Source organism: Peromyscus maniculatus, chromosome 1 (assembly GCF_049852395.1).
Source record: "Peromyscus maniculatus bairdii isolate BWxNUB_F1_BW_parent chromosome 1, HU_Pman_BW_mat_3.1, whole genome shotgun sequence".
Taxonomy (NCBI): domain Eukaryota; kingdom Metazoa; phylum Chordata; class Mammalia; order Rodentia; family Cricetidae; genus Peromyscus; species Peromyscus maniculatus.
This window is the reverse complement of record NC_134852.1, coordinates 46,991,373-47,062,864: the sequence shown is the minus strand read 5'-3', so window position 1 is coordinate 47,062,864 and position 71,492 is coordinate 46,991,373. Positions and strand designations below refer to the sequence as shown.

Here is a 71,492-nt window from a genome sequence, read left to right as displayed (position 1 = left end):
CTCAAACCCTGCAAGAGCAATGCACTCTTGACCTCTCCACTATCTCTCCAGCCCTTCAACATACGTTTTTGAGCATGTTCTATATAAGGCCCCCTCCCCTGCTTGGATGGCATAGCAATGCAGAAAGTTCCCTTCCTTTGGAAGAGAGAGCAGAGGAGGAGGAAGGACTGTTTGGGGGAAGAGCCTAGGGGAGGTGCCTTAGGACTCAGTCTTCAGAGAAAGAAGGAAAGAATCAGCCAGGGGTAGTCAGTGGAACTTTGCACTCCAGCTGGGCACAACCAGAAGCCAGGCAGTCTGATGTTCAGTGAGAGGGAAGTCCGGATAAATCAGCTAAGTCAGAAGTGAGGATTCAGGGGATGTGGGGTGTCCAAGCTGGGACAGCAGCACAAATAACTGAGTGTTTTTAGAACTCACCCAATGGGTGGGTTCTAAGTATGGGGAGATACTAATGGTTTGCAGTAGAGACCCCTGGGATACACAACAAGTTCCAGACTAGCCTAGGCTATACAACAAGACCCTATCTTAAAATTCCAAGGGCTTGAGGCTGGAGAGAGGGCTCAGTGGTTAGGAGTAATTGTTGCTCTTGCAGAGGTTCAGAGTTTGAGTCCCAGCACCCAATGATGGCTCATAATCATCTGTAACCCCAGTTCCAAGGGATTTAATAGGCACACAAGTGCATAATGCATGCAGGTAAAATATTCATACACATAAAATAAATCTTTAAAAAAAATTCGAGGGCTTGATATATGGCTCAATAGTGGAGTGCTTGTTTGGTAACTTCAAAGGCTTTGGGGTTTATCCCCAACATGAATAATTAACCCACTGTCTCTATCACCGGGCTTAGGCTGACAACATGGGAAGCTGCAGAGAAGTGGGCCAGGAGGCCTGAACTCGGCTTCCCTAAGGGTGGTCTTTAGCCTTAGCCTTTCTTCTCACTGGGCCCCAGACTCACCTGTAGACTTTAGAGATGTGGGATTGCCTAAAGCTCTAAAATTCTGTCTCTGTTACTGGTGTCCTGGCTCAGTGCCTCCCCACGTGGAGGACAATGGAGAGAATGAGCGATGGAAAAGGTTGACCACATTCCTGGGGCCTTCAGAAGCAGATGGGGTTCGGTCTGGCTATCTGCCTGCTGCCCACTCTTTCCACCCAGGGCACAAGAGCGAGCCGCATCCTCAGTAGCCATTGTGAGACCGTGGGGTCCTGCTCATGAGCTCTGAGTATCACTAGAAAGGCACCAGGAGCTCCAAGGTACTTTATTATTATTGACTGTAAAATATTTTTGACAAATGATAGCACTATCTGTGTCTGAGGAGTTGCTCTTGCTGGGGATAGATTTTTGGGTGGTTTAAGAGTCTTTTGGAGCCAAGAGCCCCAGATCGGGAGGATCTCTCAGAAACCTTTAAGAGTGGGATGCTCGGGACTGGGAAGTCTTTGATTACCTTACATCTGGTTTTATGGAAACTTCTGGGAGCAGTGAGGGAAGCAGAACTGTAAACAGCGCAGTCTGAGTGGCCTCTGCACCAGACTGCTAATGGGAAATGGCCTACGAGGCTCCCCTGCCACGCGGCTTGGGGCACATGCAGGAGTTATTAAATAATATGGCCGCTTGGAGAGCAGGATCGAGCCCCAGAAGGGGAATCAGTGTTTTATGCCCTTCGGTTCTGTGCAGTAAAAGAAAATATCCCCGTTAAGTGCAAATTAATTGGCTACCGTAATTGGCGCATGGTGCTGCCTCTAGCCTCTGGATGGGTTGCAGCCGGGATGTGGAGACCTGGCTGTGGTCATGGCTCCGGCACCGGTGGGAGTCCACTCGACTCACTCTGCTGATGAATAGCTTCCTGTTGTTCTGCAAGGGGTATGCAGCAGGCATGCTGAGCTGCCTCTTATCTAGCACCTGGGGAGGGGCATGACCCCCTTCTTGCTGCAGGATGCTGGGTCCCAGTCAGGCACTGTGAGTCACATGTGAGCACACACTATTCACTTCCAGAGAGGGACCTTATGTTGCCTAGTCCAAGAGTCCAAGATGTCAGGCTGTTATACACAATGGGTATGTTGTGCACTGCACAGAGGGGTCTGGCCAACAGCATCCTACACTGTAGGTACCAAACCGTGTTTGGGATGGTGCTAATCCATAAAGAAAGCTTTAAGTTTGTTTGGATTTGTTTCATTTTGAGATAGGGACTCACTCCGGTGGGTGCACATGTGTAGAGGTCAGAGGTCAACCTTACTTGTCACTCCTCTGTTGCCATCCACCTTCCCCACCCCCCACCATTTTCTTTTTTCATGTATATGTGTGTGTGGGGGTGCCTGCAGAGTCCAGAAAAGGACATCTGGTTTTCTGGAACTGGAGTTCTATGTGTTTGTGAACAGCCCAAGATGGGTGCTGGGAACCAAACTCAGGTTCTCTGAAAGAATAAGTGCTCTTAACTGGAACTCACCATGTAGGCTAGACTTGCTGGCCAGTGAGGCAAAGGGATCTTCTTGCCTCTACCTCTCCAGTGTTGGAATTACAAAGCCATACCAACATGTACTGGCTTTTTATGTGGGTGCTGGGATTGAACTCAGGGCCTCAGTGCTTTACTGACTGAGCCATTTCCCCAGCCCCTCAAGTCCTCTCCTTGAAAAGCCTTTCTGCAGTGCAGCCACAGCTTGAGATCCTGGGCTTCAGCATGAGTCTGGAACATAATTCAGGCTACAGAGGAGCTGGCTGTGCATGACATGTGTGTGCGAGCCCCCATCTCTAGCTGTCACAGGTTCCTACAAGCAGGTGACTTCTGTGATGCCGACCAAACTCCCTTAACCCTGAGGTACATACATAATATTATTTACCTTCATTTACTTTCATGGAATGTGAATCTAGATGCTGACCATGTGCTGAGAGAAATCTATGTTCTGAGCTTTGGGCCCCCTTGTGACCATGCAAGGCATTGCATGTTTTCTACACAGCCCTAAATTTAGGGGTCCCTTCCAGGGGAATGGTTTTGTGCAACAGATCAGCACCCATGAAACTCTTCTATCCTGTTTGTTCCTTCCACTTCTGCATGGATCTGGGGGTCTCCCCTGCATCTTCCCTGAGGTTCTTCCAGGCCCCGAGGAACATGTCCATGGATGTGGTGCTGGAGTACCCTCATGTCCCATATTCTGCAGACTCAAGAAAGTCTTCCTTATTTTTCTTGCTCTCACTTTTTCAGATGCCCTGAGACACTCAGCAGCTGAGACACAGAACCTGCAGGTGACCTACTCTGTCCCTCTCTGTGGCAGGGAATGGGACAGTGGTGGCATTGAAGCATGGGCCCCTCTAGTGGTATCACATGGACCTCAAAAGGACCAGCATCATTCACATTCTAAGTTTCTCTGAGAAGCAGAGACTTTAGTTTTAATGCCACTTCTAACAGTTTTAGTGGTTGAAAACTGTTCCAAATTCTTTCAGAACACTATCACACAATAAACTTTACCCAATTAGATGCAGTCTGGCCTCAGTTTGAGCACAGAGGGAAGAAATGTAAGTCTACAGCCTGAGAAATCAGGGGAACTTCTGCTGGACAGAGAAGGGCCCACAGTGTTTTACAAAGAACCCACTAAGTGTAATGTTTGAACACCTGTGGTCCCAGCACTCTGGATACTGAGCCAGAAGAATTAGGGGTTCTGGGCCAGGGGTTGGAGAGATGGCTCAGCAGTTAAAGGTATTGGCTGCACTTGCAGAGGACCTGAGTTCAGTTCCCAGCACTCACCTGGTAATTCACAAATGTCTGTAACTCCACTTCCAGTAAATATAACTTCCTCTTCTGGCCTCCTCAGGCACCAGGCATGCATGCGCTATACAGATAGACATATAGGCAAACACTTATACATGTAAAATAATAAAACAAAATAAGGAGTTCCAGGCCAGCTTGAGCTGCATGTCAAGAACTGGTTCCACCTTTGCCCAAATAAGCAAAATCAACCAACCAACCAAACAAACAGCCAGAAAAGATTTGAGAGCAGGAATTTGGAGACACCCAAAACCATTGGTGGTGTCAAAATCCTCTCCCCTGACTGAAGAGGAACCTGAGGCAGGTTTTGTCTGGAGCTCTGACCTCAGACTTTATGTCGTGGCTATATTGTGTAGAGAACAGTGGCCCCATGTCCTGTCAAAGGAGCCCAAGTGTTGGGTGGCATAAGGGTGGGGCCAAGTGGATCCCTGTGGCAGACACCTCTAGGTGAGAAAGGAGTGTGATTCATGTCTTTGTGACCCCATAGTTAGGGAGTGAATGGAGAGATGCATAAGTGAATTCATGGAGAGATGGATGAATTGATGAATTGTTAGTGGATAGAGAGATGAATGATAGATGGATGAATGGGTGATGGATGTGTGGGTAGGTGGGTGGATATATGTATCAAGAAATGGATGGCTGGATGAATAGAGAGGTCAATACATATTTAGATGGATATATGCATGCACTGATGTATGTATATATGTATATGTGAATGGATGACAGATGCCTTTGATGAATGTGTGGATGAATGAATGGATGAATGGAGAGATGAATGGATAAATAAATGTATTAATGGGTGGATTATTGACAGATATATTTATGAATGGGTAAATGGATAGAGAGACTGATGGATTAATGGGTGGAAAGATGAATGGGTGGATTGATCAATATGTTGATGAATGAATGAAGAGCTGATGGATGGATGCATGATGAGACATGGTCTTGGGCAATTAACAACTCTGATATATCAGGATAGTATTTACAGGTAGAAATATTAAGGTCTCGTCCAGGCTTAGGACTCTAGTGGACAACCAGAATCCATTTCTCCCCAAAAGCTATATTTTATGCCTGGGCTGTTTTCCTTAGAACAAAGGAGGCAGCTGTGAGCTGGGTGGTTGGCTTGGTCTCTTAACAGGGGGTTTCAGTCAAATCCTTGTTTCTCTGGGGTTGGGGTCCTCTTTTGTTGTCCTAGGCTGCTTCCTTACAGAGTGGGAGAGGTCACATGTTATTGCTTTGATAAGTTCAGTGTCAACTTACAGACCTGTATGTCGAAAGAAGTAGCTCAATCATGTGTGCTGGAGGTCTGCGTGGCATCACAGGTCATATATGTATATCTGTCAGTCATCTGCCTCTCTATTTTAATACCTCATCAATCTATCTACCATCTACCAATCCATCTAGCACTTGTCTATCTATGCATCTTCCACTGATATCTATTTTTATTATCTATTCCTTTGTTTGTTTTGTTTTTTCAAGACAAGGTTTATTTGTGTAACATCTCGGGCTGTCCTGGAGCTCACTTCATAAACAAGGCTGGCCTCGAACTCACAGAGATCTGCCTGCCTCTGCCTCCCAAGTGCTGGGGTTAAAGGTGTGTGCCACCACCACCTACCTATTATCTATTTCTTAGTCAATGATCTGAATCTATTATCTACTGTCTAAAGATCAATTTCTCTGTCTGTCTATCATCTCTATAACTACCCCACATAAGAGGTTCACCCTATATTGAAGAAACTCCATAGGGAGTTTTCTTTCACTGTGGCAAGATTAGCCATTAGGGCAGGAAACTGCTTTTGCCTTGACTGCTTGACAGTGTGGTGTATAAATTGGTCATGCAGGACCGACAGGAAAGTGACTGCTGAACTTGCCAAAACAAGGCAGAACAATCCTTCAGGGTTCCTACTTCATGGAAGAGTCTGCCAGACATTCTGCAGGAAACAGAGGAAAGTGACTGACAAAACTTTGTCAATACAAGGCAAGACAGTCCTTCAAGTTTCCTGCTTCACTGAAAAGTTTGCCAGATACTCTAGGCCTGTAGGCTGAATATGGGTACCCCAACATTATAGAGGAACTTTGGGTGACTGTACAGGCAGCAAGAGGTTTCTGTTGATAGGTAATATTACATCCTTCTGGGTCTTTGATGGAGTTAAAGACTAAATAATTAGAGTTATAGTTTTCCTTAGTTATGATAGAAAGTAATTTGGCTATAAAGCTTGGAAATCACTAAGATAAGATAGATAATGGAGTATTTTCTCTGAATTTGCTAAACACAAATGGACTGAATATTGTAAGTGTAATTCTTACTTGATAACTCTTTTTGTTGTATGTAGTTGTGCTTTGTTAAAGTTAAAACCTTTCATTTTTTATTTAGACAAAAAGGGGGAAATATTGTAGAATATTGTTTTAAGATGTGTTACATTTGCTTATGCTGTGGAACATTTGTTTAATGATGGAAAAAGAAAAGAAAAAAAAAAGCCCTATTGAATAAAGGACCGGGCAGCTGGGTACTGATCCAGGGCCCTCCTGATGCTAAGAGAGAGAGAGAGAGAGAGAGAGAGAGAGAGAGAGAGAGAGAGAGAGAGAAGTTCATCCTAGAGAATAAAGCCATGGCACTATGTGTGGCTTTGGCCTGATTCTGAGTCTTCGTTCCACCTGGCTAGCACAGGCATAGGTGGGGAGCTTCAGAGAGCATTGCCACTTCCCTGGGTCCTCTCAACGGGACCTTGGTGTCTTGCTGGCATGAGCACCTGACGGAGCTGGGTGTCACTGTTGGCACCCAGTGCTATCCTTTCCCAGGAGTGACCCACTGGCTGGTGAGGATGCTGGAGTGTTTGTAAAAATACCAGCCCTGGTGCTAAAAACTGTTCATCTGGGAGCTGACCTGGGTGCCTGACTCATTTGTGGGGGGACAGTGGTGACTAAAGTAAGCCTTGCTACTTGTCACAAGAATTTTTTTTTCCCTGGGGGATGGAGAGGACTCACAAAGCAGTGCTTAGCGCCTCCTTCTAAGGTCCCAATGACAAACCAAAGTATGATTCCACCAAAGTTCTCCCCATGGAACTGATGAGTTGATTAGTCTTTCTGACAGAGTGTGAGTGTGGGGTTGTGGGCAGGAGTGTGGGTACCCTAAAGCAGCCACACTGAATAGTCTGCATCCAGCATGCATGATAGCTTCCCCATGGCAGCTTGAATGGAGCCCTGGCCCCTAGTCCTCCCTAGCCTAGCTGCTCTAGCCCCTCCGGAGGCCCCAAGGCCCTGTGCAATTAGAGTCAAACTGCATACAAATGTCTGAGAGGAGTGGCTGGTACTAAGGTGAGGACCTCATGACCCCCCAGCTCCCTCCTTATAGAAGGGAGTGTCAACAGTCCACAGGACTGATCTTGGTTGGCTTTTGCAAGTGACATCACTCCCACCAGGCCTAGCACAAGGGCCCCAGGGTCCACTCTGACTCTCTTTTCTTCTTGCCGGCCTTGGTTATCTTATCTGCCTTATGGCACATACATGACACATACATGTGTTCTTTTTGGAAATAAAGCATTAGCATTAAGCAACGATAGACAGGCAGTTTGTCAGTGCCTCCTGGAACCATCTCAGGGCTCCAGCCTCTAGGCATCATCTTAAGCTAAGGCTCTCTGGGCCCAGCACTGCTAGCATTCGGGGCTGGCCTGTTTGGTGTTGTCTGTCTGTGAACCAGAGGATAGTGAGCTATTGGCTTGGCGCCCACTACCATTTTTTTTTAATTTTTTATTTTTCGAGACAAGGTTTCTCTGTGTAGCTTTGGTGCCTGTCCTGAATCTCGCTCTGTAGACCAGGCTGGCCTCAAATTCACAGAGATCTGCCTGGCTCTGCCTCCCAAGTGCTGGGATTAAAGGCGTGCGCCTTCACTACCCGGCACCATTCTTTTCTAATTGGGCAACCAGAATGCCTGCAGACATTGACACATGTCCCTGAAGGGTAGAACCACTTCCCCGTGGGACCCTCTGCCCAGATAATCAGCATTACTCTATGCAATGCTTTTGCTAAAATGTAAAAGCAAACACACAAAAACCTGCTAGTGTAACCTGCATGCCATTCTTTCATTTTGTTTGTTTGTTTTGCTTTTTGAGACAGGGTTTCCCCCTGTGTATCCCTGGATGTTCTGGAATTCACTCTGTAGACCAGGCTGGCCTCGACCTCAGAGATCCACCTGCCTCTGCTTCCCAAGTGCTGGGATTAAAAGTGTGTGCCACCTCCGCGCCGCCGCCGCCACCACCACTGGCTTCATGTCATTCTCTCATTGTCCTTCAGCCCATTCATCATAAGTCCAGGAAGGTGCTTCCTTGGTTGGTTGTTTCAAGACAGGTCTCACTATGTAGCCCTGGTTGGCCTCACACTCACAGAGATATTGTTAATCCCATTGGTTGAGACCACTGTCACAATTTAAAGTCAAATTTGAAGCAAGTTTTAATTAAATACTGACCAGATTGGTGGACTCTGACCAGGTGCATATCTGGGTTCTCAGAAAATGGCCATGAGTCATGTTTGGAGAGGTTTAAAAAGGTAAAACCATCCAGCCATCATATTTCCCATTAGGTCCAATCAGGGGCAAGTGTACATCCTGATATATTTCCTGCCCAGTACATTCTACCTATATGCGATCAAGCACATCCAATGCAGTTGGGTCAAACAAACTTGTTTAGGAGAGTGAAAACATGTGGCTAGTTATCTCCCACTAACAGTAGCCACCAGCATTTCAGAAAGTATCTATCCTTGGGCAAGGGCTTACAGGTTAGAGGTGTTTTTGTTATATGGATCTCTTAGGCACACTAATTAAAACTTAAAACATAGCTTTGGCTCTTACAATGTCTGCCTGCCTTTGCCTCCTAGGTACTGAGGTTGGAGGTGGGCAACACAAATTGTACTTGATGTGAACAAAAAGAAGGATAAAGCTCAAAGTTGGGTTGGACTCAATGGGAGGGTAGAAGGGTGGTTACGGGAGGAATTGAAGGGAGTAAATATGTCCAAATTACACTGTATGAAATTCTCAAAGAATTAATAAAAATATTGCTTTAGAGGGAGGGAAAGCCTTGTGCCACCACACTCAGTTGTTTTTCTTTGTAATGCTAGGGCTTTGAACTGGAGCCAAGCACTCTACCTCCCAATTACAGTACTAGACCCCCAGCTCCACTCTGGCTGGCCTTAAACATCTTATGAATCCTTGGCCTCGTGCATACTAGGCTATCACTCTACCAGCTGAGCTAACTCCCAGTCCCTGTTTTTTATTTTTATTTATTTATGTTTTGAGGTAGGGTCTTATGTAGCCCAGGCTGGCCTTGAATTTACTACATAGCTGCTATATGGCTTTAAACTCTTGATCCTCCTGCCTCAGCCTCTGAGTGCTGGGATTATAGTTAAGTACCACTATATTCAGCTCCAGCCTTTCTGTTTAAGAATTTTCCACAATGAGTAGGTAGAATGAAACTTGTAGGGCATAGGAGATATGTGTTTAAAGCATTTAAGCAGGCCACAGCTTGTGCCAACACTAACAGTTACACACAGACCAACTTATGGGTAAAGCTTGACATCATTCATAAAGCCTGATGTCACGTGACTTCGTCTTGCCTCTCTGAAGTCACAGGCAGCAGATGCTAAAGGCCAGAAAGACAGATAGCTGAGGGCAGGCCCTCTAGGATAGGCAGCCTGTGGTGTAGGAATGGAGGTGGGAGAGGATGGGCCAGGACCGACAGGTGGAGTGCCCTGGGGACACTGTGACCAGTCAGCAAGGCTGCAGCAAAGGGAGCACGTGTGTCCCCAGGAGCAGAAGTCCTAGGAAACTTCATAGGCCAGGAGTCCCAGGAAAGCCTGGGTGGGGAGCAAGGGCAGATGCTCCGAAAGCTGAAACAGACATGTCAAGGTCCTGAGACGGTTGAGGACTGTGGTGGCCTAGGACAGCAGGATGTGCTCCCAGCTGTGGAGGCTAAAGTCCAAATCTGAGGCATCAACAGCCCTGGGGGAGCAGCCTTCCTGCCCCTCCTACCTGTTGGCAGATCTAGGTCTTGGCTTGTGGCTGCATCCCTGAATCTCCACCCACATCATCGTATTACCACAATCTTACTCTTATTTTATTTTATTTTTTTAAGGTGGGGGATTTGCTATGTAGCCCAGGCTAGCCTCAAACAAATTATCCTCCTGACTCAGCCTTTTGAGTGCTAAGATCACCATGCCCTGACACACAGCTTTCTGTTTATGAACCACATGCTTGTCTCTGACTCATCGTAAGATTCTTCCCTTTGTTACAGCTGCAAATCCTTTTAACAAACAGTCTCTGGGACTTGGATATGACATTTCCTTCTCTTATACCCAATAACCCTCCTGTTGCTCCCCGCTCCCCACCAAGGTCACCCATTTACATTTATATTTTATATTTATATATATATTACATTTATATATATATTACATTTTATATTTAGATCCTGCACATGAGAGAAAATGCCCAACATCTGTCTTTCAGGGTCTGTCTGACTTATTTCCCTTAACGTGATGACCCCTATGTCCATCTAGCCTTCTGCAAGCAACATTTCAATCTCTTCTATTCATTTTTACTTTATGTGTATGAGTATTTGTTCTTCATGTATGTACACACACCACATGCATGCAGTGTCCATAGAAGCGGGAAGAGGATGTCAGCCCTCCATTCAACCCCCATCCTGAAATTACAGACAATTGCGACCTGCCATGTGAGTGTTGAAAATCAAACCCAGGGCCTCTGGAAGAGCAGCCAGTGCTCTTAACCACTGAGCTGTCTTTTCAGCCCCTAATTTCAATCTCTTTATGCCTGAGTAAAATCCCATTTTGCATATGCAACACATTCTCTCTATCCATTCATCAGTTGATGGACATCTGGGCTGGGTCCACTTCCTGGCTTTTGTGAATAGAGCAACACTGAGCACGGTTGTGTATATTGACTTAGACTCCTTTTGTTGTTCTATTTTAGCTTTTAGAGGTACCTCCATGTTGATTTCCATAATGGCTGCACCAGTTTACATTCCCACCAGCAGTGAATATAGGTGAATATAGGTTCTTCTTTCCCCACATCCTCACCAGCATTTGTGGTCATTTGTTTTCTTTTTTAAAAGATTTATTTGTACTTTGTGTGTGTGTGTGTGTGTGTGTGTGTGTGTGTGTGTGTGTGTGTGTGTGTGTACACGCACAAACATGCATGCACACATGTGTGGGTGACCATGGAGGCCAGAAGACGGTTTTGGATCCCCTGGAGCTGGAATTGCAGGTGATTGTGAGCCTCTCTCTCATACACACACACACACACACACACACACACACACACACACACACACACACACACGCATACATACAAACACAAGCATACACACAGAGACAGAGACAAGAGAGACAGAATCATAAAGAGAGAGAGACGCACACATAGGCAGAGACAGAAGCTTCATCACAATAGAGCACATACTGGGATACAAAGCATCTCTCTTTTTAAATTAATTAACTTGTTTACATTAAATCCTGGTCATGTGCAGGACCTAAATATAAATGTAGATGGGTAACCTTGGTGGGGAGGGGGTGACAATTGCTGTCAACCCCTGAGCCATCTCTCTGTGTTTCCCTGATGGCTAAGGATGCTGAACATTGTTTAAGAGCTGTCTGTTAAAGTCGGGCATGGTGGTGCATGCCTTTAACCTCAGTACTTGGGAAGCAGAGAATGGTGGATCTCTGTGAGTTCATGGCCCGCCTGGCTTACAGAACAAGTTCCAGGACAGCAAGAGCTGTCACACAGAGAAACCCTGTCTCAAAAGCAAACAAACAAAAAACTGTCTGTTAAATTCATTTTCCCATTTATCCATTGGTTTATTTGCTTTTGAGTGTTTAATATTTTAAATTCTTTATAGATCCCAGATAGTAGCCTCCTTTCACATTTATAGCTAGAGAAGATTTTCCCCATTCTGTAGGCTGTCTCTTGGCTCTGCTGTTGTTTTCTTTGCTGGACAGAACCTTTTAAATGTCATAGGATCCCATTTGTCAGTTCTTGCTATTATTTTCTAGACTTCTGGAGCCCTTTTCAGAAGCCCTTCTCCTTGTTTGGAAGGAATCTGGTGGAAGATCCACCTCAACTCCCCTCCCCTATCTTTTTCCCTAAATCTGCCCCTTCAAATCCCACCAAACCCAGCTCCTCCCCCAGAGAAGCTCAAGACCACTCCCACAGGGTATATTAGCTGCATCCCAGAAAACAGACATGTGGTTCTTCAGGTCTCCTCCCTGAGAGGCTGGAGAGTCACCCAGGAACACTTTAGCAATTAAACCTGGGCTCTTCCAATTCTGTGTGATTCAGTTTAATTCAGTTTGGATTGCTGCATCAGCAGAGAGGCCTTCAGGGTGCAAAGACTTATCATCTGGAGGTTCCATTAAGAGGGGTTTGATTCCCCCCCCCACTGGACCAGGGCCCCGTGGTGGGAAAACACCCCTCTCCCCCACATCTACTCTCTGCCAGACTGAGATCGGCTCTTAGCTGGGTAAGTTGCCTTTTCCAAGTCCTTGCCTAGGAGGCCCAGGGCCTCTTCATTTTTCTGGGTGTCTTGCCCCCAACCCGTTCCAGAGCACGGGGCTGCCTTTGCTATGCCCCACCCATTCTGGAGCAAAGGGCTGCCTTTGTTCTGTGGGACCCCTTCTCCAGAAAATGTTCTATTGAAGGGAATTTCCCACTCCCAACCCCATTTTTGATCCAAGACTTACCACAGTGGACGCATTGTGCTAGGCTCCAGGTCCCAGGCATAGATTTGAGAAACGACACTTGCCATCCAAAGTCTGATCCCCAAATGGCCCTGTGGGGTCTTTTACAAAATCTATTCAAATTGGGGCTGATGCAACTGGACAGAACTGCCCTATGTCCACGGTTTTTGGGTTCTACATTCCCACCCTCTCTACTCTGCATTCCAGACCTCCCTACAGAAACCAGCACCAGTCCATTCAGGGCTGGAGACACTGACACCTTCCCCACTTCCCCCAAGCTCTACCTACCCAACCTCCTCCTCAGGGGCCACAAATCTAAGATCAAATTCCTCCTCCTTACCCTCCTTCCTGTCCTCACCTCCCCCTACTGCCCTCCCATCTCTCAATTCCTCAGCCTACACACTGGCCTAACGCCTCCAAATCTTCCCCAGTTTCTTCTTAGACTCGGTCTTGCCAGACTCCTGCCTTCCAACCTATTTCACTTCTCAGTCAGCGCCAGATACTAGAAAAAAATTTAAAAAGGCTGAGGAGGATCCCCAAACTCCCCTACAGGAATTGGTGAAAATGGCTTCTAAAGTTTTTAATGCTCGAGAATGACAGCCGAGTCAACCCAAGGCTGCAATAGAATACGCTCCAAGACCAAGCCTTAGCAGCTGATCTGAGGCTACAAGGGGTACAAGGGAAGTACAAGGCCACGAGGCTCCATCCTGCTGGAGCTCAGCTCAAGTCAACTCCACGAAAAACTTGCTTCAAATGCAGCGAGCAGGGCCACTGGTCACAGTATTGCCCTGATCCCCATGCCCTGTCTGCCGACAGCCTGGGCACTGGAAATTGGAATGCCCCCCATGCAGGCTCATCCTCTATGTCATGCCATGGAGGTCCAGCTTCACCAACTCTGGCAACTGAGAACTCCTAAGCCTGGTGGAGAACTGACCTGGCCTAGACCTGCTGACTCCCATTGCCCTCTCTGAGCCTGGGGTGACGCTGCAGGTACGGGGTAAGTCCATTGACTTTCTTTTTTTGTTTGTTTGTTTGTTTTGTTTTGTTTTTTTGTTTTTCAAGACAGTGTTTCTCTGTGTAGCTTTGGAGCCTGTCCTGGAACTTGCTTTGGAGACCAGGCTAGCCTGGAACTCACAGAGATCCGCCTGCCTCTGCCTCCCTCGAGTGCTGGGATTAAAGGCGTGCACCACCACCGCCCGGCTCCATTGACTTTCTTTTGGACACGGGAGCTACCTATTCTGTTTTGACATCTCACTCGGGTCCTACAGTTCCTTCGCCAGTTTCTGTCATGGGAGTGGACTGGATCCCTTTCTTCCCACCTAAGACCCTGATACTTTTCTTCATTCTTGCAGCGAGATTTTTCTCACACTTTTTTTCTGGTTATATTTGCTTGCTCTGCACCTCTGCGTGGTTGCAATATTGTCAGCCTTTTTGAGACCACACTCACCTTTGCCCCCACACTCTCCTGAGTATTTCTTTTTTTTTTTTACTTTTTTTTTTTTTACAGTTTTTTTTTTTTAAGATTTATTTATTTATTATGTATACAGCATATGTGACTGCAGGCCAGAAGAGGGCATCAGATCTCATTACAGATGGTTGTGAGCCACCATGTGGTTGCTGGGAATTGAACTCAGGACCTCTGGAAGAGCAGTCAGTGCTCTTAACCACTGAGCCATCTCTCCAGCCCCCTCTCCTGAGTATTTCACAGGGGCTCTCCAGATATGTCAGCCTCTGCACCAGCTTCGAGGACACCAACCAGGCGAGGATTGGCAGGTGAACTTCACTCACATGCCCACACCTAAAGAAATCCGTTACCTCCTAACTATGGTTGACACCTTTATCCTCAAGAAAGGTTGAGAAGGCCAATGGACTCATCAAATACAGCTCACCAAGCTCTCCATTGAACTCAGGTTATCTTGGCCCTCCTTTCTCCTCATTGCTCTTACCCACCTCTGGGCCACCCCACACTCTCCTACAGGTTTGAGCCCTTTTGAGCTCCTTTACAGAAGGCCCTTCCTCCTTAATCACCACCTCCCAGCCCAAACTCCCCCACTGGCCAGGTACCTCCCCTACTTCTCTCTTCTGTGGTCTCTTCTTCATTCATACTGTGATCCTCACTACCCCTAGGCTGCCAAGCTCCTGGGACATCCATTCTGGTACCACCTCTCCAGGCTCAACCAGGCACCTATTCAGGATACATGATCTGTCTAGCAGCTGGGACCCTCCGCCCTCCAGTTTTCCAAGATGTCCCCCAAAAGGGCCTATCTGCTCTTCTGCTCCGTATAGTCATCTTTACAGTACAGCTAGGGCAGATGTTAACGATCTATTTTTTCCTAGTTGCTTCCTCAAGAAACAGATGCCCTGAGCTAGGCAGTGGTGGCCTACGCCTTTAGTCCCAGCACTCGGGAGGCAGAGGCAGGCAGATCTCTGTGAGTTCAAGGCCAGCCTGGGCTACAGAGTGAGTTCCAGGACAGGCTCCAAAGCTACACAGAGGAACCCTGTCTTGAAAAACAAAACAAAACAAAACAAAAACAAAAACAAAGAAAAGAAAAGAAAAAAAAAAACAACAGATGCCTGAGGTCTCCAGGATGACAATTAACTAGATGCTCCTCCACTCACACCTCCTGTTAAATGTGAGCTTACCGATTCCCGACTCCTCTTCTCCACATTGCCCCATGCCCACAGGAAGTAGTCAGACTTGAACCAGCGTCCCTATACCCAAGGAGCCCGGAATGTTTGGGTAGGAGCTCCACCTCAACCCCTGACACCCTGGCATCCCTATACCCAAAGAGTCTGGAATGTTTGGAAGGAGTTGGTGGAATCCACCTCAACTCCCCTCCCCTATCTCTTTCCCTAATCCCGCCCCTTCAAAGCCCGCCAAATACAGCTCCTCCCCCAGAGAAGCTCAGGACCACTAGCACAGGGTATATAAGCGGCATCCCAGAAGACAGACATGTTATTCTTTTGGTCTCTCGTTCCTGTCTCCTCTCTGAGGGGCTGGGAATCACCCAGGAATGTTTTACCCATTAAACCTGGACTTTTCCAATTCGGTCTGATTCAGTTTGCTGCGTCAGCAGAGAGGCCTTCAGGAGACCTAAAACATATCACTCCTGCCTATGCCTAATTTTGATATATTTCCTCTGTATTTTCCTCCAGCACTTTCAAGGTTTTAGGCCTTACTTTGAGGTCTTTGTGGAGAGAGAGAGAGAGAGAGAGAGAGAGAGAGAGAGAGAGAGAGAGAGAGAGAGAGAGAGAGAGAGAAGGAGAGAGAGAGATCATTTCATTTCTTGGCTTGTAACTACCCAGTTTCCCCCAGCACATTGCAGAAGAAATTATCTTCTCCCAGGGTATGTTTTAGCTTTTTTTGTCAAAAAATTGGTGTTTGTAGCCATGTGGTTTCATTTCTAGGTCCTTTATTCTATTCCATTGGTCTGTGCGCATGTGTGGTAGCTTGAAAAAAATGGCCCTCAAAGGGAGTGGCACTATTAAGAGGTGTGGCCTTGTTGGAGTAGGTGTAGTTTTGTCAGAGGAAGTGTATCACTGTGGAGGCAGACTTTGAGGTCTCATATATGCTCAAGATACCGCCCAATGTCTCAGACCACTTCCTGCTGCCTGCAAGTCAAGATGTAGGCCTCACAGCTCCTTCTCCAGCACCATGTCTGCCTCATGCCACCTTGTGTCCCACCATGATGGTAATGGACTGAACCTCTGAACTGTAAGCAAGCCACTCTATTAAATGTTTTCCTTTATGAGAGTTGCCATGGTCATGGTGTTTCTTCACAGCAATAGAATCCCTAACAAGGACAGCATGTTTTGGTGTCAAAGGCTTTGTTACCATGGTTCTGTAGTGCAGTTTCAGGTCAGGCACTGTGATACCTCCAGCACTGTGAATTAGGAACTGAATGCCCAAAGGCTGTACAATTCCTGGGCTTATTAATCAACCAAAGAAGGTATTGGCAATTCTGGGATGACTTACTCGACAGTTGTTACATGGTTTGTAGGGCCACATGTGCTTCCTGTAGACCTTGTGTGCTTGCTGTTGTGTGCATCTGAGGCTTCCTGGCTTGCTACCTCACAGGGCTCTTTGAGGTTCTTAGGGCTACAGTGCTCGAGTTAGTACCCTGAAACCAACCATGTGCTATTCATAGAGAAGATGTCATTATGAGTGTGCTTGGGGCGACTCTATTCCCAATCTTAGTCTAGAAGAAGACCTTTAAGGACCACAGCTCTGATATCTTCTCACCTTCTTCTTAATGTTCTCAAACATCAGGCATATAGGAGAGGGACTAAATTTTCAGATGCAAATGTCTCCCTCAATGGAAAAAACCCTTAAAGCCAACAGATGAAGTATGGAAAGAACGTGACAATTTCTTTAAGAATCTTCATTCTCTGGGTTATAACATCACGCGGGAGTATATGTGTGTGTTGTGTGTTTTTTTAATCTTGCTATCATGAGCAGCAGGTAGCAAAATGTTGATCTTTAATGTGTTAGTAAAACAGCATACATTTGAATATTGGCTTTTTCTGCCATCTGCACCAGTTGACACTGTTTTTCATACCAGCTTATTACATTTCTTGTACAAACATACTTTTGGGTGTCTGTTGATTTATGCTATAGTTGCTCTGGGATTTGTGTTAAAATAGCATTTTAAAACTTATAAAACATTGCTATTTTTTCCTTGCTTGATTCGTTGTCACTTGAAAAGCTCTGGAGTGGCACAAATTTCCCAAGGATGTAGTTGTCAGTCCTGCTGCTCTTGAGGGGGTAGAAGATTGGGACAGACTGATTCAGAATGTTCTAGAAGGCCCAATGGTGCACCCCGCAGGGTACTGAACTCAGGTCCCCTTGGGGCACAGTGCAGGTTCTCCAGGGCTATTTTGAACCTCCAAATGAGAACAGTAAAGATGAGATGATGCAGGGCTGGAGAGATAACTGGGAAGTTACAAGAGTGCATTGCTCTCACAGAGGGCCTGAGTTCGAGTCTCAGCACTCATGTCTGACAGCACACAACCTCCAAAGGGATCCTACACCTCTGGCCTCCTTAGGCAAATACACATACCCACACATAGGCCTGACACACATACATAATTAAAAAATAAAACAAATCTTTTAAAAATGAAAAGAGTGTGTCTTTATAAAGCTTTTTTTTTTTTTTTCAGGACAGGGGCTTGAACCAGGGTCTTCCACATGCTAGGCAAGTGCTCTGATACTGAACTGCAGCCCCAGCCCTTCTATTTTATTTTGTTCTTTTGGGACAGCTTTGGAGCCTGTCCTGGAATTTGCTCTGTAGACGAGGCTGCCCTTGAACTCAGAGAGATCCACCTGCCTCTGCTTCCTGAGTGCTGGGATTAAAGGCATGCGCCACTATCACCTGGCAACCCCAGCCTGCTTTTATCTTTTTATTTTGAGACAGGTTCTTACTCAGTTGCTGTGGCTGGCCTTGAACTTACACTGTAGCCCAGAATGACCTTGAATTTGTGATCCTCCTGCCTCAGCTTCACAAGAGCAGAGAATATAGGCCTGTACCACTATGCCCTGGTCTGTTTTACTTCTCAAATAGCTTTAACAAAATCATAAGCTAATCTCCCTGAGATGGCTTGGTATGGGGGTAATTTTGCTGATCTGCAGACCTGCAAATCTGGGGCTCCCTCATACAGAGTTAGGGAGAACATCCTGGCTTTTGGCAGTGTTGGGCTGGAGCACAGCTGGATTATGGGGTCTGAAATAGGATTCCTCAGAGCCCTGGGGGAGGCTTCTCCCCAGAGGATGGTGTCTGCAGCAAGCTGGTGCCGAGGCAGGCGAGGCATTCTGACACTTTAAAAAAAACCTGTGTGAACTGCCACAGATGGAGGAAAGAGCCCAGATTCAAATTGGAGGCTGTTTTCTAACACGTTAAAGATTTGTGTTTTTACTCACTGCTGAGCACGGCAGCAAGATGAGTTTTCTTGTTGTAAAGACTGAGCAGGCAGCAGACTCGGCCCTCTAAGCAACAGGGCCAGTGTTGGGTGGCACACCCCTCTCCCTGTGTCTGAGACAGCCCAGTTCAGAAACTCAGGCCATCTCCTACTCCTGGGATTCCATCCAATCAGACTGTCCCTAACCTGTGCCCCCTTCTTGCTGCCAGGCAGATTCTGGCCCCCCTTGTTTTGTTTGTTTGTTTTGTTTTGTCTTGTTTGTTTTTTTGAGACAGGGTTTCTCTGTGTAGTTTTAGTGCCTGTCCTGGATTCTGGTCCCTCTTATTAAGGCTCAGCCCAGTACTGAAGACAGTGCTGAGAAGTAAGATTTGACATTCCAGCTCAGTGGTCCTCAACCTCCGTGACGCTGTGACCCTTTAATACAGTTTCTAACGTGTTGACCCCAAACCATAAGATTATTTTCACTGCTATTCATAATTGTAATTTTGCTACTGTTACAAATCAGAATGTAAGTATCTGTGTTTTCTGATGGTTTTAGGGAACCCCTGTGAAAGGGTCATTTGACCAATTCGTCCTCAGTGCACAGGATCTCCCCACTCCTGTGGGTTCCCACATGCTCCATGTTTCCATACTCAGCTCATGTTCTTTTGTCTTTCTTGAATCTCAGCCCAGGCCTAGGGAAATAGCAAGGGCTCTGTGGGTCTAAAATGAGGAGGGAAATTCTTTCGAAAAGCAAAAAGGTGTGTGTGTGTGGGGGGACGGTGGTGGGGCCCACACTATATAGCTCAGGCTGGCCTCAAACTCATGTTCCTCCTGCCTCATCCTCCTAAGTGCTGGGATTATGAGTGTACGAGGTCATGTTCAGTTTATTACCTATTTTTATTTTTGCAAAATGAGGCCCATGGTGGGGACCTGGATAGGAAGGTTTAACACATGACCAAAGTATTGGGAAAGAGTCGCAAACAGAACACACAGCTCAACTCTGCAAGTGTGTGGTCTATGGGAAGGCTATTCACAGGCCGGAGGACCAGGAAGGGCTGCTTGTTTTTTCTGATACTTGGAGCAGGCTGTGTGGAATGAAGGCTTTCCCTGGCTTGCACTTGGTCAGCCACCTTCTAAAGGAGCCGTGGGGCTAGGCGCCCTCTGCTGGCCAGAGCTGGTAACGACTGTAGAGGAACTCAATGGCAAGAAGGGCCTGTAAGAGGTAATAAGCGAGAGAAAGGCTAGGAGAGGGCACCTCCCCCCCCCCTTGCTGGGAGTAAAGCCCCTGGTGAGCTCCCACATTCCCTCTGAGAGTAAAGGCTACCTCGCTCAGGGGAAACAGAACCAGGAAGGAACTTCTGACATTCCAGAATATAGTTATGGGAGCCCTGGGGTACATATACTCACACAGGTGCACACACATACATATAAATAAAAATAGAGAGTGACCGTCCATCAGCAGAGCCTGTGGGAGTGGCCAGCCCCTCCATGCTCTCTCTGCCCATGGTTGGTATGCTCTGGACTTACAGTGTTCTTCAGAACTCATGATCTGAAGGCTTGGCTTCAGGCAGTGGGATTCAGAGGCTGGTCCTTCTGTGGGTGTGTGGATCAAGAGGACCTGACTACCCTCTCTGAGTTAATCCTTTGGTGGATTCATAGTAGCTGATTGGGTTTGAGGAAGGGGCTTGCCATGAGATCAAGCTCACTCTTGTCTTCTTCACCACTTGTGAGCAGATCTTCACTCCTTCCTGTTCCTGTCATAATGCTCAGAAACAGCACAGCCAGCCAGCAAAGCCTCTGCAACATGAGCCAACAGTAATCCTTCCATCATTTAAGCAGATGTTCTCGGGTGTTCCTGTGCAAACTGGGGATCTCTCCTCTCTGCTCTGTGACACAGTGTTGGGTAAGCTTTACCTGGGGAGACATGAACAAATTAAACCCCCCAAAGAGGGCCCAGCAGCAGTATAAGTGTGATTCTCCCTAAGTCTAGCTTGGGAACCAATGAGTTTACTGGATTTACATACAGGAACATGCTGAGAAGTTACTTACAGGAGCATAGGCAACCCCCAAACAACCATACCACCAAAAAAACCTTCCCCCAATACAGATGAAGACTTCTTTATAGATAAATAGACAGAGGGTCTACCCCACTCTCCACCCACTGTGTGCTCTAGCATCCTCTGAGACCAAGAGACCATAGGCATCTGGGCAGAACTACATACAGAGGAGTGCGCGACACAGGACAGAGTGGCTAGAATCTCAGAGGAGGGTCTAAGGATCCCCTCCACTGCTTCCTCCTATAAGGGAATGCCAACAGGCCCCATCCTGAGAGTCTCTTGAGAATAGCCACAACTGCCCTCCTGAAGAGGATGCTGTCTGTCTGGTGTGCACCTCACAACCGACACACTGCTCATCTCCAAGGCTGCTGGTTTTTTGTGTGTGATCTCAGACACCAGAGATCTTGAGAGGGGAAGATCTTGGCAGTGTCCAAGATTAAGATGGAAAGGGAAGTCCACATGTGAACACAGGGGACATCAAGCACTCATGAGTCTGATGTGGCCTGAGCGTGCTCTGGGCACTCACAGCACTATGCTGAAGGCTCTCAGTGACCCAAGACAGTCATCTTCACTGGTCAGTCTGGTTCTGGTCTCCCTATGAGCATCCCCAGACCCAGCAAGCTGCCTGCACATCTGGGGTTTCTTGCAGGCCTGCTAAATGAGCCCTAGCTGCCATACATCTTTCCCATCTCCCATGCAAGTGGGTGTGTATGTCCCTGACTATAGCCAGACCTCTACTGTAGAGGGGTGGGGGTGGGCTATGGCCTGGCCCATCCCTGCCCTCCCACTACTCTGTCTTCCATTGTCCCCTTTTGTGTGAGGACAACCCTGGCTGTGTGTCCAGGTTCTTCCTCTACCTCCCTCAACACAGCCTTCCAGCTGTTGTGACCTGGAGCGGGTTTCTCAGATTCATGGCTGTTGATCTCTGACCCTGTCGTTCATCACGGGGCCGCCCTGCACATGGCAGACTCTGTTAGCTTCTTTGATCTGATCCAGCCATATACCAGGAACACCTGTCCTGCTCTGAAAACCAAAAGTGTCTCCAGGCACTGCCAAGTAAGTGTCCCTCGGAGAGCAAAATTGTCCCCTTGTTCCCATTTACCAGCGGTTGCACAATTCAGAGACCTGTGGAGGTGCCAAGAGCAGGCCTGGAATGTTAGGAAAGGGGACTCCAGGGTTCTAGGTCCCCAGAGTGGCATCAGGAGGGGCTCAGGCTTTAGGTAGGGACAACCCCCTGGCCAGGTAGAGAATCCTGTCCAGGGGCTGCACTACCTGCATGCACACTAGGCTCTGGGGGCCCACACAAAACAACGTGACTAGCTCTGACTATTCAAAGGGCTTTCAAGACAGCTGTAGTTTGGTGTTGGTGGCAGGAGCATGGAGAGTTCCAGGCCAGCCTAGGTTATACAGACCATACTGAAAACAAACAAAAATCCATGCTTGGTACAGGGAAGAGTGGGGTATATACTTGTAATCCCTCTACCCAATGTGGGAATCAAAGCGTGGGCGTGGGGGACGTGGGAGGTGGAATTTTGAGTTCAAGGTCAGCTTGCATTGCATAGTAAGACTATCTCAGAAAGACCTGAATGAAATAGAACATTAATTACAAAACAAAGCACTCCATCACCCAGATGTGGTGATGCACACCTACAGTCCCAGCACATGGGAAGCTGAGGCAGGAGGATCAGTGTGAATTTGAGGGCAGCCTGTAGCTACATGTTACAAAAGTGAGTTTGAGGCCCTGTGGAATACATAGTAAAACTCAGAGTGAGATCAAGTGTGGGTGAGGAGAGAAGGGGGGAGGAACTGAGGGAGGGAGGGAAAGAAGAAAAGAAGGAAGGAGGGAGAGAGGGAAGAAGCCTCACAGCTGCCCCAGTGATATTCTGAGAACTAGCAGAAATCTTTCCTAAACACAAGTTCTAGGAGTCCAGCTTCTACAGCATCATAGCACAAAGACCCCAGCAGATGCCAGCACCTTGATGTTCACCCCTGAAAGAGTCTTACTATGCAATGCAAGCTGACCTTGAACTCAGCCAAATAAACTTCCATTCTTTGTAAATGAACCAGCATCAGGTATCCAGTTGTAGTAACAGATAACAAAGACAAGGGTTCATTTCTCTACTTACTGGCCAAAGAATGGCTGCAGCAAGTTGAAATAAAATATTCTTAAATTCTGGATTCTTTTTTTTTTTTTTTTTTTACATGAGCTATGAATGATGCTTTATTTGCCTTTCCGGGCTTTGATCTTCCTCAGATAGAACTCCAGCTCCTTGCCTTCTAGCACGCAGCTGTCTGCCCGGCCACATTGGCCTGGTCTCGAGGCGATGCAGGCAAGAAGCTTGCCCTGCTGGAACTGCTCCTCCAGAAGACTGCTGATTTTAGCGTTCTTTTTCCTTTCATCATATTTCTTTTGGATTTTCTTTGATCGTTTTTTGTTTAATATTTCTTCCTCTTCAGGAGTCAGCTTGGCCCCCTTCTTGCGGCCCAGGGGCAGTGCATAGTGAGACTCATACCACAGTCAGTATGGTGTGCTGTCAATAAGCACAATGCAGTTCTTCACCAAGGTCTTGGTGCAGACCAGCTCATTATTGGATGCATTGTAGACAACATCAATGATCCTTGTTTTCCGAGTACAACACTCAGAGCCCCAGGAAAAGTTCCCCACATCCAATCTTAGGGCACGGTACTTCTTGTTGCCTCCTTGGACTCGGACTGTGTGTATACGACGAGGGCCAATCTTCGTGTTGGCAGCGGGCCGTCCCTTCTTGTAGTAGGGCTTTCTCTTACCCCCCGGTCTTGCGGCGCTTGTGCCAGTTGTCTAGAGAGATCCCCTTGGCTTGGCGCTGGCTGGAAAGAGGAAGCGCAAAGCTTCACGGGCCGGTTTCTAAAACGCTGCCCCGCCTCAAATTCTGGATTATTTATTTATTTATTTATTTATTTATTTATTTATTTATTTATTTATTTATTTATTTTGGTTTTTCGAGACAGGGTTTCTCTGTGTAAGCTTTGCGCCTTTCCTGGAGCTCACTTGGTAGCCCAGGCTGGCCTCGAACTCACAGAGATCCGCCTGGCTCTGCCTCCCAAGTGCTGGGATTAAAGGCGTGCGCCACCAACGCCCGGCCAAATTCTGGATTCTTAAGGAAAGTTCCTGAGCCAAGCACCACAGGCTTTGGAGTTTGCCCTGGGACCTCCAGGTTTATGCCAGGTGACTCTTCGCGCTCTCTTCGCTCTCAGGACTGTCCTAGGAAGTTATGGGATAATGAGTGAAATGGTCATCCAGTCTTGGCATGGTGCAGGCCACTCACTCATTACTTGAAGCATGGAGAACTGGGGCACGATCTTGGTGTTTAGGCCACTCTCTGAGCCAAACCAGACATGTCTCAGGAGCAAAGCCAGCTCTCAGGGACTTGGCACATTACAGAAGTGTCAGGGCCTCCCTCAGGCAGGACACTGCTGAAGAGTGAAGAGGTAGGATTCTATGCCTTGGAGTGAGCATGAGGTCTCCTATACTCTCCACCCACAACAGCTCTCTCCTTCATGACACTTGTGGCTCAGTGCTCCCTCTCTAATGTTCACATATAATATGATCAAATATAAAAGGCAACATCCAGGATCCAAACTCAAGTGCATGACAGGGCAAGGCCAAGCATGGGTAACAGAGTGCATGAAAACTTCAATGTTGGATGGTCACTCGGCACAGCAGCCAGTGTGGATCTACAGAGAGACAAGGGCTGACAGGAGATGCAGTGCTCAATTTGTTTGTATCAACAGCAGAACCATGTTGAAGACAAGGGAGGAAAACTCTCTTTGTCCAATAGACTCCACCAAACACTCAGGTACTGTCTGTACATCTGGGGAAATCTAGATTCTTATGGTGTTGAAGTGACATGATGGACAAGGGCCGAGAAACACTGGAGTTATCTTGCCTCATGGGATGCAGCAAAAGGAACAGGAACCACCTGTGAGCTGAAATAGGAGCCCCAGACTGACTACTAAGAAGAAAGAAGGGTGTAAGAGGGTCTTCCAGGAGCAGCTCCTGGGTTCTCCTAAACCACCGCAGGCACAGGATCCAGGTATGACACTGTCTTTCCTGTGTCTAGGGATGGAGAGCTCCTGCTGGGAACTGTCAGAGATAGGGTCTTGCTGTGTAGCACAGCCTGGCCTGGAACTCTTACTTTAATTGGTGCTGGAGACTGAACCCAGGACCCCACACGTGGTAGGCTTCTTAGCTGCTCTTCTGTTGCTATGATACAATACTGTGACAGAGGTAACTGAAGGATTTACCTGGGCTCACCATCCAAAGTATAGTCTGTCATGCTGGGGAACTCACAGTGGCAGGAACTTGAAGCCCCTGGTCACATTGCATCCAAAGCCAGGAAGAAGACAGCAATGACAGCTCACTTTCTCCTTTTTATATAGTTCAGGACCCCAGCCAAGAGAATGTTACCACCCGTAGTGGGAAAGTATTCCTGCATCCATGAATCAAGATAATTCCCCACAGGCATGCTCAGGGGCCCATCTTCCAAGTGATTCTAGATTTCATCAAGTTGGCAGCTGAGACTGACCCTTCTACCAGGCAGACCCTGTGCTCTGAGCCACACCCCCATTCCTCTTTCCACTTTTTTTAAAAAAAATTAAGACTTGGTCTCGCTAAGTTGTTCAGGTTGGCCCTCCTGCCTCAGGCTTCTGATCACTGGGCTGACATACAGGTATCACATGCCTAACTCCTCCAGGTGAGTTTGTCGTGTACCCAGAGTCCTAGGGCAGCATCCTAACTTTACCCCATACCTCATCCCCACTGGGTCTGGGGTCTGAGAACATGGTCTCCTGGTCACTTCATCCATATCAAGAGCCTGTCAAGCCTGCTCTCCTTCCTGCCCCTTATCCCAGCAGGGGAGGGCTCCAGTATGCTCCCCATCTTGGGTTCCTTGGGGATCCTTTAGACTTGTACCTCCCTCTTCTGAATCCCAGGTGTCAGGCCTGAGAGGAGGCCTATACAGCTGCCACTTGCAGACAGGGCCTGGGGGGACATATTTGCTCTGGGGAGCCCCACCATAAGCATCCTGGGGACGATTATGATTTCTGTTGTTAAATTAATTTTCAAGCTGTTGGAGAGTATGGTTAGTGAGTTCAGATGTTTGTTTTAAATTGTCATCCTGCTGAACAACAGAAAGTGAGTGGATACCTAATCCACACAGAAGGAGTAGATGGAAGGCAGGGGAAGCAGGAGAACTAAAACTGGCACCCTGAGGCAGAAGATCAGTACCCAGACCCTAAGTCCACCCTCCAGTCTCCAACCTTGACTCATGACCCTTGACCCACAGCCAGGTTGAGGTGTGCAGGCTAGAGAAGGACCACACAGGTCCTATCAGACCCACAACCCAGCCCGCAGGCAAAGCCTTGTATTGGGACAAGCGGAGACTAAACCTCCTCAGCACTACTCTCTTAAGAGATTCATTTTATTTTTAAGATTTATTTAACTTTTTTATGTGCACATGTGTGTGGGTATATGCATGTGAATGCAGTGTCCTTGGAGGCCAGAAGAGGGCATCAGAGCTACTGGAGCTAGTCACCATTGTGACTTCATGTGGGTGCTAGAACTGAACCCATGTCTTCTGTAAGAGCAGCAAGTGCTTTTAATCACCGAGTCATCTCTCCAGCTCACTTTTTCTTGTTTTACTTTTCCTTCTTTTACCTTCCCCCTCTCCTTTTGGGGGCTGATGAACAGGGTCTCTGAGGAGTTTCTCAGGCAAGCCTCAAACTCCTCATCCTTCTGTCTCAGCTTCTTGAGAGTTGGGCTTACAAGCAAATGCCACCATGCCCAGCTTCTTGGATGTTCCTGTAGCAGTGACACGGGGTACCCTTTATGTGGCAACTGTGTTTAAGAGATACTCTGTGTCACCTAGATGTGTGACAATATCTGATTTGGGAGAATGCAAGAAATGAGATCAGGTATACATCATGTAAGTGAATTTCAGCATGGAAATAGCCTCCCTGCTAAAGATTGTACTGTGGGTCACCCGCAAGAGCCCAGCTCAGCAATCCAGAGTGCTGGGATGACAGGCATTCATCACCAATATGATTTCTGTTTTACTTGAATGTCAGTGTCATTTGGACTTTTTAGTTTGTGAGAACATTCTGAGCTGGGCTGGGTCATTGGCCTTCAGGAACCTCCTTCCGAATCTTGCTGGAAACCAGCCTTAGTTTTCTCATCGGCAAATGGGCCTGATGACAGGACTCTGCAGGAGCTCTGCTCTGCTTGGGGGGGGGGGACACAGGAAGGGCTGCAGACACCCACAGCCCCTGCTCATCCCACCCACCGCCAGCATGAGGCATGACTCTGGAGCCAAGATGGAGAGGGAATCCCTGGATTCGAGCTGCTGCGAGTTTCCAATAATTTATCAAGAATCAAGAGCCAGATTTCCTCTGGGAAATATTAGTCCTCAGGTTTAGAAAGTGCCTTGACTGTAAATACCCATAAAAATGACAATTTGTTGGGCCATATTTATTCTGAAGCCGGTCAAAAGATATTAGCACATTGAGACTGGATAAATCTGTCAGTTCCTGAGTTCCCTGGTGCTCCCAGCATGCTCTCCTGCCTAGGCACAAGCAAGAAATATGCCAGGCTGGCCTGGTGTTCCCCACCCTGAGGCAAGCATAATCCTGGAGCTGAAACCACAGGTGGAGGGCAGACCGGTCCCAGCCTCGGGAAAAACCTAGGTGGAGAGAGTGAGAGACCATGCTCCTGCACTATACCTTAAAAAGGAGAGCTTCCCCTCCCCTCCCCTCCCCTCCCCTCCCCTCCCTCTTCATCCTCTTCCTCCTCCCAGACACCAGCTGCTGTAGATTAGCCTTTGTGCCTTGATGGTAGCCACACGATGGCACTATGAGGAAGGCAGCTTCTGGGGCCCTAGCCTTTCCTCTTGTCTTTTCTTCCTGACCAAGGGAAAGCCGTTTACTCCCCTCCTAGCTCCCCAGTATTGCCAGAATCCCCACCAGAGGCCCCCAAAGCAACACCTCCAGCTGATGGGTCATGGATTCTCTAAGACTATGAAACACAGTGAACCTGTTTTTCTCTGAGTTAATTCATGCATTTTGTCACAGTGACAGAAAGCTAACACCTAGTCTATGACCATTGCTGCCTGCAGGCTTATGGCTGGTCTGGGCTGTTGGAATGTTCTTTGCTCTGTCCATCTTGATTGCTCACAGGTCCCAACTCATGCACTTGGAGAACACTGACACCATACACCATTTCCTCCTTATATTTGAGGACAAGAGCAGAGGCTTCTTCACCTTTCAGTGAAGCCTGGATTCAGCTCCCTGAAGTCTTGGCACACCCACAGCTTTAGCTGAGCATACAGCCCGCCTGCTGGTCGGTGAAGAAACATAGTAGTGAGTGGTACTCCCTATTACTGCCTGACAGGGTCTCTGTGTATTGGCCAGGTTGGCTGTGAACTTAGGGTAATCTTCCTGTTTCAACCTTATGAGTGTTGAGAATGCACTTGTGGGCACATCATGCAGGTTGCTGAGACACCACCCTACTGCAAACTGAGCATCTGCTGGCATGGTCCATGCCACACTGAGCTCTGGATAAAGGCTTGGACAAGGTAGAGGTCAGCAGACAGTACCCATGGACTCAGAAAATCATTTGTGCTACTAGGTGGGTCAAAGGTGGAGATTTTAAGTCCAAGGAAGAGCATTGGAGAAAGCGTTTGTGGGGGTGGTGGGAATAGTGGCCCCAAAGCCATCAAGAGCTATGGTCAAGCCAGGCTTCTGCCAGAGGCTCCTCACTGGCCTCTTTGTACTGAGCATCCTGCCATCATCCTACCGTGGACTCTGCTTTCATTCCATACAGCTCACAGGCAGCACTGACAGATCCCCCAATGCCCATTTCCCTTACCATTTATCTCCTTTGATCAGAACATGGAGGGCAGGGCACCCTAGGTAAATCAAGCATTTCCTGTCTCCTAAAATGGGTTTGCAAAAGCTTATTTCATGCCATTACCATTTTTCTGCTTTGAACAGTAAATCAAAAAACTATCGCCCATTCATCCACTTTAAAAGTAATGTCTTTCTTATGCATAATTACTCGGACCCAGTGGAGATCTGTGCACAGTAAATCTGCTCCTTTAAAAGGTTCCTCCAAAGTACATCGGTGACATTAAATTGGTGTAGAGCAAATTTATTTATTTAATAGGTTTATTCTTTTAACTGGTCTGATAACCATTACTGATCACTGTTTGGTTTGTGGGGTGGAGGGAGTCCGTATTAATTTATCCGATGTATTTCCACGGCAGGTATTTATGTAAAAGACTTCTCTGGAAATAAGGGTGAATGAATTTATTGGCTTAGCACATTGACTCTTAAGTGGCCTTCAGGGGAGCCACCTGGTGCTCACAGAGATCAGGGGAGTGTCTTAAAATAATTGAAGGTAGGGAATGGGTGGGGTGGACTGCAGGGAGAAAATGTGCAAGGCTGCATTTGAGTGAAACTTTCTTCCTTCCTTCTTCCTTCTTCCTTCTCCCTCCTCTTCCTCTTCTCCTCTTTCTTCCTATAATATGAAAATAAAGGGATGTAAGTCAAAAACCGGATTATAGGAAAAAGGAGGGGAATGAGGAGGCAGAGAAGAAAGGAAAGAAAATGTGGAGGGAGGAAGGAAGGACAGAGGGAGCAGCTTCAGTATCTGCTCCACAGTGTTTGGGAGAATTGAGTTTGAAGAAAACCTGCCGGTCGGGCCTTGTAAAGTTGCTCGCTTTATGTCATCTTGTTTGTAACTCCTGATGGTGTTGGAGGGAAAGCAGACAGGCCCAGCTGGTGGAGGCGAGGGAGAGAAATGCTGAATTTTTAGCAGTTCGTGTTTATTTTTAGGCCTTTAACGGTATCTTTAGCTTCCCAGTAAATGAGCCCATCAGAAGACCACAAGTGAAATCATTAGAATGTAAAAATACAGGACAGAACCTGAGGCACCCCAGGACCAAACTGTGCCAATGGGCTCCCCTGCCTGGCACAGATGGGCCAGGCAAGCTCATAGCACCATGTTGCCCAGGCTATCCACACCCATCTTGAGAGGGACACAGGGTCTAGGGCTCATGCAGTCAGTTACCAAGCACCAGGGTCCTCTCCCTTTCCTGGCTCCAGGGCTGGTCAGGCCTGGCCCTCGCTCAGGGGCAGTGAGCCCGGAATGAAGGCTGGTGGGTAGTGACCTGGGATTTGAGATCTTGGTCTGTTGGGGATAAGGGAGAGGGCTGCTGGAGAGGGTGGGCCTGAGGACTTGGCATTTTAGAAGGAAGGGCTGGTCTTGGTCATTCTTGGACTCTATCAAGACACTGAGATGGGCTTAGCAAGCAACATGTGGCCTTCACTCATTCTAGAGCCTTCCAGGAGGGCCCAGGCATGTGCACTGCAGTCTCCTGGGAGTCACAGTAGACACATGCCCTCCGTTCACATGTCTGTAACATCGGCAAGTTCTTTAGAGACAAAATCAATATTCAGAGGACTGTTATCAGTCCCTGTGCTGGCTTGGAAGGTGAGTCTTCTCCCTTTCTTCTCTTATCCTTCTCCTTCCCCTTCCTAGATCGGCCTGGTGCTTTTTGTAAGGTAGCCAGGTGCTAGTCTACCACTGAGCCACACCTCCAGCCCCTCACTGGGGGATTCTAGGAAGGGGCTCTACCACTGAGCCACACCCCAGCCCCCTCACTAGTTAGGAATGCTATTCCTAAGCCCACCTCCAGCCCCTGCAGCATAATAATGTTCTTCAACTGAGCTCCATCAGTCTCTACCCTCAAAGTGGCCTATGTCCCAGAGGAAACAGGCAGATTGATGGTGACACGTGTAAAGACCTAGCACATAGTAGGTGCTGCTGCAAACATTTCTCTTGAATGTTAAATGGGATAGGTAAGCAGTGATGCCCTGATTCACAAGTGTGCAGAGGGTGGCATTAGGCTCCTGAGCAAGACCACCTGCAAAGCAGCCCAGCCCAGCTGCCATCTGCCTGTAATGCTGCCAAGCCCCTGCCCTGGGGACCATAGCTGCTGACCAGGGCCAGATTCCCAGTTGGCATGGGACTGACAGATGGCAGTCAGCTGTTAGACATCTCTTGCCTTACCAGCCCCAATTGCTGCTGAATGCTCCAAAGTCTTGGTTACATCTTAATAATAACACCACACTGGAAGGGACCTGAGGACATAGCCCAAATCCCTCCAGGTGTCAGGATGTGTGCATGGATTAAGTGGCTGTGGCCCTGAGTGTTCAGAGGGGCAGTGGACCTGGAGAGGAGAAGCCAGAAGCTTGCAGGAGGTTCTGGGAGCACCTGGGGCCCTCCCAGTCCACCTGGTTTGTTCAAAACTCTGTTCTGAGGACTGTATCATTCTGGACAATGGTAGTGGAGGTTCTGCTTTCATAAGCTAGCTTCTGATTTATCTGCCATCCCTCCGTTCATTCATCATTTATATGTGGTATGTATGTTATAACTCAGGGTTCTCTAAAGAGAACTGGTAGAATCTATCTATCTATCTATCTATCTATCTATCTATCTATCTATCTATCTATCTATCTATCTGTATATATACATATATACATGTATTTATATACATATATATAGAGAGAGTGGGAAGACAGAGGGAGAGAGAGAGAGAGAGAAAGGGGATTTATTAGAATGGCTTACAGTTAGTCCAATAATGGCTGTTTACCAACAAGAAGTCTAAGAGCCCTGTAGTTGTTCAGTCCATGAGGCTGGATGTCCCAACTGGTATATGCCAGAATCCTGAAGTAGATTCTAATGCCAGTTAAGGAATGGACTTACCAGCAAAAACTGAGGACAAGCAGGCAAAAAGAGAGAACTTCCTTCTTCCATGTTCCTTATAGAGACTGCTACCAGAAGGTGTGGCCCAGATTAAAGATGGATCTTCCCACCCTAAAAGATACAGATTTAGGGTGGATCTTCCCACTTCAAATAATTCAATCAAGAAAAATCCCCCACAGGGCATGCACAGTCTCTTAGGTTTCAGTTAATTGCAGAGGTAGTCAAGAATAGCCCTCACACGATCTTTCACCTGTCCATCTATCTTATCTACTTACCTAAGAATCCTCAAGACCTGTCTCCCCACAATCACCTCACTCTTGCCTCTCACTGGGAGTCTGGCTCTGCCAGATCCTCCCTTCTCTTAAGTTACACAGAGAGAATGGACCAGACACCTCAGTCCTGCCCTATGCAATGTTCTAGAACATTATGCTGAGCCAGCTGGGTTCACAACGTCTCACTGGTTTATTGTTTGACAACTTCAAACTCTGCCCCATAGCTTGGCACAGGGGTGCACAGTGCACACTTTAGGAGGCGGGAGCAGCAGGACTGCTGTGAGTTTTATGATTTCTTGGTCTACATAGTGAGCTCCAGGATCACGGTGTCCAAAAACAAACAAGCAAACAGAACACCCAAACCCAAACAAAAAGAACCAATAAATAAATAAATTCCACTTTTTCGGTCATGTGGGGGAACACATACTGTAACCTCAGAACTCAGGAAGCTGAATCAGAAGGATGACAAGTTCAATCCCAGCGTACCCTACACAGGCTGTCTCAAAAAACTAATAAGCAAACACTCTAAACAAAGTCCACTTGTTTTTGAGACAGAGTTTCTCTGTGTAGCTGTGGCTGTCCTGGAACTCACTCTGTATAGCAGTCTGGCCTCAGACTCACAGAGATCCGCCTGTCTCTGCCTGCCAAGCACTGGAACTAAAGGCATGTGCCACCACCGCCCAGCAAAGTCCACTTTCTTGTTTGTACAGTGACTATGCAATGTTTATTCTTGGGGTGGTTTGAGCTTTCTGGAAAGTTCAGATGAGCCAGCCCAGCCTCTTCCTCTGGTCCCCATGAACCATGTGCTGAGGACCCCAGGTAGGGTGGCTCACTGAGACAAGCCCACAGGCTCCCAGGTGCTTAGTGCACCAGCTCTCCAGCCTCTATTTGCTGTCGCTGGTCTCTCTGTCTCAACGCTCTTTTCAAGTTCTCTCCTGACCTGGCTCATCTCACTTTCCTACTTTCCAGAGAGTATATGCCAAGCAGGATCTGAGTCCCCGGCCTTCCTTCTTGACAGTGGCTGTCTCCAGTAGAGCCTGGGCTGTGGGAGCAGGGCCTTCACTGAGGCCATGGCCCCAGCACTGAGGATAACAGCTTGGCACCGGCACCCACACCCACCTGTGCAGAGCAGGAGTGAGAATGAGCAGTCACTCAGAGACTGGTCTTGCTCAGTGCCTGCCCCAAACAGGATACAGACTCCTCCAGCAGATACACAAAGGACTGTCCTCTTTGGTCCTCATGCTCAAGAGACACTTATCCTAAGCGATCTGGACAAGTCTTGCCCTAACAAATCTAGATAACTGGGGCCTGGAGTAACGGTTCAGCAAACAGTTAGCGCTGCCTGCTCTTGCAGAAGACCTGGGTTAGTTCCCAGCACCCACATGATGGGTCACAATTATCTGTAACTCCCATTTCAGGGGATCTGATGCCCTGTTCTGGACTCTATGGGTACCAGGCATGCATGTGGTGCATTTACATTGTTGCAGCCAAAATACTCATGTACATTTTAAAAGTCTAGATGGGTGGTTCTCAACCTATGGGTCCCAACCCCTCTGGGGGTTACCACATCAGATATTTACATTATGATTCATAACATAATTCAGTAGCAAAATTACAGTTATGAAGTAACAACAAAATAATTTTATGATTGGGGGTCACTGCAACATGAGAAACTGTATTAAAAAATTGCAGCATTAGGAAGGTTGAGAACCACTGTTTAGATCATTAAAGCTAAGCATTTGTTGGTTCCGGGCATCGAACTCTGGCCCTTGTACATTGTAAGCATGTGCTGTAGCACTGAACCCCACCCCCAATGCAGTGAACATTATGTCATTATTATTTGGGGACAATATTATTATATTGTCACATAATGTAGCCCAGGCTGGCCTGGAATTCATGATTTTCCTACCTTAGCCTCCTGAATTCTGGAATGACAGTAGCGCATAGCCACAGCCTGCTCCCGTAAATATATTTAAAAAAAAAAAAACTGTAACCTGGGTGTGGTAGTGCAAGCATATAATCCTAGACTTGGGAGCCTGCAGCAGGAAGATAATAAATCTGAGGCCAGCTACACCAGCTGCATAACAAGATTCTGTCTTAAACAAATAAAAATGTTATTGCAGGAACCTTAATCTCCAGTTTTCTTCACTGTTGTGGACCTGCTTTCTCTGTTCTGAGTTTGTGGCTGCCTCCTCTCCTTTCTGGTGGTGATATTCAGCGAGCCCCTGGTCACACACTAGGCCCTTTTCTTCTCATTTCTTAATCTTATCCCTGAATAGGGCGTCTTCTCCCCTCTCACCATGTAGTCCTGCTTTTTAAAAAATATATTTTTAGATTTATTTATTTGATTTTAACTTATGGAATTTTGAAGGAACTGCTTGCTGTTTGTGTGCATGCTTGTTTTGAGACAGGAGTTCAGTATGTAGCCCAGGCTGGCCTTCAGCTCTCAGACTTCTGCCATAGCTTCCCCAGCCAGTGCTGAAATTAGAGAATGCACCACCACACCTGCTGTGATGGGTCATTTCAGCCCAGACCAGTCAGGGATGGAGGCTTTTCTGAATCAAAGGCATTTGTCTAGTAATTCCTTGTTTGCTTCATTTTGGTCACTCACCATAAAACGACACAACCAAAAGAATGCTTCTCTACCCCTAAAGGGAAGTAGCTCCCAGGAAGGATGGCTTTGTGGTGGTTGCTGGACTTTTGTTTTAATTCACCCAAGCCTCAGGGGATGGTGAGAGGCAAGAGAGCCCCAGTGCAGACCAGCTGCTGTGTACTACCCAAGTGTGCTTGTCTGGGCTCAGCTGGACTTCTGAGCCTGAGGGGTGTGGACAAGTCCCAGCAAAGCTGGAGTGGGTGGGAAAAGGTTACAGGTAAAAGTTCAAACTGGATCTAGCTTGAGCCTTAGACCAGCAACTTAGCTAGCCTTGTGCCCCTGCAGTCTCCTCTTTCTTTAATTTTCAGTTCTGTCACTTAACACAAGGGATTAGAATCAGAACCAGGTATGTGGCTCAGTGGTGGAATGCTTGCTGAGCATCAACAAAGGCCTGAGTCCCATCCCAGCATTGCAAAAATTAAAATCAAACCATCCAACCTGGAATTGTGAAGGATGAAGATTGTGAAGATGAAGATTGCTTTAACATTCTCAAGGACATTAAAGAGCAATTACCAAGCTCTCTCTCTCTCTCTCTCTCTCTCTCTCTCTCTCTCTCTCTCTCTCTCTCTCTCTCTTTCTCTCTCTCTTTCTGTGTGTGTGTGTGTGTGTGTGTGTGTGTGTGTGTGTGTGTGTGTGTGTGTGTGTGTGCATGGGCGGTTGTGATGCAGGAGGTGATCCCCCCAAAAAAACATATCATAATGAGTCATAGAGACCACAGTGCCTCTGGGGACCAGCAGCCCCTCTGCCTGGGTGCTTGTGGCCTCAATGTTTGTACAGACCTCTTCAGAGGGCTTGGCACATGTTCCAGTGAGCCAGGCACACTAGACATGGTGACAAGGACATTGTCTGTGTCTGAAGGTGGAAGACACTGGAGCACCATGTTGGGAGACTGGATAGGATTGTATGGAGCAGTCTGGAGGAAGAATGGCCAGGCTCAGTCTCACCTCACCTCCCTTAGCCTTCAGAGAGCTCACCTGGAAAATAGTGGGTCCTGAGGCTCCTGGGGATGGGACAGAGAAGGCAGAGGGCAGAGCCCTAGGGGTAGGATAAGTAGGTAAAAGAAAACAAGATATGGACATGTGGTGTGGCCACAGTGGGCTCAAATTGCTCCTGAAGAGGGGACTTTGGGCACAGAAGGGACCAAGGTGTTGTGATGCACTGTTCTCTACAGAAACTTCACTAGGAACCTCAATATCACAGGACTGAGCTAGTCAGGCAAGTCCATCCTTGGTAAAGTTAGAAATCTTACTTTTTCCCCATCACCGATAAGAGGTAGTTGCAGAGACAGAGTTCATTGCCCAATGTGTGCAAACTCAAAGGAAAATGATGGCTGTAATTATTTTCTCTGATTTCAAACACTGACACCTCTTTTTAAAGCCTGCCCCAACTCCCCACCTTCACTTAACACTCACTATCTTGAACTCTAAAATCTAAAAATCAAAAGATTTCCCAGGAGCTAGAGAGGAAGCTCTCACTATGAAACTGGAGCCTTTAGATCAAAGACCTGGCTGGCTTTTCACACGTCTCCAGCTCTTGCCTATGACCTTCCAATCACAGCACAGGCCCCAGACCTCAGGGAGACCTGATTCTAGAGAGACCTGATGAGCCAGGTTCTAGGGAGGAAAGGCTCTCTTGGCCAGGTATTTCACACTCAGGGCTGCTCCGAGAAAGAGCAGGTCCCTTGAAGCAAGTGTCCGATGGTCACACAGCAGGAGAAACACAAGCCACTCAAACTCCTCTTTCTTCCTAAAACCAAACTCCTTCTAGATTTACTGTATCTGTGTGGCTGTGGTGGAATGCCCGACGAAGGGAGGAAATGTGTGATTTCAGAGGTGTTAGTCCATCATGGTGGGCAGGGTTTGATGAAGCAGAGCAGTCCACATGGCAGCCAGGAAACAAAGACAGTGCATGCAGGTAGGGACAAGACAAGATCTAGTCTCAAGGGCACTTCCTCTGTGACTTCCTTCTTCCAGTAAGTCCCTCCCTTTCACCACCTTCCGGTAATGCACTGTGTCCATCAAGAGGTTGCTCCATTGATCAGGTCAGACCCCTCATAGACACACTCAGATGTAGGCTTCACATCTGAGTGCAGCTGATGGACTCCATAACCAGAGCTGCCTGCATCCAGTGTGAAGCCCTGGAACATCTGGCTGGCTGAGGCCAGACAGGCCAAGGGAGAGAGGAATGGAAGCTAATGATGTAATTTCACAAGGACGCCATCTCTGAACATTGCAGGCATAGCCTCAGGTGCACTCAGAAGATAATCACAATGTGGAGGCCACCAGTAAACTTGATATGACACCACAGAATGACATCACACTGTCTTTAGAAAGGTAGCAATTATCACTTCCGCTTTAGTTTAATTCAATCAAAAATTGAAAATAAACTGATTTTCAGTAGTTTTCAGGTACAATTTGGGGAGAAAAATGACCAAGTCATGTCATCCATTTTAAGCGGATTCTGACTGAGATTTTTGTGCATTTATTTTTTAATTTTTAAGCATTTATTTACTTATTTATTGTGGGAGGGAAGGGTGCATTCACCATTGGTACACATGCAGAGGTCAGAGAACATCTTGTAGGAGTGGGCTCTCTCCTTCCACCATGTAGGTCTGGGGATCAAACTCAGGTTGTCACATTTGGTGGCATGCACCTTTACCCCCTGAGCCATCTTTATGGCTCTTTTGTTCTCTTCTTGTGGTAACTAAAACCATCATTTTTCTTCAAGGACTTGAATTTCTTCTTTGTGCTTTTGTTCGTCTGAGACAAGAGCTGTCTGTGTAGCCAGAGATAGACTGGACCTCTCAGTCCTCCAGTCTCAGCCTCCTGATAGGACTGTGACTGGGCATTTCTGTGCCTGGTTTAACTTTTCTTGTTGTTTTTGATGACATTGACTAATTTGTGACCGATTCAATGGCTAACTAAAAAATGTAAGGCTTCCATTTCATTTTAAAATAACTTAAGCTTTATTGAAAAGCTGTAAAAATAGGACAAAGAAACTAAAGATACAGAGGGAGAATGATATGCTTAAAAGAGAAAAGAGGGGGCTCAGTTCATTCGCTATAAACCTTGAGGCACTGGAGAGGTGGCTCGGTGGTTAGGGGGGCACTGGAGAGATGGCTCGGTGGTTAGGGGGGCCCTGGAGAGATGGCTCGGTGGTTAGGGGGCACTGGAGAGGTGGCTCGGTGGTTAGGGGGGCACTGGAGAGGTGGCTTGGTGGTTAGGGGGCACTGGAGAGGTGGCTCGGTGGTTAGGGGGCCCTGGAGAGATGTCTCGGTGGTTAGGGGGGCACTGGAGAGGAGTCTCGGTGGTTAGGGGGGCCCTGGAGAGGAGTCTCGGTGGTTAGGGGGGCCCTGGAGAGGAGTCTCGGTGGTTAGGGGGGCCCTGGAGAGGAGGCTCGGTGGTTAGGGGGCCCTGGCTTCTCTTGCAGAGGACCTGGGTTTCATTCCCAGAGTCTACATGACAGCTCACAACCATCTATTACTCCACTTCCTGCGGACCTGATGCCCTTTTCTGGCTTCTGTGAGCACTACACATGTGTGGTACACACACACACACACACACACACACACACACACACACACACACACACACACACACACAAGCACTCATGCAGACAAATGTTCATACACATAAAAGTAATAAAGAAAAAGAAACGGGCGGTGGTGGCGCACGCCTTTAATCCCAGCACTCGGGAGGCAGAGCCAGACAGATCTTTGTGAGTTCAAGGCCAGCCTGGTCTACAGAGCGAGATCCAGGAAAGGCGCAAAGCTACACAAAGAAACTCTGTCTCGAAAAACCAAAAAAAAAAAAAAAGAAACAAATATTTCCTAAAGGACTAAGATTTTCTATATACATGAAACTTCCGTGATCCCTGAATGCTCGTCTTCACATGAGTGTTTTATCATTTTCTCTTGCTTGTAGCTAGAGTTTTCCGCCTTGCCCACAGTCAGGACAAATCTCTGCTATTCACCAGTCCCACAGCCGCTCAGACCCAACCAAGTAAACACAGAGACTTATATTGCTTACAAACTGTATGGCCGTGGCAAGCTTCTTGCTAACTGTGCTTATAGCTTAAATTAATCCATTTCCATAAATCTATACCTTGCCACGTGGCTGGTGGCTTACCGGCATCTTCACATGCTGCTGGTCATGGCGGCGGCTGCAGTGTCTCTCCGCCTCAGCCTTCCGCTTCCCCGAATTCTCCTCTCTCCTTGTCCCACCTACTTCCTGCCTGGCCACTGGCCAACCAGTGTTTTATTTATTGACCAATCAGAGCAATTTGACATACTGACCGTCCCACAGCACTTGCTAGGAAGGTAGAAGACGATTTCTTTCTGGAAATGAGAATAAGCACATAATCTTCATTCTGTTATCACCAAATTCTTCACTACCTCATTGGGATTTTAGGGACTTGCAGGTGACAGTTCTGTCATCTGAGATGTGGATGTTGTTCATGGCTCTCCATGGTTTGGACTCAGTGGACCTGCTCTACCTGCATCTACCAGCAGCTCGGGATTCACCTGTCCTCCTGACCTGTCCACACAAAACCAGGCATGATGCTGGGCCTGTGACCAGCAGGAGGACTCTGTCAGACTAATGAACTAATGCCATGAAGATGTGACCTTTTCTCATTCTTTCTTCCAATGCCTCAGCTTACTTCTCTACTCTGCAGCTTTTGTGATACAGAAAGATTTCACTCGTTATGACTTCTAGAGTCATTTCTCCAGTGCAGCCACTTCTGAGAACATGCTCTGTCACAATGTAGTCAGCATGGCACACTCTGTACTGTGTGGAGCTGCTCTTGGGCCTGTGAGCAGGTGAGGGAAGGATGCTGGGGGACTGGCAAGGCATGGAGGGTCTTGGTGTTTGGGGATAGGCCAGGTAGACCCAGCTGTGGGGAGGCTAGTGAGCATCTGGAGTTTACTATGAACCTTGGGACTCTGGGTCACGGGTGTTCAATACATTTGTGTGTTGGCATGGGCAAAGAGCAAACTGCTGCTACAACTCATCTCTATGATCCTTTGATCAGGAGCCAACATGGCCGGGGCAGGAGTGATCATGCAAGCCTTTAATCCCAGCACTCAGTGGGGCAGAGGCAGGCAGACGCCGGCGTTTGAGGTCAGTCTGATCTTCATAGTAAGTTCCAATACATAGTGAGACCCTGTCTGAAATCAGACCAAAAAAAATGTTAATTTTGTACTTTTAAAGTTAAAGCAAGTAAGGATAAGAAGCAAAATATCAAAATTTTCAAACTGAAGTGGGATCGATCAGTAAGGAGCACAGAAAAGGAGTTGTGATGCTGGGTGACAGAGTGGATCCTGTGTGCCACCCAGGATTTGTGTGAGGCCAAGCAGCTCTTAGCACTGGGTGTATGTGCAGGTATGTTCTCTGAGTGGAGTGGCTATGAGGCAGAATGCAAGCCGAGCCCCCTCTTAGCAGGCTGGGCCTGGCTACTGTCCTCCTGATGCTGTCTCTACAGAGACCAGGCAGCCCCTGACAGAAAGGCCACTACCTCGGACACCTCCACAGACAGCCAGTCCTCATGGGCACTGACAGCTACACTAGATATGGGTTCATACCTTCTGGTACCCTCAGTCCTATCTGATTGATGGGCCAAGGATGTGAACAATGTTGCCACAGCCACGGGATCTATTTTCTAGTAATTAGGGCTCACAACCACAGACTCATCCAGGACACTGGAAGAGCCCACTTTAAGTCTTACACTGCTGTGCTATGGTAGAAGGGACCATACCCTGTAAACTGGAGTGCTATGTTCTAAACTACAGTGTATGAGCCTCGTCCACAGTGGATATGCCAGAAGCCTTGTGTTTCAACTGCAGAAACACATGCTGGAAGCTAGACTGCCCCCTCCATACTACCCTCAGAGTCTCTCTGGAGAAACCTGTGTTTCCTACCTCCACGGCTGCAGGCCGACACCCTTGTCCTTGAGTATGAGGGACTGAGGTGGGCCCTTCCATTAGAGAATGCCACACATTCTACTGAGCAGGGACAAGTAAGGAAGAGAAGGAAAATGAGAGGGAGGAAGAGAAAGATGGAAAAAGAGAAGGACGGGGAAGAGGAAAAAGAAGGAGGAAGAAAAGAAGGGAAAGAGGAAGAGGAAACAGTACAGGCCTGCAATCCTAGCATTTGGGAAGCTGAAACAGGAGGGTTCCAAGTTCCAGGTCCCAGACCAGCATGGGCTACACAAGGAGACTGTCTCAAAAGAACAAAATAAAGCAGACAAACCCATGCAAATACAACCTTATGGAATGGGGGAAATATTTGTAAATCATTTATTGGATAAGAGTTTAATATATAAAATATATAAGGAAGGACTACAACATAATAATAAAGACAAATCAGGCCTTGCAGTGCACATCTGTAACTCCAGCTACTAGGCAGAGGGATTGCACATTCAAGGCTACCTTGAACTATAAGATGAGTTCAAGGTCAGCCTGGGAAAACTATGTAAACTGGGTTCAAAGTAAAAAGTAGACACAGGGCTGGGATATAACTCAGCGGTGTAGTGCCCGCCTGGGCTCAGTACCCGCCTGTTGTGGAATATTAGCTGAAAATGTGTTACACTTGTTTATGCTGTGGAATATTTGTTTAATGACACAAAGATGTGTTGCATTCTTTTTATGTTACATTTGTTAACGCTGTGAAGCTTTGTTACTATGCCTGTCTAAAGCACCTGATTGATCTAATAAAGAGCCAAACAGCTAATAGTGAGACAGGAGAAAGGATGGAAAGGATGGGCAGAGCTGACAGGTAGAGAGAATAAAAGAGGAGGAGAAATCTAGGCTACAGAAGAGAAGAGGGAAGGGGGGGCGCATGCCTTTAATCCCAGCACTCGGGAGGCAGAGGCAGGTGGATCTCTGTGAGTTCGAGGACAACCTGGACTACAGAGTGAGTTCCAGGACAGGCTCCAGAGCTATAGAGAAACCCTGTCTCGAAAAACAAAACAAAAAAATGAACGAAAGAAAGAAAAAGAGAAGAGGGAGGAGTGAGAAAGGGAGGAGAGAGGACACCAAGGGCCAGCCACTCAGCCACACAGCCAGCCACGTAGTAAGAAGGAAAGAAAGGAATGGAGAATAGAGAAAGGTAAAAGCCCAGAGGCAAAAGGTAGATGGGATAATTTAAGCTAAGAAAAGCTGGCTAGAAACCAGCCAAGCTAATGCTAGACATTCATAAATAAGAATAAGCCTGTGTGTATTTATTTGGAAGCTGGGTGGCAGGCCCCCAAAGAGCAAAGAGTAAAAAAACCCAACTATGCCTTTCTGAGTGCAGTGCCTGCCTGTGTGCAGTGCCTACCTAAGTGCTGTGCCTGCCTGGGTGTAGTACCTACCCTAGGTGCAGTGCCTGCCTGGGTGCAGTGCCTGCCTGGGTGCAGTGCCTACCTGGGTGCAGTGCCTACCTGGGTGCAGTGCCCACCTGGGTGCAATGCCTGCCTGGGTGCAGTGCCCGCCTAGGTGCAGTGCCTGCCTGTGTGCAGTGCCTACCTGGGTGCAGTGCCCGCCTGTGTGCAGTGCCTGCCTTGGTGCAGTGCCTACCTGGGTGCAATACCTGCCTGGGTGCAGTGCCTGCCTAGGTGCAGTGCCTGCCTGTGTGCAGTGCCTACCTGGGTGCAGTGCCTACCTGGGTGCAGTGCCTGCCTAGGTGCAGTGCCTATCTGTGTGCAATGCCTACCTAGGTGCAGTGCCTGCCTGTGTGCAGTGCCTGCCTGGGAGCAGTGCCTGCGTGGGTGCAGTGCCTGCCTTGGTGCAGTGCCCACCTGGGTGCAATGCCTGCCTGGGTGCAGTGCCTGCCTAGGTGCAGTGCCTATCTGTGTGCAATGCCTACCTAGGTGCAGTGCCTGCCTGTGTGCAGTGCCTGCCTGTGTGCAGTGCCTGCCTGGGAGCAGTGCTTGCCTAGGTGCAGTGCCTGCCTAGGTGCAGTGCCTGCCTAGTTTGCAAGCACTTGATCTTCAGCTCAATGCCCAGTACCACCCAAACCCAAAATCAAGCACAATGAATGAAGGACTGGAATAGTTATACCTCCAACAAAAATATGTAATGACCACATGAAAATACTCTCAGCCTCACTAATTAGGGACACACAAATCAAAACCAGAATGAGACATCATCGCACATCCGTTAGACCGCCTACTGTGAGCTAAAGGACAAAATAAGACAGAAAATGATGTGTGGGATGAGAAGCTGGAAGCTTCGAATAGTGTTAGTGAGACTTTAAAATGAGGAAGCCACTGTGGAAAACAATGTGGTGGGTTTTTTTTCTTTTTAATTTTTGATTTAAAAATATAATTTCCACATAGCCCAGAAATGTCAGTGTAGGACTAGAGCCCAAAGAATTGACATCTGAGACTCAGACAGATATTACTACACATGTTCTTCTGAGCTTTGTTTGCAACAGCTGAAAGGCAAAAACAACCCATGTCCATCAGCTGATGGACGGATACGATGAGGTCCACATGTAAGAAGGAGCATCATCCAGACAGAAGAATGGCAGTTCTGATTCAAGCTAACACTAGGAGGAGCCCTGAAGGCATCGTGCTGGTGCAGAAACCAGCTTCAAAGGGATGAACACATGATTCTACTGATAGGAAATCCCAGAACAGGCAAATCCACAGAGACAATGCTAAATGGCCGGTAAGTGCAATAGGGTTGGGGGTGAGGGGTGAAGAGTGGGGAGCAGTTGCTTAATGGATATAATATTTCAGTTTGAAGTAATGAACAAGTTATTTAATTCATGTGTGTGTGCATGTGTGTGTGTCACATGTGTATAGGAACCCAAGTAGGCTAGAAAAGAAGGTATTGGGTCCCCTGGAACTGGAATTCCAGGAGGTTGTGAGCTGTCCATTGTGGGTGCTGGGAACAGATCTCAGGTCATCTCCAAGAGCAGTATAAGCTCTTAAATGCTGAGCTAGCTCTCTAAGTCCTAAAGTTTTGAAAGCAGTAATCATGATTAATACAAATAATGCTACTGAATTTAGGACTTAAACTGATTCAAGTAGAAAATATGGGGCTAGACACATTTTACCAAAATAACAAAGAAGGCAGTAATAATACCAGCAGAGAAAACTAATGACTGGGTGTGGGGGGAGACAGAGTCATGGCTCTGTATCAGTGAGAGGTAAGGAAGTTTGGGGCTCAGGCTGTGGGAATAACTGATATGTCCCTCCGTAAGTCAATGACTTTGCAATAATAATAAATGAGCAGCCTCAGCAGCATGGGCCAAGGGTGACAAAGTGACTAAGGACTCAGACCCCAGAAGGGTGAAAGTGTGCTTGACTGACTGTATACAACCCAGACAAGTCAGGGTGGTGGCCATCAGTGAGAAACTCCTGGAATGATTGGAATCAGCGGGTGTATCAGTCAGCTCTGCATGACTACAGTGAAATACCTGAGGCTACTAACATGACCAAGATAAAAGTTTACTCGACTCACAGTTTGGAGAGGTTTAAGGTTCCAGACCATGGGGCTGGAGAGATGGCTCAGTAGTTAAGAGCACTTGCTGAGCACATAACAGATACATGCGCACACACACACACACACACATACACACACAAATAAAAATAAAATCTTTAACATTCAAGATCAGGAAGCTCCACAGATTTGGCTTCTGGGGAGGGTGGAGGATAGCTTTGTAGCTGAAGTTTTTGGCCCGCCTTGGCCCAGCTTGGCCTAGGCCCTAGGCCTGACCAACTGTAGCTACAAGTGGTTACCCGCAGCTGGAGCTACTTGTAGCCAGATTGCCAACTCAAGCGGCTCAGGCTTTAAAAAAAAAAAAAAAAAAATTGGGCCTCAAAGACACTCTATATGGAGTTTGTCTTCTTCTTGGCAAAAATAGCCATTTGGGCAAGAAACTGTTCCTGCCTGGACTGCTTGATTGACTGGACATGCAGGACACATGGGAAGGTGACCACTGAACTTGGCTTGGTGAAATGGTCCTTCAGGTTCCTGCTTCATGGAGGAAACTGTCAGACATTCTACAGAACACAGAAAGAAGTGACTGAGAGACTCTAGGCCTGTGGGTTGAAGACAGATGCCACAACTTTATAAAGGAACTTTGGATGACTGTCCAGGCTGCCAGCTGTCTGTCTACTCTCACAAGACTCCCAAAAGTTGCTTGCATCCGTCTCCTGTTTCTCAGGTAATAGTATATTCTTCTGAGGTCTTTGATGTAGTTAAAGACTAGATAGTTATAATTTCCTTAGTTATGATAAGAGATAAGTTAGACATGAAACCTTAGACTCACAAATATAGAATAGATAGGATATCTTCTTTAATTTTGCCAAATACAAGTAGACTAGATATTAAAAATAGACTAGATATCATAACTATAATTCTTGATTGATAATTGTTTTGTTATATGTAATTTCACTATGTGAAAGTTAAAGCCTTCCTTTTTGAAAAAAAGAAAAGGGAAAGTGCTGTGAATATCGCTCTGTATAAATAAAATGCTGATTGGCCAGTAGCCAGGCAGGAAGTATAGGCAGGGACAAACAGAGAAGAGAATTCTGGGAACAGGAAGGCTGAGTCAGGAGACACTGACAGCTGCTACCATGAGTACCAACATGTAAGATACCGGTAAGCCAAGAGCCATGTGGCAAGGTATAGATTTATAGAAATGGGTTAACTTAAGATATAAGAACAGTTAGTAAGAAGCCTGCCACGGCCATACAGTTTATAAGTAATATGAGTCTCTGTGTGTTTTCTTGGTGGACACGAATGGGAGAGATTTGTCCTGACTGCCAGCAGGCCAGGACACAGGAAGACTTCAGCTACATAGCTTATCATGGCAGGAAGCATGAGGGCTCAAGAGGTCACTGTGTCTGTTGAGACAGGCATTGCTTGGTAGTGCAAGCGGGCCTTGAACTTGTGATCTTCCTGCCTCAGCCTCCCAAATGATGTTGTTATAGATGTTTGACATACCTGGCTTAAATAATTGTATCCTTTAAATTTTTATTTTATTTTTATGTATATGTGTGTGCATCTGTGTATGAGGGTGCCTAGGAAGGACAGAAGAGGGAGTCAGATCCCCTTGAGCTGGAGTTACAGCCTGATGTGGGTGCTGGGAACTGAACTGGGATTCCTGGAAAGAGTAGTGAGTGTTCTTAACCATTGAGCATCTCTCCAAGCTCAAGCAATGGGGTGTGTGTGTGTGTGTGTGTGTGTGTGTGTGTGTGTGTGTGTGTGTGTGTTTGGTTTTTCTTTTTTTCTTCTCTCCTTCTCTCTCTCTCTCTCTCTCTCTCTCTCTCTCTCTCTCTCTCTTTCTCTCTCTCTCTTTTTTTTTTTTTTTGGTTTTTCGAGACAGGGTTTCTCTGTGTAACAATCCTGGCATCCTAGCTGTTCTGGAACTCAATTTGTAGACCAGGCTAGCCTCGAACTTACAGAGATCCACCTGCCTCTGCCTCCTGAGTACTGGGATTAAAGGCGTGCGCCACCACCCAGCCAGCCATAATCACATCTTCAAAGAAGTGTTTTAGATTGGTTTATTTTATTTTACATGTATGAGTGTTTTGCCTGGACATATGTCTGCACTGTGTACCTGGTGCCCAAAGAGGTCAGAAGAAGGCATCATGATCCTCTGGAAATGGAGTTGTGGATAGTTGTGAGCCACCTTGTAGATGCCAGGAACAAAATCCTCTGCAAGAGGCTAAGTGTCCTTAACTGCTGAGTCATCTCTCCAACTCCCAAGAATCATTTCTTGAATAGAAGTTCTCACCAGGTAACTAGGGAACAGGGCTTAAGGAAGACTTCATGTCACCTTCCTCCCAATGCTTTCATCACCTCCTACAACACCACCCCGAGGACCACAGCCTTGGATATCCAAGCCAAACCCATTGCCAATGCACAGAGTTGTTGAACACCGTGATGGTTTCAAGAGCAGTCGCAATAGGGTTGTGTCTGGTTTCTGCCTTGAAGGCTTGTGACAGAACAGCTCTGGGGATCTGAGAGGCTGGAGAGATAGACACACTGTCAATCACCATGCCTCAGCTGGCTGTGGTTGCTATGTGCAAAGTCTGCTTACTTTGCCCGGGGAAATGCTCGATTTGGCACTGTGGTTTTCCTAATGCTATGGCATGGCATGGCTGAGCACACATGCAGACAGGCAGCCAATGTGCCCTGTAAGTGGGGAACATGTACGGAATTCTGTGAGGGTTTCTATGGAGTCCTCAGAAGTCTGCAGCTGAGGCCCTAGCTGCCCACAGCAGTGAGCAGCCTTGTTAATGATCCTGTTTATCTCCAGGGACTGCCTCCCAGCTCCAACTGCCTTGGAGATAACTGGGATGACCGATCTGATGGAGACAACAACGCAATGAATGTAACACATGGTCACTCAGATCTGTTGTCCCAAGACAGTCTGGGCATCCCATGTAATCATCGTTACGTGAAAATTTCAAACATTGTTACAGAAAATTTTCAAATTTGAAATATCTAGAATAGTTCCATCACACAAAATTTGGGGAAAGCACAAGTCATTTGCTGTGTTTTTTTGACCAACGTGGGAAAGACCAGAGAGAGGATCTTGTGCCTTCTGCAGTAGCAATGGCTCGTGGATTTCCTGATCTATAGCGCCCCCTAGTGGTATTTTTGACCCATAACCTCCCGGTTCTGAGAAAAGCCTGAAATTGAATCTCAGCAAGAAACTATGGCTCACAGTTCCTTTCGTTGTTTGTTTCGTTGTTTGTTTAAGTCTTTGGAAACTAAATTTTGTGTCAGCCTTATGTTTAAAATAGAGAAGGCACAGAGCTTTGCATGTGGTTCCAAATGAAAATGCCCACGTTTTCACCACAGGAGGCAGCTAGACAATGTCTCAGAGAGAAGTCGTCTTCTAGTGTGTGAGGGATACACATGTCCTGTCTGAATCCCGCCATTCCACTTGGCTGGGAAACAGATCCAGAAAGTGTCTGCTCTTTTTATAGTTTGCCCCACAATCGACTTCAGAGCATCTGTGTAGGGTGGGGAAAATGGCCTAATCATTTCCCCAAATAAAGCTTTCTTTGCCTTAGTTGGGTCTCATAAGCTCTACAGTACGTGGCATAAAGGCTTTGACACACTCCACTGTGGGGTCTAGTCTTCTACACTTTGGTTAATTTGTATGCATGAGAATACAGATCGTTTTGGGTGTAGTTTTCAAAGCAAGTATTAAGGGCAAGAATTTGATTTTAAGTGATGGGAAGGAAAAAAAAGTGTGAATTTAGTTCCAGACTCTAGAGAGGAGGAAAGAAGATGTTATATTCCTGTCTGAAACATAAATCACTCTAGGATGGCCCCCAAACTTCTTACTCTGTCCACCTGTTCACAAAATGGCAGGAATTTCTCCATTGTGCTCAGATTCCTGAGAACACAAAATCTCAGAAATGCACTCAAGCCCCTGTGTGGATACAAAATTGTGCAAATTGGTGGGGTTTGATACATCAAAAACACCCTAAAGGTTAATTTTATTTATTTGTTGTTTTTACATGTGTATGAGTGCACTTATGCATGTTTTTGTGCATTATGTGTGTGCAAGAACCCAAGGAGGTCAGAAGAGGGTGTCAGATGCCCTGCAACTGAAGTTACAGACAGTTGTGAGCTATCGGATGAAGGTTTAAGGAACCAGATCCTGGTCCTTTGTTGCAGGATATTTTCTTACACTGTGTGAAGATGTGGCTGTTTAATAAAGAGCTGAATGACCAGTAGCTGGGCAGGAGAGGTTAGGTGAGACTTCTGGGCAGAGAGAGGAACCCGGGAGAATCTATGCATGTGAAAGACGGTGAGACAGGAGAAAGTTGAATATACAGAATGGAAGAGAGGTAAATAGCTACTTGGCAGAATGTAGACTAATAGAAACAGTAAATTAAGTTATAAGAGCTAGTTGGGAACAAGCCTAAGCTAAAGGCCAACCTTTTGTAATTAATGTCTCCATGTCATTACTGGGGAACTAGCGGTCCCAAAGAAAGTCCTACTATAATCCTTTGTGAAAGCGTTAAGTGCTCTCAACTGCTGAGCCATCTCCCTCACCCCATCAAAATATCTTTGTGTTGTTTTGTTTTGTTTGTTTTTTTGAGACAGGTTTCTCTGTGTAATAACTCTGGCTGTCCTGGAACTCAATTTGTAGACCAGGCTGGCCTTGAACTCACAGAGATCTGCCTGCCTCTGCCTCCCAAGTGCTGGGATTACAGGCATGCATGGGCCACCACCTCCCAGCTGTGCCACCACTGTCTGGTGAAACTATCTTAAAGAAAACAAATTCTATTAAAAAAAAGAAAAGAAAAGAAATTCTAGGTTTATATTCTTGAGGATGGAGAGATGTCTTAGCAGTTAACAGTATTTGTTGCTAGCCAGGTATGGTGGCATATGTCTTTAATCCCAATATTCCAGAGGCAGAGGCAGAGGCAGAGGCAGAGGCAGAGGCAGAGGCAGAGGCAGAGGCAGAGGCAGAGGCAGAGGCAGAGGCAGAGGCAGAGGCAGAGGCAGAGGCAGAGGCAGAGGCAGAGGCAGAGGCAGGAGGATCTCTGTAAGTACATGGTCAGCCTGGTCTATATAGTGAATTATAGGACAGCCAGGTAGAGGCTGTATAGAGGTTCAGTCCGTTATTATCATGGTGGAAGCATGGCAGTATGCAGGCAGACACGGTGCTGGAGAAGTAGCTGAGAATCCTATATCTTGCAGGCAACAGGAAACTGACTGAGACACTGGGCGGTATCCTGAGCATAGGAAACCTCACAGCCTGCTCCTACAGTGACACACTTCCTCCAACAAGGCCATACCCACTCCAACAAAGCTATACCTCCTAATAGTGCTACTCCTTATGAGATTATGGGGGCCGGTTACATTCAAAGATTCACCTTAAATATAGATTTCTTGAGATGGGAAGACCCACCTTAAATCTGAGCCACACTCTTTCATGGCAGCCTGTGTAAGGACATAGAAGAAGGAAGCATTTGCTCTTTGCCTGCTTGCCCTCACTTCCCTGGCATTCTGATTTATACTGCAAACCAGTTGAAACAGCCAGTCTCATGAACTGAACAGCTATTTGGGTATTTGGACTTTCTTATGGAAGACAGCCATTGTTGGACTAGCTGGACCACAGCCTGTAAGCCACTTTAAAATTTCCCCTTTAGATTCATTCTATCAGTTCGGTTCTCTAGAGAACCCTACTACACTGTCTCAAAACAAAAATGGTTTATATTCTCAAGGTCAGGTTTTTTTTTCCCATCAGCCATGAGGAGATGAGTGTATACCTATGTGTAGCTGGGATGACAGATATCATCCAAAACTAGACAGTTTGCCATCCTGCTTGTCCAAGCCTGAAATCTCAGCTGCTAAGGAGGCAGGAGGATTACAGGTTCAAGGATGCCTGGGTGACACCATGAATTCAAGGTTAGCCTGAGACCCTGTCTCAAAATCAAAAGAACAAAGAAGGCTTGGAATGTAGCGTAGTGGCAGAGTACTTGCCTAGAACCTATCAGTGAGAGGTTGGGAGCATGGCTCAGCAGTAGAGCCTTCCCTAGAATCCCCCAGTGAGGGGCTGGGGCGTGGCTCAGTGGTGGAGCCCCTGCCTAGAATCCCCCAGTGAGGGGCTGAGGTGTGGCTCAGTGGTAGAGCCCCTGCCTAGAATCCCCCAGTGAGGGGCTGGGGGCATGGCTCAGTGGTAGAGCCCCTGCCTAGAATCCCCCAGTGAGGGGCTGGGGGCATGGCTCAGTGGTAAAGCCCCTGCCTATATAAAAATTCTTACTTTGAATGGAGATATTTGACTTCTAGAGAGGAAGGGCATTGCATGACTTGCTTGGCTAGAGCAAACTTTTGTTCCCACTGCATCATTATGTAGAACATAAGGCATCATTAAGCCATATTGAGGGTCAATAGAGGATAAGCATCTTGCTGATACTGGCTATGGGAAACAGGAGCCCAGTGTGACTGTGAAACTGAGTTGGAGGCTGGATCATTAGCAGAGCTTAGTTGGAGGCTCAGTGAGAGGCATCTGGCTTTCCCAAGTGACTTTCCTTTTTTATTTTCTCTCCCTTTCTTTCTTTCTTTCTTTCTTTCTTTCTTTCTTTCTTTCTTTCTTTCTTTCTTCCTTCCTTCCTTCCTTCCTTCCTTCCTTCCTTCCTTCCTTCCTTCCTTCCTTTCTTTCTTTCTTTCTTTCTTTCTTTCTTTCTTTCTTTCTTTTTTCTGTCTTGTAAGTGATAGATGAGTGTCTATCACTGAGCTCTATCCTCAGTAGGACCAAATGACTTTTAATAACAAAATTTGAGGGCTGAAGAGATGGCTCAGTGATTAAGAGCACTTGATGTTCTTATAGAGGACCCAGGTTGGGTACCCAGTACCCACATCAGGTGACTCACTACCACCTGTCACTCCAGTTCCAGGGAATTCAGTGCCCTCTTTAGGCTCTGAGGGTACTAGGCAGGCATGTACATGGTATGCATAAACTCTCTCTCTCTCTCTCTCTCTCTCTCTCTCTCACACACACACACACACACACACACACAAAACAAAACAAAAAAAAGATAACTTGTTTAAAAAAAAAAAAAGGCCACTGCAGGTAAAAGTTTGTAGAAGGTCTGTTGCAGCAAGCACTTTTTTTTTATTGTTTAAAATTAATTAATTAATTTATTTTTCTATTATCATCTTGATAGAGTATGTATTCTTATCTTAATAGTGAGATGTTTCATTGAGGCTTGCTCAGTAATTGAGTAAAACTGAAATTTATTATAAGCCACAGTCGTCCTAGGGACCTAGGTTCTGTGGGTTGTAGTCTGATTGTTCTTTATTTTATATCTAGAATCCACTTATGAGCAAGTGCATACCATGACTGTCTTTCTGGGTTTGGGTTACCTCACTCAGGATGATTTTTTCTAGTTCCATCCATTTGCCTGCAAGTTTCATGCTTTCATTGTTTTTCTGTGCTGAGTAGTACTCCATTGTGTATATGTACCACATTTTTTTTTTTTCATCCATTCTTCTGTTGATGGGCATCTAGGTTGTTTCCAGGTTCTGGCTATTACAAATAGTGCAGCAAGCACTTTTATAAGTAATTCCTTGGGGACTCACCCCAGCAAGATCCTGATCCTTCAAGCTGGACACTGAGCAGACAGAGAATACCAGAGCTGAGGAGGAGAAGAGCTGGCAGCAGGAAAAGCCAGGCTGCTCTGATTCTGGGCAACCATAAGTGCCCTGAGGGCTGAGTCTCTGTAAGACCTCAGTCTCCTGGTGTTTTGTGTTCTGTTTCCCAGTCAGTCCCTATATTTTGAGAGGATGCAGGACTTTTGGGAGTTAGGGCGGTTTCCTCTGAAAACGTGACCTTTTTATTATTATTTTTTTAAATTTTTTATTAAGCACCTGACCTTTACTAGACCTTTCCTTAGGGTAAAGTTGGAAAGGAAAAGAAAAATGAAAAAAGTCAAACCAGAACAAGCATCTAAACAACCGCTAAACCAATAGGCAGACACCAAGATGTTCCCACTGTTACCAAGTGTATTTTTCAGGAACTTTACAGCTCTGTTAGTATAGATGCAGATCTGCAATGTACTTGCTGCAAGTGAGATAACTCACCGGCAGCACTTGCTTGGCACAGGATGAGCTCTTATTTCGTTATTTATTATTTGAAGTCCATACCATCCACACCCTTCCCTGCTTTCTTCTTTCCCAGCTCTATGAAGGTAAGCAGCATAGCTCCCTTCTTGCTCCCAAGGACTAGCTGTTCTGAGGTCAGAGGTGTTAGAACAGCCCTCAGCCCTGGGAACTTCATTTCAGATTCTGCGCAGGAAAACGTGACCTTTAAAAAACAACACGAATCCTTTGTAACAGTTTGTTTTGCAAATATAACTTCAGAGAGGCAGGCCCCTTCCCGACTGCTTTCCAGTTCCACTCATTCCTCTCCCCAACCCTTTAATTGCTTTGTTGCCTCTCTGTCCCCCTTGCAAAGAAATTCTGGGCCCTAAGAAAGTTCAAGCCAGGTGGGGAATGAACTCTCACCCTAGCCCAGAAGAGAGGAAGTTGGTGTCTGGCTCGCCTGTGCATCCTGGCAGGGTGATTATCTCAATAATAAAGGACAGAAAAAAATTTATTTCGTGTAAATAAAACAAAAACCCGGCCGTGATTCATTAATGTCATTGAAACGGCATGCAAATGACAGGATGAAACTTAGCAGAAAGCAGCTTGGTGCAAACAACAGGCATTGTTTGGGAACGTGGTCCTCATTCGTTTCAAATCCACAGACACGATTTCCTGGGTGTATAATTGTCCCCCTCTCCGCCCCCGAAAGCGAGGCTGGGCCCTTTGTTTCCCAGGCTCGCTGAGTGGAGCGGGTGCTGCGCGTGTAGCCCCCGGCACAGATGCCGCCCGGCTTTTGTTTTAGAGGCCTAGAGACAGAGAGCAGGGCGCACCTGTGTCGGGCGCCCCTGGGCACAGTCTCCCTCCTTCCCACCCGCCCCATTGTCTACCGCCTGGCTGCAAGTCGCTTTGCTACCATTGTGCAAATGGTGAGTGCAGATATTTCAAGGAGCTGTTTAACATATATCACTTGGCTTGCAGAGGTCGGTCTTCTTCGAGCCCCCAGTACAACAGCTTGTAAAGTGTGTGCCTCTGGTCCCTAGAGCAGTGTCAACCTGCAGAGGGGATTTAGGCCTTAGAGAAATCAATGGGGTTAGGACTGGCACACACCAAGAAGGTAGTTCCTCCCCACAAAGGAATCGCAGGGTGTCCTGTTCCAGACCTGAACACACGGAGTCCCAGCAGCAGGGATGGCAACATGGGAGGGGACTCTGGGCCTTGATGTGTGAGAGAGGTTTGCCAGTACCGACTAGGTAAAGAATGGCACAGGAAGCCTGCACACATGAGGTGGCTGATGTGTTTCAGTCATGAGGCCGGATGTAGGCCAGGGAGGGATGGAGGAAAGTCAGGGGAAAGAGCCCCTGCTGGTCACATCAAGATGACCTCAACAGCTGTTGGTTCACTGTTGCCCCCAGGGACCCTGCTCTGGACATGGCCCTTGCAAATTCCAAAGCTTTCCTGTACCCAGAGCACACTGTTTGCTCTCCAGGGTCCTTTCCCAGCCCCCACTTGAGCTGGTGTGATGAGAAGAGCAGAGTACCAGGAGGCACTGCTCTGCTTTGATTCTGTTCCTAGCAGTGTGACAATGGGTACCCCTCCTTCTATTCACTGAGCAGCCTAAAAAGGCACCTGCATGGGCTGGAGAGATGGTTGAGCAGTTAAGAACACAGAAATCAGGTGACTTGAGCCTAGTACCCACATAGGGTGGTTCATAATCACCTATCACTTCAACTCCTGGGGGTTCCGAGGCCTCAGGGGCACCTGCATTCATATGCACACACACTCCATGACCTCCCACTAATGTTATTTGCAACTGGCGGGGAGGGGGAGCTCTGTGCTTCCCAGGACCTAGAATCTGGCCCTCCAGCTGCATCTCTTGATTTTGCCTGCAGTGGGTTCCACCAGGGACAGTGTGTGAATGGCATAAGGTAAGTGACAGCTTTTTAGAGTGTAGTACTGATGTGGACAGATATTTGGGGACTTTCCACAGTCCTTATTCTCTTGTGGGAAGGATGAATGGGCTAAAGACAGAGTGTGTCATCCAGGATTTGAGGCTCTTCCTTCCACTGGCACCTGTGATGGTCAGTTTGAACTGTCAGCTTTACTGGTCTAAGAAACACCTAGTGAAGTGGGCACGGTGTGGGGGCCTGTGCACAAGAGAATTGAAGCCTTTAGTTTCTCTTTTACTAATGACAATAGAGGCTCACATGTGGCAGCAAACAGCCCCTCAATCTTAACACAACCAGACATTCCCCCCCCACCTAGTTTTTAGAGACAGGGTCTCTCTGTAGCCCTGGTTGTTCTGGAACTCACTTTGTAGACCAGGCTGGCCTCGAACTCAGAGATCCATCTGCCTCTGCCTCCTGAATGCTGGGATTAAAGGTGTGCACTGCCATGACTGGGATGTACTTTTATTTTTTTATTCAAACTATACTACAAAGCAGGGCCTGAGGGTTTGCGTTATTGATATTCTTAGTCCTGGGGAGGCTGAGGCAGGTGGATCTCTGTGAGTTTGAGGACAGCCTAGTCAACATAGTGAGTTCCAGGCTGGGACTTCATAGTGAGACTCTAGGGAAAGAGAGGGGTTGGGGAGAGAAGAGAAGGAGGAGGAGGAAGGGAGAAGGAGGAGGGGAAAAGAGGGAGGGACAGGCAGGCCTGATGATGGGGGGTGGTTTTAGTGAGGCAGACTTCTGGGAGTGTCTGTAATGGTATTCTCAGAAATATTTGTATTCTGAGGACTCTGACCTAGTTACTGGACCAGTCCCTCAATGGCATTATTAGGAAGTGGCGAAAGGCAGAGCAAATAGATGGAAGAAGTGGTCCCGAGGGCATTTTATCTTGCCCTGGCCCCTCCCACTATTTCCTCTGCCCCTTATTCAGCAGAACCTGAAGATCAACCTCAGCCACCTGTTCTCCCACCATTGTGGTGATATTGTGTTCCCCAAAATATTGTGCACCCTAATAAACTTATCTGGGGTCAGAGACAGAACAGCTACTAGATACAAAGGCTAGAAAATGGTGGCACTCACACCTTTAATCCTAGCATTCCAGAGGTAGAAATCCCTCTGGATCTCTGTGAGTTCAAGGCCACATTGGAAACAGCCAGCCATGGTGACACACACCTTTAATCCCAAGAAGTGAGCCTTTAATCCCAGGGAGTGATGGCAAAAACAGAAAGATATATAAGGTGTGAAGACCAGAAACTAGAAGCTTTTAGCTGGTTAAGGTTTCAGGCTTTGGAGCAGCAGTTTAGCTGAGATTCATTCTGGATGAGGACTCAGGGGCTTCCAGTCTGAGGAAACAGGATCAGCTGAGGAATTGGCAAGGTGAGGTGGCTGTGGCCTGTTCTGTCTCTCTGATCTTCCAGCATTCACCCCAATACCTGGCTCAGGTTTAATTGTATTAATAAGAACTTTCAAGATTCATGCTACACACCATGATTGCCCAAAGACATGGGGCCAAGTGACAAGACTGAGCACTCCAAAACCGTGGTCCCAACATGCCCTTCTTTAAGTTTTTCTCTTTGTCACAACAACCCAACACCTGGACTAACAATTCATCCCGGCAAGGAGACCTACTTCCAAATCCTGGTTTAAATCGTTAGCCCCAGCTCTTCTCTAATCTGGGCCACCCTGTGAAAAGGGTGGGTGTTGCCTACTCTGAGAGCACTTCTGACATTGCTATGTCTCTATTGTCACTAATTGTTTTCCTTCTCAAATACAGCTTTTAGTCTTCATTTATTCCAAGGGTGGTGGACATCTCTTTAGCAATACTTCTGAAATTATGCAGCGTGCTGGGTGTGCTAGCACATGCCTGTAAGTCCAGCTATTAGGAAGTAGAGGCAGGGAGATCATGAATTCAAGGCCAGCTTGAACTACATATGGAGTTTATGCTTCAAAAATACCACACACAGGACCTGGAGAGATGGTTCACCAGCTAAGAGCATTGACTACTCTTCCAGAGGACCTGGGTTCAATTCCCAGCACCTAGATGCTGTCTTACAACTGTCTGTAAAAGTCCCAGGAGATATGACACCTCCTTCTGGCCTCAGGCATCTGCAGTCATGTGCACATACTCACACACAGACTACATATAATTAAAAAAATAATAAATATAAGCTTTAATATAAAAACACACATATATATAACCCACACACAGACACAGACACACACAGAAGAGGTACATAATTGATCTAGATGAACCAGAAACTTTATATTATTTATTTTATGTGTATGAATATTTCACCTGCATAGCCTTCATGCCTGGTGACGGAGTTGGTCAGAAAAGGCCATCAGATCACTGGGAACGGGGATTACAGGTGATTATGAGTTGCACCAATGGGTGCTGGGCATTGAGTCCAGGTACTCTATGAGAGTAATAAGTGTTCTTGATTGCTAAGTCATCTCTCCAGCACCCACTAGGTGGAAAAAAAAATTAAAGCATACTGGCCAGGACGACTAGCAAGTAAATACCATGTGTGACCTCACAGTATGTATCTGAAGCAAAAGAAAGCATTCTGCTATTGAAGAAATTCTCAAACCAACTAGGGTTAAAAAAAAATGCACCCATTGCAGCATTAAAGTAAAACTACTTAGGAAAAAAAGGATTTCATCCTATGAGCAATTTGAAAGAAAAACTTCAGAATCGTAAGAGTGACTCTACCATAATTTTCTGTAATAAAACATCTATTATAACGGATATAGCAATACAATAAAAGTCCCATTGTTCCAGAGACTGTATCATAACTGAAACAGGATAATTATAGAAATACTTGTGTGAGAATTGCATGTTCAACAGAACCATTGAAACTCATTGTTCTCAGACTGAAAATAAGTCTTCCGAGTGGGAAACTCTCCTGCACCCTCTGAGAGGAAGGCAAGGTGGGTTCCCCCCGCCCCCCCCAAATCTTTTACAGCATTGTAATCTTCCCAAGTCCCCTCAGGTCCATCTGTGATACATTCCCTGGGGCTCATCTAGGAGTCAGCTCTCTGCCATATTTGGAAAGCTAAAATTTATTACTGGGATTTGAAGTGGGGTCTAATTCTTTTTCCATTCTTTAGAAAAAAAATACTAGCTGGGTGTGATGTTGCATGATTTCAGTCCTAGGACTTGGGAGGAAGAGTCAGAAGGATAATTACAAATTCAAGGCCGCCCTGGTCTATATAGTGAGTTCTAGGCCAGCTAAGGCTACATAGTGAGACCTGTCTCAATCCCCACCAAATAAAACAAATTTACTAGTATATATTTACTGTATGAAGGGCTATGTTTTGTGACATTTTTGTTCAAGAATATCATATACTTGAACCATATTCACCCCATTATCCTCTCTGGTGCCCATGCTGTTCTGGTTCCTTGTCTCAAATAGTATCCTTTCTACTTTCATAAAGTATGGTTCTTATTTTAAGTTTAATTTCATTTTATGTGAATGGGTGTTTTCCCTAAATGTCTGTGCACTACTTGTGTGCCTGGTACACACAGAGGCCAGAAGAGAGCATCAGATCCCCTGGAACTAGAGTCACAATGAGTTGCCATGCCGGTGCTAGAAATCTAACCCAGGTCTTCTGGAAGAGCAGCTGTTGCTCTTAACTGCTGAGCCATCTCTTCATGCCTTCATATCCCCCCCCCCTTTTTTTTTTTTTGCAAGATAGAATCTTTCTGTGTAGCTCAGGCTGGCCTCAAAGTTGTTTTTGTTTGTTTGTTTGGTTGGTTAGTTAGTTGGTTTTTCAAGACAGGGTTTTTCTGTGTAGTTTTGGTGCCTGTCCTGGATCTCGCTCTGCCTCCCAAGTGCATGCACCACCACTGCCCGGTCTGGTCTCAAAGTTTTAATGATCCTTTTACCTCTGCCTCCCAAATGCTGAGACAGTAGGCACATGCTACCACTGCCTGGCACTCTACATTCCTTCATCAGACAGATTCAGGTGCAACAGAGCTCTATTGAGTTCATTTGTAAGTTCTCCCTTGGAATCCTCAAGATGCCTTGTAGACACCGGTCATTGACAGCACGCTGGTGCAGCTGGTCTCCTGTTCTTAGTGGGCACAGCACTTTTTGTCTCTTTCTTCATTTAGTTGCCACAATAAGCCAAGCTTGTTGAGAGCCTGGGTCCTTGTCTTCATTTCATACTTGAGGACAGTAAGGATGAGTTGGGAGCCAGCCTAGGGCTTTGTCTGGAAGCTGTATTTGCACTTGTGTTTTCACTGAGTTTTGCTGTTTCTTTTTAAATGTGACTTTGGGGAAAGTGATAGGAATTAGAGAGGAATAAGGGGTTATAGAGTCTGCAAGTCATCTCCTCTCTCCACTAATGATTTTTAATGTCCCACCTTGGGTAAGATGGCACTTGAAAGGCTGGGGACCTGGAGGAGATTCAGGTGGTAATGATGGCTGAGGGAGTCATGGCTGTGCAGGGAGGGAATAACAAAAATCCTGGCAGTGATGACAGCGCACGGAATGCCACAGCAAACATGCAGACTGATGCTAAGTGGTGGAAAAAGGGATGTGATAACTGTCTATGGAAAGCTGAAGGATGAATGATGAATTAACCTTTAGAAGAGTCATGGAGCCCAAGGTGAGACTGTCATCAGTCTCCAAACCATCTTGACTCTGACAGCACTTTCAAGGTCAAGGTCTCCCAAGACTAGAGCGTCAGCGGTCCTAACGCACACATCAAGCTTGACTTAGGCCTGGCCTGAGGATTCTGTCTGTGTCCTCTCGTGGAGTGGATACCTATCTGTCAGGCACATGCGCAGAAGCAATACTCACAGCTGGCATTTTGTGAGTTCCTGGTGTTATGGGTTTGTCTTACTCTTCTATTGCTGTGATATAACATCATAACCCAGACAACTTGTAAAAGAAAGGGTTTTTATTGGGCTTACAGTTCCAGAGAGTTAGTGTTTATGACGGCAGAGTAAAGGCGTGGTGGTAGATGGCTGGAGCAGCAGCTGGGGGCTCATCTTTTTATTTATTTATTTTAATTAATTTTTGTTTATGTTTGTGTGTATGCATCTGAATGCAGTTGTGGGTGGAGGCCAGAGACATCAGATTCCCTGGGACCTGGAGTTAAAGGTGGTAGTGAGTCACCAACATGGGTGCTGGGAACAGAACTAAGGTCCTCTGGAAAAGAAGGAAGTTCTCCTAGCTACTGAGCCATTCCTTCAGCCACAGAGAGCTCCTACCTTGGTCCATAAACAGGAAGCAGAGAACACATGGAATGTGTTAACAGTCTTCTGAAACCTCAAAGCCTGGCCCCAGTGACACACCCCCATCAACAAGGTCACATCTCAGAACAGTTCTACCAACTGGGGACCAGGTATTTAAACATGAGCCTATGGGTGCCGTGTTTATTCAGCTACCAGACTGAACTGTCATCTTCCTACACAGACATGAGGTCCCAATTCTGTCACTGTATACATAACCTTATTTGAAAGTAGGGTCTTTATGGATGTAATCAAGTAAAAATGAGGTCATGAAAGTAGGCTCTTAGTCACCATAGTTTGTGTCCTTATAAGGACAAGGGAATGGAGGACTGAGGAGATGGCCCAGTGACTAAGTGCTTTCTGGGCAAGTACGGGGACCTGAGTGTGAATCCTAGCACCCATGTAAAGAGCCAGTCATGGCTACATATGATAGGGGCTCCAGCATTGGAGGTGTGGACAGAGACAGGCAGATTCCAGGAACTGCCTTGTTGAAACAGCAAGACAATGGCTATTCAGTAGGAAACCTCAACTCAATGTAATAAGGGAGAGTGCCTTAGATAGAGTTTCTATCACTGTGAAGAGACACCATGATCATGGCAACTCTTATAAAGGAAAGCATTTAATTGGGTGACTTACAGTTCATTGGTTTAGTTCATTATCATCATGGCAGGGAGCCTAGTGTTCGGCAGGCAGACATGGTGCTGGAGAGGTAGCTGAGAGTTCTACATTTTGCACAGGCAACAGGAAGTGGTCTGTCTCTGAGTGGCTTGAGCATATATGAGATCTCAAAGCCTGCCTTCACAGTGACACACTTCCTCCAACAAGGCCACACCTACTCCTACAAGGCCATACCTACTCCTATAAGGCCACACCTCCTTATAGCACCCCTTCCTTTGGGGGCCATTTTCTTTCAAACTACTACAGAGAGCAATAGAGGAAGAACTCTCCACGTCTTATTCTGGCCTCTTCATGTACACACAGGTGCACCAACTCACATGCATGTATATGTGTGTCTGGTGCATGCATGTGAGTGTGCACCTATGTGCACCACGTAGCAACATAGAAGATTAGCACTGTAAGCCAATGGTTATCGAAGACTGGTGACTTTACCAGAAGCTAAGAGAGACAGAGGTCTTTCCTATAGGCTCATGGGAAGTGCCTTAGTTCCTTCAAGCTGCTGTAAAAATAGCAAGGATAGGGGACTTAGGAACAATTGAACTGATTTCTTAGTTCGGAGACCAGGAAGTACAAGATTAAGGTACCAGCAATTTCCATGTCTAGCGAGACCAAGCACCTCATAGTTGAAGGAAGGGGACAACAAGCTCCCTGGGCCTCTTATATGAGGTCACTAGTCACCGCCATTCTTAGAATCACTAACAAAAGCTTTCCATGTGCGAATCTGGGGTTGGGAGAGGAGAGGGTTGAGACGGGGTCTCCATATTCAGCCTAGGTTGTCTCAAACTGTTGTTTTTTGTTTGTTTTGTTGTTTGAGACAGGGTCTCACTTATGTAGCCCTGGCCCATTTGGAACTCTCTATGTAGTTCAGGCTGGCCCCAAACTAAGAGATCTGCCTGTCTTTGCCTCCTGAGTGCTGGGATTAAAGATGGGTCCCAAGTGATGGGACTATGGATGTACACCACCTAGCCTTCACAGCCTCAGCCGCTAGTGAGCTATGTGTGACATCTCTAGCCTTCAGCGTGATCATTTTATGACTTCGTTCGTCATTTGTGTGAATGTCTTATATCCTAGCCTCTCTTCTCCACTGAGCTTTCTTTGCTGCTCCCTGAATTCTTAGGCCAAGGAGACAATAGTCCGGTTCTCTAACATGCCACCAGAGGGCGCTGCCCGCGGGGGACACTGGAGCAGCGAGCTGATCTATTAACCTCAGTTAACTTTGGTTCTTGAAAGTAACCCAAATTCAGGCACGAAGACGGACAGAATTTTCCACTCCAGCCAGGAGAATCTTGGTATTAAAAGGCTTTCCAAGATTTCTCACAAGAAGACAAAAAAGGATACAAATAGGGGTTGGAGAGATGGCTCAGATGGCTTAAGAATACTGGCTTGAGGTCCTGAGTTCAATTCCCAGCAACCTCATGGTGGCTCACAACCATCTGTAGTAAGATCTGATGGTGTGCAGGCGTACGTGTATATATAAAATGAATAAATCAATCTAGACTTTTCATGGGAAACAGCCGGTCATCTGGAGGCTCGCTACATTCCCCAGGCAGAGAGTACAGACTGGAGTCCACACTTCCAATTGGGTGGCAGCCCAGCCCAGCCCCACTGAATCGTGCCTACTCAGCAAGACTTCGCTCAGGGTTACAGTTCACAGTATTGGGACAGCTCAGACCCCTGCTGCTGCATCTTCTACCCAGGAATCCGGGGGAAAGGCCCTACAGGTCACAGACCCAGCGCAAAGGGTGCTCAGAGAGGACCTTCCAGGAGCTACCCGGGTTCCTAGACAGGTATAGGGCGGGGTAGCCGGGGTGGGGGTGGGGCGCAGCGGGTCCTCGGGACACAAAGTCCTCTCCAGGGTCACCGCAGGGTTCCCGCTTCCAAGTCATGGTCTCGGTCTCGGTGCCAGCCAACCAGACACTGGGGCGGGGTGGCTGCGGGGGAGTAAGGGACTCGCTCCTGCGCCCCGAGGGTCCTTCCCCAAAACTGGCCCAGCTTGGGGACCCGGACCCGCGGGGACCCAGAGCAACAGCGACCCGGAAGGCCCGCGGAGCCGGAAGGCGGGAGGGCGGAGCCAGGGCGGCAGTGGCCTGTGAGCTCCTCTCTGGCGCTAGCGGAGCGGAGCCGGCAGAGAGGAGCGGGCTTCTTGTCCCCGCGGTCCCAGGCACCAGCACGGTAAAGGTGCGCTCAGAGAAGCTAGGGTCTGCGGAGCCGGTCGGGCACTCCACGGTGTCGGGCACACTGCTGTTCGTCTTCATGCAAGGAATTGAGGCCTAAGCTGAAGTACTGAGGTTACCAGCTCCGCGCAAAGCCAGCACGGGTGTGCGGGAGGGCGCGTGCGCAGTGCCGGGAGGGGACCTGAGCACTAGCTTGGAGATAGTCAGGAAGGGATGTCAGGGGCTCAGAAGGCCAGATTAGTTGGAGTTGCGGTTGAGAAGCGTTCTGCTATGACTAAGTAAGTAGATAAAGTGCATGTAGGCAGGGGTGGAGGCCCGGGCAGAGGGCATTGCGCTGCGGAGTGCACGAGTGCCTGGTGTCAGCCCCTGGCCAGCCCAGTCTGAGAGCTATAGGTGAACCTACCACTGACGCCTTCTCATCTTTCAACTTCTGATTTTTGAACTGTCAGTCCTCCTACCATATCCTTTGCAGCACGTGTGCCAGCATGCCCTCGATGTCTTATTTTTAAATACCAACCGTCAAGTAATTTAAAAACAACTTTGTGTGGTGGAAGAACTGGATGATGAACTTTACAGAGGCCAGACTGCAACCTGGAGTCTGCAAATTCCAGAAGGGGGAACAAGATAGTGACTTCTGGCCAAGGGCCTGTTCTCCATTCACTTTCTGTTTCGTTTCTCTCCCAGCACACATCCGGAATTGGAATCCCAGCTTTGTCTAATATTGAGGTCCCTGTTAGCTCTGAAGCCTTCTCCCTTGTCCCTCACAACTTAATTGAACTCAAATCAGGCTGCTGTCCAAAGGTTTGACTTTTCACCTCCTCTGTGTATGTCCAGAGCCCTACTGTCACCTTCCACTAGTCAGAGCTCTGTGTTAGTATCTGCTTTCCCTATGGCTGGCAGGTGGACTTCCAGTGATCAGGACCTGGTTTGAGGACAGCATTATTGAAATAGTTGTACTACTGTAGAAAGGTCCTGTCTCCTGCATCCTCATCTCTCCCCATCACTTACAGACACAGGTGGCCCTGGTCTGGGAGGAGGAACAGGGCATGTTTCCTTTCAATTTCTTGAGCCTGAAGAATGAAGGAAATGAAACACTTTCACAGAGACTTGGGAGCCGGGGTCGCAAACCTTTCTTTCACAACAAATGCCTGTTGCTGCTGTAACTTCTGATGTTATTCTTCCAGAAATTTAAACCAGCCTTGCCTTGCAGCCACAGACTGCAGAAGCCCAGCTAGAGTGGAGCTTTCCGTGCCCAGCTCCCCTGCTCCCTGGCACAAGCTAAAGAGCTTGTCCTCTTGCACTGACTTAGCTGGGCTGGGTGGAGATTGGGAACAACATGTGCATGTTGGTACCTTATCTGCTCCATAGGTTTTGACTTAAAGTTATCCAGAACAGGTTGGAGCTGCCTCTGAGTAGATAATCAAGGGTGAAATGGGTAGGTACATTAGCCTGCTCCCCTTGTCCACAGTTTTACCTTCTGTAGTTTCAACTAACTGCAGCCAAAGATTAGGTGAAAATTTTCAGAAATAATCAATTCATGAGTTTTAAATACCTAGTAAGTTTTAAATCATGCGTTTTCTAAGTAGTTAGAAATTTCATGCTGTCTAAATAGTGTCATGAAATCTCATGCAACCCTGCTCTATTCTGCCTAGGATGTGAATCTTCCCTTTGTCCAGTATATCCACAGGGTGTACCCTACCCACATGCTAGTCACTCAGTAGCCCTCTGCTGTCACATTGTGGGTGCCCAGTGCTTGTGCTCAAATAATTTCGTTTTACTTAATAAAGGCTCCAAAGCCTTAGAGTTACAATGCAAAGGAACCAGGGCATAAAAGCTGGAAGAACAGATTAATCAAGCTTATAGCATCTACTGATGTCTCAGAATGTATTCTTTATGGATGAGGGGGCACTACTGTATGCATCTCTGCCCTACCTCTTTCACATGCATTGTCTTGTTATGCAAAAACCATTTTGAGAGTGCAAATCCATTATTCTGCAGAGAAATGATATGTGGAGTGGTTTTTGTGTGCTGATGCTGTAGGACCGGAATGGCACAAGCCTTGTGCTTCTGAGCATGGGTGGTGTCCAGCTGTCTTCTGAAACCTGGGCTGCACCTGACTTTTTCCACTGTAACTGACAGATCAAACAAAAAGCTGGATCTGCACCAAAGCTAAACTAGGAAGTGGTTAGGTACTTTACAGGATAGGAGTGGGGTGTTAGTCTTTTGAAAGGAAGGCATTCATCTAAAGTTTATCAAACCGGATAAAGAAGCCAGAAACGGTGGTTTCAAACCTATAATACCAGCGCTTAGGAGGCTGATGCAGAAGTACCATGAGTTCCAGGCTAGCCTTCTTACAGCAAGTAAAGTCTCAAAAGGGGGTGGAGGTGAGAAAAAGGAACATTTCTAGGGGCTGGAACACAGCATACTTCTTTCTCTTGGGAGTGTTTAGGAGTTCTGAAAAATAGCCTTTGTGACAATGTGGTGGCTCCATGGGTTCCTTAAAGGGCTCAGAACTTCCAGAGCCAAGGGGGCAATTTTACATTGAGAGATTCTGATTCTGCATACTTCTTGGCCATAGAGAGAAATCAACCCACTGACCAAAGCCCAGTATAACCCAAGGCTATTGACAGTAGCCCAGAACTTCATCAGCAAGGTCCCTTACCTGACAGGTCCCTCAGCCTCATGGGAACAGGAGGTGTGGGAGTCAGAAGTGTCAGCTCTGCTGCCTTTTCTCCCCAACCTTGTGAAGTGGCCTGTCAGTGTGTGGGCTCTCCTTACCCACCAGTCCCTCTGTGGGGCACAGTGCACCTTACCTATGGCTATGCCTCTGCCTATCACTTCCCAGCTGGCATGGCAATGTGTCCTGATTCTAGCAAGTTGTTTACAATCATTGTTCTTAAGGGTTCTCTGTCTATCATTTCATGTACCTTGCAAGCCCCTGGAAGTCTCTTGTTATTTTGAGACAGGGTCTTGCTCTGTAGTGCAGGCAAACCTGGATCTTACTATGTAACCCAGGCTGGCCTCAGACTTGTCCTGATCTTTCTTCTACTTCCTAAATGCTGAAATTGCAGCCGTGAGTGAGCCACCATGCCAATTGCCAAGTCCCCAGAAATCTGATTTATTTTGTTTTGTAATGGCTTCATCTTGGTAAATCATATTATTCCTGGTTTTCTTTATTTTTAATTAACAAGTCATTATTTTATTTTGGCAGAAAAATCTAGCAATCTAATCCATGCTGGCCATGGGTTCATAACTCCCCTGCTTTAGCTTCCCCAGTATTGAGTGTATAGCCTGTGCTAACATACCTAGGTCTTGTCTCTGCTCACAATGTCTCCACAGGGTCTGCACTGCCCTCGGCTCTTCGCAGTCAGTCATTCTGCATCCCTTCTATGGACCCCTTACAAGGTCCACCCTCTTTTTTTCACTGGGGCTCAAATTCAGAGCATTTTTCATAAAGAACTACTTTTTCAGCCCCATTTTAATTCTGTCTTAAAGCTAAGTATCCATCTAACTCCTGGCTCTGGGTTACCCAGCAGGCACATGCCAGTGTGGCCTCAGAATCTAGTCCGTTTCCCCCCTTTCTGGCTTGGCTCAGATACCTTGTCACATGCAAGAGGCCATATGGCTGGGAATTTCCTGTCCCTGCCAGACTTTATATGTTGAAGGTTGCAAGGAGCCACTTGAAAGGCTGTTGGTGTGAGAGAGGTCAGGCTTAGCTTGCTAGAGGACTGGTAAAGCCTGTGGCTGAGGTTGCTTCCTCATTTGTCAGGGGAATCAGAGGGCAGAAAAGACCTTTCATCCACTCTGCTGCTCCCATTTACTTGTTAGTTGATGCCCAACTTCTTGGCGACAAAGGGCTGTGTGCCTGTCTGGCATGCACACGGCCAAGCAACTCTTCTTTCCAGAAGGTGGATGCTCTTCCGAAGATGTTAGAAAGTGATACATTTGGGTCAAAATACTCATAAGCTCATTAAAATTCCCCTGTTCAGCCATAGAGAACAATGGTGTTCTGCCTGGTATCCTGAGGCAAAAGCCTGAGGCAGAAGGATTATGGTCTGGAGTGTGTAGCAAGACATTATCTCAAAATAAATGAATAAACTGAATAGATTGGTCTGGAGTATGTAGCAAGGAAGGCCTTATCTAAAAAATAAACAAAATAAAACAAACAAACAAACAAAAAAAAAAAAACGGTGGCTGGAGAGAAGACTCAGAGGCTAAGAGCACTGGCTGCCCTTTTAGAGGATTCGGGCTTGTTTACCAGCACCTGCATGTTATCTCACAACTGTCTGTAACTCCAGTTCCAGGGGATCACTGGCCTCCAAGGGCACTGCACACATGTGGTACATAGGCATACATGCAGCAGAACATCTGCATACAGTTTTTTTTTTTTTTGGTTTTTCGAGACAGGGTTTCTCTGCGTAGCTTTGCGCCTTTCCTGGAGCTCACTTGGTAGCCCAGGCTGGCCTCGAACTCACAGAGATCCGCCTGGCTCTGCCTCCCAAGTGCTGGGATTAAAGGCGTGCGCCACCACCGCCCGGCCAGTTTTTTTTTTTTAAGTACACAATTGAGCAAACACTAAAACCACTTATCGCTTTGAATTGTCTTTTAAGGTCTGACAAGATGCCCATCTTGGTAGATGACATCATGAAGCTTCTATGCTCCATTTCCCAAGAGAGGAAAATGAAGGCGGCTGTCAAGCACTCTGGGAGGGGTGCCTTGGTTGCGGGGACAGTGGCCTTTGTCGGTGGTTTGGTTGGTGGCCCACCAGGAATTGCTGTTGGTGAGTGGGGGTGTCTTCACATGTATAGCCAGCCTTGGTTCAGGCCTATAATCCCTGCCCTGGGGAGGCAGGAACATGGAGAGTTCAAGGATAGCCTAGGCTACATAGTATGTTCCAGGCTTCTGGCATGTTTGAGGAACCACAGGGAAGAATGACCTGGTAAATAAGAATGGTACCTACCACATACCCCATGTGGGGAGTTTCTAAGGCCCAGTTGCTTCTGTGTGTAGTATGTTCTGTCAGAACCACAGCTTCCATGTGATACAGGCTTCCCTTGGCCTTGGTGTTTGAATCTGTTAGACCTGGGAGGCACCTTTCCTCCAGGAACCCACTGGTTCTGCCCTTTCCCTAGAGATGTGTCCTTGAGTATAAAGGTATTGAGGTGTCTGGGTCCTCCAGATGTCCCCTCCATATGTCACTGTTACCATGTTACCTCAGAAGGGAGCCAGAGAAACTACATTTGCCAAGTTCCTTCTATGATCAGTTGCTCACAGCGTGACTGTGTCTTAGTTTGCTTTCTATTGATGTGAGAAAATACCATGACTAAAAGCAACTTGGAGAGGGAAGGGTTTATTACAGCTTATAGTCCATTATGAAGAAAAGTCAGGGTGGGAACTCAAGGCAGGAACTGAAGCAAAAGCTATAGAACGCTGCTCGTTCACTCTGCTTGCTTTCTCCTGAGATGGCCACCACGGACTGTTTGATACAGTTTAGCTGGCATCCCCACCACAGGATGGGCACCTGCCATGTGCACTGGGTCTTTACTGACTACTGTTGTGTGCTGACAGCCTAGGGTACAGTCCTTCCATGAACCCAGTCTTCTAGAAGCTTTTGCTAGGTGATTTTCAATCCTCACATGGTAACAGGCTGGGCAGAGGGAATATCTTTAGCACTGAGTGTTTCCTTGCTTGCTGACAAGTGTGTCCACCCCTCCCCCCCAGCAGAACATTGCATTATATGAAAGCAGCATTTCATGGAAATGGAAATGTATGGATGGCCCAAACCTTCACCTTTTGTGTTTGCAAATTCTGTGAATTCAGGAGTCCGGACTTCAGCTTCTTCCCACAAAAGGAGAAGACAAGCCCATTTCTTGTTTCCCCAGTGACACTCTTGCATTCCCACTCCTAGCTAAGTGCCCAGGGGAAGCCTGATTGGGGCTAGTTTATTACATAGCTGTGTGCTGTCTCTGTTGTGGGAGACTATGTTTTATTCACATTGAGTAATGGCAGATATTAGAATATATAGGGACTCGCTGCTTCTGGTCCCTGGTCATGGGTGGTTGCTTCATTTCCCATGAAAAACGCAGGAATTCTCCTTTGTGCATCGATGTCCTGATAATCCTCTGTATTATGTGCTGTTGTAAATCAAATATTGGTGTTCTGTGAAGAGTTAATGCAGATGTGTGTAGTACAGTCAGCTCAAGAGGCTCACTGGTGTCAGGAGGAAAAGTTCAGTCAAACTTGTGAGTGAATTGGTTTCCTTCCTTGGAATGCCTCTTTCTTTTAGAGATTGGCTCCCTCCCCCCTGCCCCCGCAACAGTATTGGGAGCCAGAGGAGCTGTCTGCTTCTAGGGCAACCCTGCTTGGAGTCAGAAAACATGGGTGTCACTCTCTGTCTTCTGAGTCCAGCCTACAAGTGGGTTCTCACTAAGCTGTGTTGTCTGTTTACTTAATTAAATATTTATAAGGTTATTTTTTTATTTTATGTGTATGGATGTTTTGCTTGTCCATACACTATATGCATGCAATACCCACAGATGCCAGAAGAGGGCATCAGGTTCTTTGAAACTGGAGTTAAGAATGGTTGTGAGCCTCCTTGTGGGTGCTGGAAATCAAACATCAGTGCTCAGCAAGAGCAGCCAGTGCTCTGCTCTTAAGCACCAAGCCAACTCTCTAGTCCCACCCACTTTTTTTGAGCTATGATCTATGTACCTCAGGCTGGTCTGAAACTATGTATTCCAGATTGGACCTCAAAACTGAGATCCTAATGCCTCAGCCTCCAGAGTGCTGGAATTACAATCATGGTGTCCCTAGCATTAAAACAAACATTTCATCTTGGAATACTATTATATACATGTAGAAGTTGCAAAAATTATACAGAAAATCCCCATGTGTCCCTCTCCCACATTTAGTTGCGGTGGGAATGTTTCATGGTACGCTGTGGGGACCGAGCAGCCAGCACTAAGGCAGTACTTGGAGCCATTTCTGTGTGACCAGACCTTGCACAATGGCCTTGTTTTTCTTCCAGTTGCCACTTTTTTTTTCTTCAAATTTTGAGACAAGGTCTTATTATGTAGCACTAGCTGTCCTAGAACTCACTATGCAGACCAGGCTGGCCTCAAAGTCACAAAGATCCCCTTGCCTCTGCCTCCCAAGTGCTGGGATTAAAGGAATGCACCACCACACCCAGCTGACACTTTGTTTTAATGACCCCATTTTCCTTAGTCTCTTCTGGCATGTGACAGTTTCTTAGGCTTTCCTTTTCATAGTTGGTGTGGGGGAGTGGTTGTCAGGTGTTTTATAAAATTCTCAGTTGTATGATGTGCTTCTCATGAGTCTTGGGAGGGAGCACCTCAGAGGTGACATGTCTTCTTTATCAGTCCAGGAGTACATGACATCCTGTGGCATCTCCAGTGAGGCTGACTGTGGCAACTTGGTCAAGGTCATATATGCTGGGTTTTTTTTTCCACTCTAAAGTTTCTGTTTCTCATCCCATATTCTGTTCTTTAGAAATGACTCACTAAGTCCAGCCAGGCTCATCTGTGACTATCTGATTGCTAATACATACAATTCATGGGATGCTTTAAAGATGCAGATCTGATGTTTCCAGTGGCAGCAACTGGTTGGCATACAATAGCGGGTGTTCCTTCAGGCAGGAACCTAGCTTCCCAGACCACCACAGACCCTTCTGCCCTCTCTACACTTGTTATTTTGAGAAAGAGTCTTACTATTTAATCTTGGCTGTCTTGGAACTCCCTCTGTAGACCAGGCTGGCCTCCAACTCACACAGATCCACCTGCTTCTGCCTCTCAAGTGCTGGGATTAAGAGTGTGCCACTACGGGCTGAAGAGATGGCTCAGTGGTTAAGACCACTGGTTGCTTTTCCAGAGGTCCTGAGTTGAATTCCCAGCAACCATGTGGTGGCTCAGAACCATTTACAATAGGATCTGATGCCCTCTTCTGTCATGAAGATACAGAAGACAGAACACTCACACACAAATAAATAAATAAATAAATAAGTAAATAAATAAATAAAAAAGAATGTGCCACTAAATCCAATGTTCTTCTCATCACTTTGGATCACTTCACCTGGTCCTTGAAGGTTCTTTAGTTTGACACCTCTTCCCCTAGAGGACCTCCCCTCACCTTGGGTCATGCAACATGGCCAGGGGACATGGAATTTTCCATCCTACAAGATCTTCAGGTTCCATAACAGCATGACTTAACTTTGGCCAGAAAGTTGCATTTAAAAACAGTATTTCTTTCCGGGCAGCGGTGGCCCATGCCTTAATCATGGCACATGCCTTAATCCCAGCACTCGGGAGGCAGAGCCAGGCGGATCTCTGTGAATTCGAGGCCAGCCTGGTCTACAGAGTGAGATCCAGGACAGACACCAAAACTACACGGAGAAACCTTGTCTCGAAAAACCAAAAAACAAAACAAAACAAAAACAAACAAACAAACAAACAAACAAACAAACAAAAAAACCCACCAATATTTCTAAACTGGTCATCCACACCTTAAATCCCAGCATTTGAGAGGCAGAGGCAGATGGATCTCTGTGAGTTTGAAGCTAGCATGCTAGCCCTCTACAGAGTGAGTTCCAGGACTGCCAGGGCTGTACAGAGAAACCCTGTCTTGAGAAAAAAAATTACAAGTAAAAACTGAAAACAATGTTTCTATCTGAGGATGTATCTCAGTGTTAGAGCACTTAGCAGGATCTCTTGAGCCACCCTCCCACTCCCACCCTACAATATCAAGCACCTGGAAAAAATGAAAGCAGAAATCTAAAAATAGTGTTTCTAGCTGGTTTTGGTGGCTGGCACACACTTGTGATTCTCAGCTGGGATGCTGAGGCAGGAGGAGCAAGAGTTCTAGGCTACCCTGGGCTAAGCAATAAGACTTTGTCACTAAAAAGCAAAGCAAGAGAAGGTAAAAGTGTTTCCATTTTTGGAAAGAGTAATTATATTAGCTTTTGTCTTGTTTTTATTTTTTAAAAATGGAATCAAAGGCAGTCTCCAAGAGAAACAACTGGCTTACCTCCAGGGTCATTTCTCATGTGAGTTCTCTGGGAATTTTCTAAGCTCAAGGGCATGTTTCTTATCAGCCACTGATTTTTTATCGACTTGAGACAAGCTTGATTATTTTGGAAGGGGGAACCTCAATTGAGAAAATACCCCCACTAGACTGGCCTATGGGCAAGCTTGTGGTGCATTGTCTTGATGATGATTGATGTGGAAGAGCTTGGCTCATTGTGGACTGTGCCATTCCTGAGCTGCTGGTTCTGGGTATTTTAAGAAAGCAGACTGAGCAAGCCAGTAAGCAGCACCTCTCCATGGCCTCTGCATCAGCTCCTGTATCCAAGTTCTTGCCCTATTTGAGTTAGTTCCTGCCCTGACTTTTCTCAATGATCCAGTGTGTCCCGAGAGTTGTAAGATGAAATAAACTTTTTCCTCCCCAAGTTGTTTATTGTTTGGAAACAGCTCAACCTCTCTGCCTCTCCAAGCAAGTGGTTTCCCAGAAGACTGACTTCCCTCTCAGCCCTTTCTTTGTGGAGACAGATTGTTCTGGGAGTCGCAGGGATGGGAGTGTTCAGTGAGGTGGGGAGGGTGTAAGTGGAGGTCATGGGGAGGGACATGCATGGGTGCCAATTACTTGGGCCAAATGGACTAGAGACCGCATAAACCTTTGCCCTGCTGACTGCCTGGCAGAAACTGAGCTTGCTGTGACCTG

At 46.9% G+C, this 71,492-nt stretch overlaps 1 protein-coding gene, 1 long non-coding RNA gene and 1 pseudogene across 6 annotated transcripts in view; 1 reads left to right on the top strand and 2 right to left on the bottom strand.

The window, feature by feature from the left end:
- Window positions 1-22,646: 22,646 nt before the first annotated feature.
- Window positions 22,647-24,759, bottom strand: LOC102903123 (small ribosomal subunit protein eS8 pseudogene; annotated as a pseudogene).
- A 3,838-nt stretch (window positions 24,760-28,597) lies between these two features.
- LOC143272015 (uncharacterized) lies at window positions 28,598-31,666 on the bottom strand. Its single transcript, XR_013049390.1, has 3 exons — window positions 31,520-31,666; window positions 31,245-31,355; window positions 28,598-28,994 (listed from the first exon to the last, which is right to left on the bottom strand). It is a non-coding gene; the product is annotated as an uncharacterized LOC143272015 (long non-coding RNA).
- A 29,101-nt stretch (window positions 31,667-60,767) lies between these two features.
- Window positions 60,768-71,492, top strand: part of C1H19orf12 (chromosome 1 C19orf12 homolog) — a 13,001-nt gene continuing 2,276 nt past the window's right edge. The window contains exons 1-2 of one of the 5 annotated variants that reach the window (XM_016003580.3): window positions 60,768-61,373; window positions 66,371-66,540. In XM_016003580.3, coding sequence (XP_015859066.2) covers window positions 61,090-61,373; window positions 66,371-66,540 — 454 coding nt within the window. In that variant the 5' untranslated portion in view covers window positions 60,768-61,089. Of the gene's footprint in view, window positions 61,374-61,515; window positions 61,875-61,928; window positions 62,039-66,370; window positions 66,541-71,492 lie in introns of those variants that run through there. The other 4 variants (XM_006985023.4, XM_042275347.2, XM_042275342.2 and 1 more) reach the window with 4 other exon arrangements.